At 38.7% G+C, this 69,716-nt stretch overlaps 8 protein-coding genes, 1 non-coding gene and 3 pseudogenes across 12 annotated transcripts; 5 read left to right on the forward strand and 7 right to left on the reverse strand.

Moving 5' to 3' along the window:
* Positions 1-311: 311 nt before the first annotated feature.
* Positions 312-2,672, reverse strand: LOC120289038 (serine/threonine-protein kinase/endoribonuclease IRE1a-like). Its single transcript, XM_039303472.1, has 2 exons — positions 2,456-2,672; positions 312-2,360 (listed from the first exon to the last, which is right to left on the reverse strand). Exon 2 carries the CDS (start codon positions 1,475-1,477, stop codon positions 605-607), a length of 873 nt encoding a protein of 290 aa, XP_039159406.1. The 5' UTR covers positions 1,478-2,360; positions 2,456-2,672; the 3' UTR covers positions 312-604.
* Positions 2,673-4,022: 1,350 nt separating this feature from the next.
* On the reverse strand, positions 4,023-6,924 carry LOC104422855. 3 transcript variants are annotated; one of them, XR_005546965.1, is made up of 5 exons: positions 5,878-6,924; positions 5,387-5,603; positions 5,188-5,276; positions 4,993-5,093; positions 4,023-4,902 (listed from the first exon to the last, which is right to left on the reverse strand). It is a non-coding gene; the product is annotated as an uncharacterized LOC104422855 (transcript). The 3 variants fall into 3 exon arrangements; XR_005546966.1 differs by having other exon boundaries at positions 4,023-4,310; positions 4,394-4,902; positions 5,387-6,924; XR_721269.3 differs by having other exon boundaries at positions 5,387-6,924.
* Positions 6,925-12,309: 5,385 nt separating this feature from the next.
* LOC104424006 (serine/threonine-protein kinase/endoribonuclease IRE1a-like) lies at positions 12,310-14,163 on the reverse strand. Its single transcript, XM_039303989.1, has 3 exons — positions 14,041-14,163; positions 13,385-13,931; positions 12,310-12,788 (listed from the first exon to the last, which is right to left on the reverse strand). The coding sequence occupies exons 1-3, from the start codon at positions 14,129-14,131 to the stop codon at positions 12,590-12,592; spliced, it is 837 nt and encodes a 278-aa protein (XP_039159923.1). The 5' UTR covers positions 14,132-14,163; the 3' UTR covers positions 12,310-12,589.
* A 3,191-nt stretch (positions 14,164-17,354) lies between these two features.
* LOC120285956 (protein PIN-LIKES 7-like) lies at positions 17,355-18,953 on the reverse strand (the record flags this gene model as incomplete). The annotated part of the gene is made up of 3 exons (XM_018864200.2): positions 17,355-18,109; positions 18,333-18,432; positions 18,527-18,953. Coding segments are annotated over 3 exons (639 nt in total), but the record flags the coding sequence as incomplete, so codon positions are not given.
* Positions 18,945-20,889, reverse strand: LOC104422854 (annotated as a pseudogene).
* A 6,178-nt stretch (positions 20,890-27,067) lies between these two features.
* LOC104422856 (MLO-like protein 10) lies at positions 27,068-33,699 on the forward strand. The gene is made up of 15 exons (XM_010035299.3): positions 27,068-27,530; positions 27,992-28,049; positions 28,179-28,387; positions 29,033-29,146; positions 29,784-29,844; positions 29,954-30,042; positions 30,692-30,766; positions 30,843-30,931; positions 31,037-31,086; positions 31,187-31,227; positions 31,311-31,484; positions 31,986-32,021; positions 32,113-32,180; positions 32,563-32,623; positions 32,754-33,699. The coding sequence occupies exons 1-15, from the start codon at positions 27,399-27,401 to the stop codon at positions 33,165-33,167; spliced, it is 1,671 nt and encodes a 556-aa protein (XP_010033601.2). The 5' UTR covers positions 27,068-27,398; the 3' UTR covers positions 33,168-33,699.
* Positions 33,700-36,861: 3,162 nt separating this feature from the next.
* LOC104424007 (transcription factor SRM1-like) lies at positions 36,862-37,335 on the forward strand. The gene has a single exon (XM_018863650.2). It carries the CDS (start codon positions 36,862-36,864, stop codon positions 37,333-37,335), a length of 474 nt encoding a protein of 157 aa, XP_018719195.2.
* A 2,144-nt stretch (positions 37,336-39,479) lies between these two features.
* On the forward strand, positions 39,480-42,583 carry LOC104422857 (mitochondrial phosphate carrier protein 1, mitochondrial). Its single transcript, XM_010035300.3, is given in 7 exon segments — positions 39,480-39,767; positions 40,342-40,418; positions 40,420-40,671; positions 40,748-40,791; positions 41,153-41,367; positions 41,447-41,571; positions 42,204-42,583. Coding segments are annotated over 7 exon segments (918 nt in total). The 5' UTR covers positions 39,480-39,617; the 3' UTR covers positions 42,259-42,583.
* A 706-nt stretch (positions 42,584-43,289) lies between these two features.
* LOC104422858 (eukaryotic translation initiation factor 6-2) lies at positions 43,290-45,936 on the reverse strand. 2 transcript variants are annotated; one of them, XM_010035302.3, is made up of 8 exons: positions 45,701-45,936; positions 45,489-45,535; positions 45,196-45,292; positions 45,031-45,116; positions 44,912-44,956; positions 44,296-44,426; positions 43,803-43,913; positions 43,290-43,691 (listed from the first exon to the last, which is right to left on the reverse strand). In XM_010035302.3, the coding sequence occupies exons 2-8, from the start codon at positions 45,496-45,498 to the stop codon at positions 43,434-43,436; spliced, it is 738 nt and encodes a 245-aa protein (XP_010033604.1). In that variant the 5' UTR covers positions 45,499-45,535; positions 45,701-45,936; the 3' UTR covers positions 43,290-43,433. The 2 variants fall into 2 exon arrangements, with proteins under 2 accessions (XP_010033604.1, XP_010033605.1); XM_010035303.3 differs by having other exon boundaries at positions 45,651-45,869.
* Positions 45,937-52,358: 6,422 nt separating this feature from the next.
* Positions 52,359-58,634, forward strand: LOC104422859 (RNA polymerase I-specific transcription initiation factor rrn3). The gene is made up of 16 exons (XM_010035304.3): positions 52,359-52,550; positions 52,913-53,095; positions 53,284-53,367; positions 53,473-53,544; positions 53,623-53,694; positions 53,797-54,033; positions 54,563-54,673; positions 54,754-54,867; positions 55,469-55,594; positions 55,707-55,775; positions 55,863-55,969; positions 56,265-56,348; positions 56,475-56,562; positions 56,977-57,096; positions 57,308-57,492; positions 58,045-58,634. The coding sequence occupies exons 2-16, from the start codon at positions 52,982-52,984 to the stop codon at positions 58,361-58,363; spliced, it is 1,902 nt and encodes a 633-aa protein (XP_010033606.2). The 5' UTR covers positions 52,359-52,550; positions 52,913-52,981; the 3' UTR covers positions 58,364-58,634.
* Positions 58,635-59,733: 1,099 nt separating this feature from the next.
* On the reverse strand, positions 59,734-63,550 carry LOC120289222 (annotated as a pseudogene).
* Positions 63,271-69,716, forward strand: part of LOC120288829 — a 10,839-nt pseudogene continuing 4,393 nt past the window's right edge.

The following is a 69,716-nucleotide window of genomic DNA, read 5'->3' on the forward strand; positions in this document are numbered from 1 at the left end:
AACACGAGGACGACTAACTCCACATTGATACTCCATGACCCTTCGTTTGTTTCATATTGAATCGAATTCAAACTACTTTGGCAAACATGAAATGACAATAAAGACCGAGATGAACAAGGTAACACAATTCGAATTGCCACCCGTGAGCCAAATTTAATCAAAATGGGAACTACCACTTCATCACTAAACGGTTACTGAGTATCATAGTAAGAAACCGCCAAGTTCAGCCTAGATAGAAAGATTGGCCTTAATTTATGAAACTGAAACGTGTGAGGTTCAAAACTCAGCCCATTATATCGAATCCATCGGGTAACTGAGGCCAGTTAGTGGCTAATAATTGTCTCTCCTATGGCTGACTTGGATATTGCTGCCTGAGAACTAATTCAGTGCCAGCAAAAGAAGAGGACTAAAGCACTCTGTTTGATTCAGGCGTGAAGATTGTCTCTGTGAACATGTTTGAGAGTCAGGTAAAAGTAACGTCTAGGCAAGCAAGCGCAAAATACAATAAGAAGTCTGCAACAGTCCATTTAGGAGTGCCACCAGAAGCAAAATACTGCAGTAGTCTCTCAGTTAAACCTTTTTTTCACATGTCATGACACGAAATTTACCTCATCCGTTTGATTAACAAAGGTGAGGGATGGCCATCTTCCCTCCAAAAATTAACATCCGGCATTGTCCCCTCAACTAAATCCAATTGCGTGGCATTTGATGCTGGGTCATGAAGGAAGACGGATTTCTCTGAAGAATTTGAATGTGCCCGTATTAGGTCATCTAAGCTGCAAGCACAAAGCTCCAAAGCAAGATACACAAAATCCTGATCACATTCAGCTCCATACAACCGAACAATATATGGGTCTTGGTCAGAGGCTGTCAGAGACTCTATTTCTTGTAAAGCAACAGCATGGCGAGCCAGGACAAGGCGCTTCACTACAACAGATTGACCTTCACAAAAGTCCTCGAGGGCAATGGTGCCATTACTTCCCTTAGTGATTTCTGTATTTGATAGAAAGAGTTTACCGCTACAACGCCCAGGAGTGCCACCAACAACAGGTTTCTTTAGGTTCATCCTCACATCATCATGCTCCATACTATTACTGAGCCTGCCTTCATTCTTTGAAGAGACATGCTCCTCCTTTCCATCAAGACTTCCGTTGCTCTTTCCAGACTCGCGTCTTTCCTTCCACTTGGAAAGTGATTTTAAATTACAATCACCCTCACCTCCACTCCTACCGTTACCGAGCCTGCCTTCGTTCTCTGGAGATACATGCTTGTCCCTTTTGTCATGATTTTCTTTTCTCTTTCCAGACTCCTGTGTTTTCTTTATCAAGAGACGAATTTTCATTTTAGAATGACCCTTCCCATTGATCCTCCTACTACCGAGCTTGCCTTTGATCTTTGAAGAGACATGGTTGTCTTTTTTGTCAAGACTTCCAACCCTCTCTGTTGACCTGTGTGTTTTCTTCATCTTGGAAGACATCTTCAAATTAGGATCACCCTCATCATGGCTCCTACCATTACAAATCCTGTCATCATTCTCTAAAGAACCATGCTCGTCCTTGTTGTCAAGACTTTGATTTTTCTTTCTGGACTGGCGCTTTTTCTTCCTCTTGGAAAGCGCCTTCAAATGAGGATCACCTTCATCGTTGCTCCTATGATTACCAAGCCTGCCTTCATTCTTTAAAGAAACATGCTCCTACGTACTGTCAATACTTCCGTTGCTCTTTCCAGACTCACAGCTTTTGTTTGTCTTGAAGTGTTTTCGCGTTACAATCAATGTCACCACCACTCTCACTCTTACCAAGCCTGCCTTGGTTCTCTGAAGAGACATGCTTGTCCTTTTTGTCAAGATTTTCTTCTCTCTTTCCGGACACCTGTGTTTTCTTCATCAAGCAAGGCAATTTCATTTTAGAAAGACCCTTACCATTGGTCCTACTACTACCAAGCTTGCCTTTGATCTCTGGAGAGACATGCTTGTCCTGTCTGTCAAGACTTGCAACACTCGCTTTTGACTTGTGTGCTTTCTTCATCTTGGGAGGCAACTTCAAATTAGGATCACCCTCGTCGTAGGTCCAAGGATTACCAAGACTGCTCGATTCTCTGAACAGACATGCTCCTCCTTTCTGTCAAGACTTCCATTGCTCTTTCTAGACTCGCATCCTTTTCTCCAATTGGGAAGTGTTTTCAAATTACAATCACCCTCATCACCACTCCACCTGTTATGAAGTCTGCCATCCTTCTCTGAAGATATGCTTGTCCGTGTCATGACTTTCATCGTCAATAATCACTTAAAATATGAAGGCAAAGAGTATGTGTCGGACTGTGGGAATAATGTCTCTCCCTTGCTCCTTTGCCTAGCAAAACTGGAAGAAATTGTTCTAAGTTAATCTCACTAGCTCTTTAGGAGTTGTTCAAACTTTACCACTAATCACAAGAAATCGGAAGAAATTGTACTCACGCTTGAAGAGACTTGAGAATCCCAACAGGCAAGCACATCAACACTCTGTCTCATCTGCTCCGAACTGACGCCAAATCACGGTTGCTCAGCCCGAAAGACAGCCGGCGAGGATCAAACCGCAACGTCAGCGACACTCGATCAGCTCTGAACTACAAACTGATGAAACCACGAGCGTGGCTTGAGGAGAGCCCAAAAGGCTCAGCAGCAACGAAAGGAAGGAGCATCCCAACCTTCCTGCCATCGCTACATTATTGCAATGTGCAGAACTTAAGAAGAAAGATTACCGATTCTTCCGACCATTGTCGTACTATAAAGGGAAAGATTATAGGACTAAAGGCACTGTAATTGATGCCCACGGGGTCCTACTGGCCCAGTAATGTTAGCCATAATAAACATCACTGTCATTGCTCGGCCAATCACTCTAAAATGCTTATCGCTCTTTCATTATCATAACGAGTTAGGTAAGTGCGACCATGAATGATGATTGCGAGAGTGTTTTCCGAGAAAGGAGTTTATTGGATCGACCTGTTTCACGAAAAAATGCGTTCATGAAACTGGTTCAGGCATAAGGAAAAATTATGAAGCTTGCGTCCATTTTGTCTTTTGTCTGATGAGACAGTGAGACCCCCGTTTCTCGACATTCGATTAGTTTGATTTTTGGACAAGTTCGCCCGTCTCTCTTTCGTAAAAGAAAAGAGTGGAGTCCTCGTCCAACAAGACCAACACTTTCATGGGCCGAGACAAAAAAAAGAAAAAAAGAAATGATTGGGATTTTGATAGACTTGCTAGAAAAACAAATGCTATCAGAAGTCGACAAAGAGGATACTGAAAAAGCACTTATTGACGCCAATCTAGCATAAGTGGATAGACACTGAACAGATTTAGGCGTTTGTATTTTTCAGGCTATGTGGCATACAGTACACACCCTCCTTGCTGATTTGTACGTAGCATATAAATTTTTGGTGAAGTCTCGTTAGTCATCTTTAATTTAAGCAACAAATGATCACATGAACTAAAGTTAATATTGAAATGGACACCGAGGTTGATATTGATTGAAATTCTTGAACTTCGGCGAAGGGATCTTTTTAAATTTTAGAGTAGGATATATAGAATTAACTTCAGCATAAGCATCACTATAAGTCAATAACACACAAAATACCCAACATTTTATGTTTTGTCTGAATTATTTGAAGTATTTGACAACCCTTTAGTTTGACATGATACATAAGCGTTATATTCAATTAATCAGGACTCCAATTCCATATTCAATCAACTTTTTGAGACCTCAGTCATCTTAATGGTGATACATGAACTTCCAGTTGGAGCATACCGTTTCTTGACTGCCTTCAATTTGAAAAACCAAAATCAGCAAAATTTTCTATCAGGTCGAACTTTTCAAATTGCTGGTTGTGGACTCAGCATTACATTGTTTCGCCAGCATTTTAGGTAAAACCCCGGACATTTGTTTTGGACACTGACAACATTGTATCGGTTGTTGGCATACATTAATGTGAAATTTATAGTTCTTATGTGAATCACATACTCAGATTCCTAAAGTTCTGTCGAATTTGACTGAGTCAAAGTCTGACTTTATTAGCCTGAAAAAATAATATCAGGACAAGATCCACATGTACACACTTGACCAGAAAGTGAGCTATGGCTGCGAACAAGTATGCCCAGTGGAAGAGCGCTGAACAATCCTCCTGACCCACATCAAAGAGCTGGGTCATTATTGTTCCTGTATATTTCACAAAACTCTCAGCTGCTTTCTTGAGAATCAGTAGCATGAAAATCCTTAGTGAAGTAGCCCTACTTTGGCTGAATTACACTTGCACTCCTATGTTGAGTTCTCCATCTGTATGTTTCCAGATATAGATTCATTGTTAATACTTGTTTCACAATCAAGATTCAGTCTGTGTTTCTCGATCAAATATGTACCAGTGGGAGTGACTAGCCGAGACTTGTTTCAACTTCAGAAAAATTGGACAAAGGTATGAGAGATCTGCATAGCTTCACATACCAAATCAAATGCCCTCTCAGCATAAAACTGATAAAGTTGACTTAAAGATGACCTTTTTATTTGACTGCCTTTTATTCTTTTTTTCCTTTTCATTTCTCTTTGGAGACAGCTATACTAACCAATATCCATGAGTGGGGGAGTGTGAACTGAACCATCAGGACGTACTGATACAATGGGCTCAATGCCAGAAAGCCAAGCTTGCCTTCACGACTCCGATGTCAGTCACCTGAAGCATCGCATAATGGACACAAATCACCCCGGCAATAGCCCATGGTCTGATTCTTGAAGAGCAGGCACCTGTTCACACACAACAATTGATAAATGAACGCCAAAATTTCTGTTTGAGAGAAAATGGAGGGTCAAGAAAGTCTTGCCTTGAGTGAGGTTGTCTCCTAAGATAAGTATGATACAAGGAATCGTCCCTGGCCTGCTTCACAGAATTTCAGTTTTAAGGCCAAAATCATTGAGATAGAACTAATGCTTGCAGAAGTCACAACATAAGGTCGACCTTTCTTACCCTGGTTGTCGAATAGTGTCCTGCATTACATGATGGGGCGCATTCTCACCAATTAAGAGGTTCTTCTAGAATGTGATTGCCGTGACAATGAATCCAATTATCTATTCGCATAGAGAAAATTGTCACTCCATGTCCCTTGACTAGAAAACCTTACGCTTTGCAAGCATAATGCAGGAGAGTTTTGATGAAACTCACTGTAGCAAGCCTAGGAGGCGACATTAGATCCTCCAAAACTTGGTGAAGAGGCTCTCTAACTTTATTCCAGAGTGATGTAATGGTCTTATCTGAATCCCCAAGTGAAATATGAAATACAATTGCTCGTGAAAATAGGGCAACGAAAATGTAACTTTTCTTGCGCCACAAGTCAAATGGGAAAGAAGAGAATGAGTCTCACAGCTTGCATTTCTGCATCTTCACGAGCCTTTGTCCATTGCATGCTAACAACAGCTTGTTGTCATCCATCTTTTTCTTCAAGAAGACATGTTTCTGAACCGACATTTAGGTCAAAGATAGGTGCCTCTGAGGCCTCACTGGCTGCTTGAAGCACTTATATTCATGGGCGATGTTCGAATCAGTTGATAAGTGTTAGTCCAGATGTAGAAACCACCAAGCTGCTTTGACACCAGAGAAGAAAGTACACTTGAGTGAGATAGTCACACACTGGAATACCATAGACTCAATTCATCTACTCCGCCTTACAAACATTAAAGAATAAGATCTCTCTCGATGGTCGGGTACAAGTTTTTGCCACTGTCAAGGCAGCCCTACCAACCTCAATCTCATGTTAGAAGGTACAGGGAAATGCTGAAATTAGTGATATCCTGATTAGACAAATGATCAAACAGTTGTTCTAATTAGATAAAGCCTGAAAGGATCTCAATTTACCATGCAGAATTCCAAATAGACCATTTCTCACATGACTTCCACGGGTGGAATGCAAGGCAGGACTTATTTTTTAATACATAAGTCACACTTCTCTGTCCCTTTCTGTTCTTCCCCCTCATCTGCAGGGTTTTCGTCATTGCAAAACTCAGTAACAAGACTAGGTAACTCGAGACGAGCAATGAGCAGTTTTTCCCCTCGCCACACACCCATGCACGTTATACTCTGCTCGAACCCTGTATTGACCAGCTGCATTATGCCATTTGACCATACAGATCCTAAGAAACTTTGGCAGAACCCCTTAATACCAAAAGAACCAAGCTCACATCCAAGTACTTACTACACCAAATTGCCACTAAACTAAACTCGCGCCATCGAAATTACGGCATGGGACTGCATATGCTCAACCGGCCAAACGACTCACAACTCCTGGGTAAAAGACACTGCTTCATTTGGACCAGGAACATTACAAATTTTTTCTTTTGAATCAATCACGAAGCGAGAAATTACGTCTTCTGTGCTTATAAACAAGATCAATATGAACCCACAGAAGCAAAAATTGAAATTCTCGACCATTTCAAGTCAAAGATGGGTTGGGATGGAGATGAAGAATTACGTTCCTTTTGTGACAAAAAATAAACGCATGGACCTGAATTTCGCTGAAAATTAAAGAGGTGAAGGAGAATTGTTTGTTTATACAGGATGGGATGTTTGTAGCAGGTGGGAAAATTCTGTAAAAAGATGTTCGCGACCACTCTAGACAGGGATCACTCTTGCTGAAGTGCACGCTCATAGATGAGTCCTTATAGCCTTCGTGGGCTCTCACCGCCTAAAGCATCGACAGCTTGCTGCCACTCCGGTACATCCTCCAAGGAAACTTGAAGGAGCCGAAGGTGACGGTGACGACTCACGGGGATTCACCAGCAAATTGGGGATTTCGGTTCCACTAGAGGACGGACTGGGGGAGGGTTTCTCCTGTTGACTGGACAAATTCGTGGAGGTTTTGTACCTGATTGCATTATCTTGCAAATATAATTGGTGTGACTTCTCATTTTTCTATCTTTTTAGGAAAAATGTTAAAGTATCAGGTGAAAGGACGAGGAAGACGAACCGAACTGATGAAGAATGAAGAAGAAGAATCCAGAATAAAAGAAAAGAACAAAAAGCACGTGGATGAAAATGCCCTCATCATTATGGTGTGTGAGATGCACATGTTTCACTGGCCCCTTAATTGGGACTATCTTATTTGAGATTCTGTTGATCACTTCAAATCTTTATTTAAATTAATATTCAATTTGGATTTATTTTTTTAGAAAACAACCACACTTCAAGTCTTTATTTAAAACTTTTCCTAAGTAAATTATTAGAGATTAACTTGAAAATAAAATTAAAGTGAAGAAGAAACTGTAAGCCTTATAAAGGGACAAAGAAATGGATTGATTAAGAAAAATAACATAACATCCAATAATATTGTTAAAATAATAACTTTTATTGAAGACACGAGAGGCATGTGACAATTTTATTATATTCAAATTTTATTACAAGATCATAAAATATAGCTCAAGAAATGTATTTTAAAAAGTGTAATCTTCTTTCACATCAAATGAGAATTAAAAGTATACTAAGATCAATAAATACAAGGATTAAGAAAAGGGAGAGAAACCACACTTCAATGTACTTTTTTTTTTGGTCGGTACACTTTAATGTCCTTAACTATGGTCATGAAGTGAGAAAATTACCACAAAAAAAATATTATATGGACGTTAATTCAGTTGTAACCTTTTAACTTAATCAATTTAGTAAAAAATCTTTTGATGATATGCCAATGTAATATTTCTAATCAATTTTGATTGGCAATTGCTGATGTGGACGCCAATTATTTTACATGACATTATTGACCCTTATGTTAATATTTTTTTTTAACTCTTTTAAATTTTTTTATAGATTTTTTTATTTTTTTTATTTTTTCCTTTTAATTTTTTATTTTTCATTCTTCCTCCGCTGGTCATCTAACCTCAGCAATGACTAGTAAGGGCACCACGGATCAAATTTGCAACCCTTGCACCACAAGTTAGGTGCTTTACTGCCGGGCCATGCACCAATCACTTTAAAAATTTTGCAATATGTTAAGAACGTGCAACCAATAATCTACCGAAACATGTTGAGTCCCGATAGCTCTATTAGACTACCTTCTTCATTCGCAATTCTAAGTTATAACGTACTTACTGAAGGTCATGAAATGCGAGGCCTTGTGGTAATTTGGGCAAAAGAACACTTATAACGACACTTAGTGCCATAACTTACGAAAGGTCAAAATCGGAGTAAAATGCGAGCCATGCTTTAAAAATTTTGCAATATGTTGTGCAACCAATAATCTACCGAAACATGTTGAGTTAGCTCTATTAGGCAATTCTAAGTTATAAGAACTTGAAGGTCATGAAATGCGAGGCCTTGTGGTAATTTGGGCAAAAGAACACTTCAAGTGCCTTAACTTTGCACAAAGGGACACTTAAGTGCCATAACTTACGAAAGATACACTTAAGTGCCAAAATCGGAGTAAAATGGATCACTTGAGTGCCAATCCGCCAAAATCCGGCCAAAATTTCGACGTGTCAATTTTCCGGCGACTCAAGTGCGAAACGCGTCGTTTTAATGCTGAGGTGGCCAAAAATTTAATAAAAATTAATTTAAAACTAAATTTATTTAAATATTTATAAAATATTAAAAATTTTAAAAAATTTCAAAAAACTAAAAAATTAAAAAAATTTAAAAAAATTTAAAAAATTTAAGAAAATTTTGTAAAAATTCTATAAAAATTTATAAAATTCTATAAAAATTTATAAAATATTTAAAAATTAAAAAGAAATTAAAAGAAATTAAAAGTTAAAAATTCAAAAAAAAATCAAAAAAATTTAGAAAATTTAAAAAAAAAAAAATTAAAATTTTAGAAAATTAATTAATTTTAATTTAAAAATAAATTTATTTAAAAATTTTAAAAATAAAATTTTAAAAATTAAAAACATTTGCAAAATTAAAAATTTACAAAAAAATAATTTAAAAAAAAAAAAGAAAAGGGTGCCGGTTGAGGGCTGAAATTTTTTGTAAATTTTTTAAATTTTTGTAAATTTCGGAAGTTTTTTAAATTTTTTGTAACTTTCTAAAATTGTTTGTAAATTTTTTGAATTTTTTGTAAATTTTTGAATTTTTTGTAAATTGTTTAAATTTTATGTAATTTTTGTAAATTTTTGTAACTTTCTAAAAAAATTTGCAAATTTTTAAAATTTTTAAAATTTTAATTATTTTTTAAAATTTTTAAATTTTATGTAAATTTTGTAATTTTTTTGTAATTTTTTTGTAATTTTTTGTAATTTTTTGTAATTTTTTTGTAACTTTCTAATTTTTTTTGTAAATTTTTAAATTTTTTAGTAATTTTTTAATTCTTTTTGTAAATTTGTAAATTTTTTGTAATTTTGTAATTCTTTTTTTTTTTTAATGTTTAAAGTTTCTAAATTTTTTAAAAATGTTTTAAATAAATTTATTTAAATTTAATTTAAATAATTTTTATATTATTATAAAATTCGAATGATGTCAAAACGACGTCGTTTTGGAATTCGAGCCGACTAGCTCTCCCGGCGAGACACATCAGCGAGAAATATTAATATTTTAATGCCACGTATGATTTCCGGCCAATTTCGCCGGAGATGGCACTTAGGTGTCCCACTTTTCTTAAAATATGGCACTCAAGTGTACCTTTCGTAAGTTATGGCACTTAAGTGTCCCTTTGGCCAAAGTTATGGCACTCCAGGGGTCCGCACGTCTGGTAATTTGTGATCTGGGGACTTCAACTTCTACGGGGAACAAGTGCTAGCTTGTTAACTCTTTTCAATTTTCGCTAAAATAAATCATTCTGTAATTAACGTTTATGTTTGACATTGAATAAGCGTTCCTCAGTAAATGTGATCATTAATTAATTGGAAACTCTTAAATAAATAAATAAAAGAGTCACTAATAGCAGGTAACAAAAGCGTTACAATTAAGTTGGGAACTTTTTTGACAAAAAAGAAAAAGCTGGGAGGTTTACATATTTACCTTCACCTATGGGAAATTACTAACACACACCGAAATTACTCAATAAATATTCGACATAGGGGTAATGATTTTTGTGTTATAAAAACCTGCTCAGCACGTAGACAAGTTAGAATTACTAATTGCATATTCACTGATAGTAATTTTTTGAAGTAATACGAGAAAAAATCCCCAATACTAAGTACAAAATGCATTCGAGTCAAAGTACTTTCGAAAGCCTTCTTCTTCTTTGCAAAATTGGGATACCACTCCATATGACTCTATCAAGAGTCTCGGGAACCGTTTAGTGAAATAATTGTAATAATCCTCGGGAACTGGTTCGAGGAGCTCCTGCCAAAACCAAAACCAATTAGAGGTGATAAGTTCGCACGATCCAAGATATGGGAAGTTACTGAAGAAGCCTTACATGCATGTGCAACTATAGAAATCATCAACAATTCGACACAAAGTGCAAGTACTTGAACTTCTTCTGGAATCACTATGTAGTGGCTCCGCTTATTTCGCACAACTTGTAGTAAGTCTCGGAGATGGCTACAATTGCAGCGGCTATTGCTTTTGAGAATGTTAGCCAAAAATATAGGTTCTATTTTATCATCCCAATTCTTACCAAAAACCAGTGGCGCCTTGCTCTCCAATTCGTTCAGAAGATCTGAATTGGGCGCCCTTTCAACTTCCAGTTGTATTCTATCGCTAGTGTCACGGAAAAAGGACAATCTCATCTCTGAATTCCAAAAAAATGGATGGCAAAGCACCTCCGACGCCTTTGGCCTGTCGGTAAAAAGAAATTAACTATTGACTATTGGAAAATTATAACAAAAGATGAAATGTAAGCCAAAATGCTCAAAGAAATCAATTATATGAATACCAACATTGAGATGGCCCACTTGCTAAATTCATACGCATCACAAATATGGTATCGGCGCAATGTCTAAAGCAATTAAAATTGCATTAATGAGAGAGTGACCAAAATGACCAAAAACTTCCATGCACTTTACGATAAATGACTGTAGTTTGACTATAACAAGAAGCCAAGAATGGTTTACTCAGAGCACTTTGAATTAGTAATATAATCATTCGGTCCGTAGAAATCTTCAAGACAAAATTAGGTAGTGATTCTCTAATTTTGTAGTTAGCTCCATATGCTAAACCCGATTCTTTCTTTTTCTATTGATTCTTTTCCGATCGAGATATATGGATCCACGGATCTATGTGTTTATATAGATCCTCTGTTCATGGATTAACGAAAATGCGCAAAAGCTCTATTTGCCTCTGCCATTCTATGAGTCTCTTCCTTTTTGCGTATGGCACGCCACTCCCTTTGGCAGCATCCACTAATTCGGAACTTAATTTGAAAGCCATATTTCGACCCGGACGTTTTCGGGATGCTCCTAATAACCAACGAATGGCAAGTGCTTTTCCTTGTGTGGATCCTATTTCAATGGGAACTTGATGAGTCGATCCGCCTACACGTCTTGCTTTTACTGCTATATCGGGAGGTACTCCACGTATTGCTTGACGTAAAACGGATAGTGGATTTGTTTCTGTCTTTTGTTGAATCTTTTTCATGGCTCGATAGATAATTTGATACCCGAAAGACAAAAGACAAGAAGATCTGGATTAACGGCCGGAAAATTGTAAATCTTCACACGAAATCTTCGTAGTGTATGTATAGCAAGAATCCTCTAAATAGTTAATCAAAAGTTATATATTCGCAGGAGGGTAACCCACTTATAGCCCTAATAAACAAGCTTCTAACAATGATAATCTTACATTTGCATATCACAATTGTCAAAGGCATTTAGACAATCACATGGTCAACCTTTTCTCCTGCTTCTAATCTCAATTATCAAAAGAAATGAATGGGATCAATGCATTTTTTGATGATCAAGTAGAACCTCACTAGGAGGAAGAGATTAAGCCAAGTTCAACAATTTCAAGCTACCTTTAATACTCATTAAATTTGAGTGATATAGGAAAATAGAAATTAACAATGGTTACAAAATCTATCAAACAACATAATGAAAATAGCAGTGATGCAAATAAAAAATGACGGTACTCACCTTAATTTATAATCCCACTCAAGTAAACGTGAAATCAGATCATGAGCTTCTGGTATGAACTCCACCCAGAACAAGTCCTTTTTGTTGTTCTCAATATTGATGCCGCGTTCCCAAAGTTCACCAAATGGATGTCTTCCACGGGTAATGCAAAAGAACAAGACCAAACCTAAACTGAACATATCCATTGCCCATGTTTGATGCTCATGAAGAAGTTATTCATGTGCTTGCCATCCCAAGCTTCCACATCCTGCAATACACAGACATTAGAGATCAACCCCCCAAAAAAAAGCCATCATTACTAGGACCACATATAGATAAAAATGACAGAATCACCGGTCAATGAAGGGAAACGGTGGCAAAAGCTGTCAATCTCTACAAACTTTACCTCGACATAGAAGGCAATACAAATCAACCTGACTTCTAGCATAATAAAAAGAGACTGGTCCAGCAAGTCACAATATCAGCATAAGTTTTTAGCCAGTAATCTGAAAATGATTACCTCCGTATATATTCAGATTATGATTGGATCAACCATGAGGAAAAGAAGATGAAAGGTTTGAAAAAAGCTGTCATGAACACTTACCAGTGGCTGGACTTTCCAGAGAGAATTTATCTTCAGGAAGGCATTTAGTAATGCCCATGTCAAATAGCTGAGCAACTAATGAGCTAACTAATGATCTATTCTCAGTAATCAAGACATTTTGAGGCCTTAAGTCGCGATGGATCAATCTCAAATTATGCAAATGGACAAGTCCTGATACCACGCCCCTGTATCATAATACAAAGTAGACATTATGACTCCAACCAACAAAGTATCTGGAAGCAAATAGTATATGGGCCACTTGAAGGCATTGGAAATTAAGCAAATAATTAAAAACTAAGCCATATCCTATTGGAAATTAAGGAACTTCTCTAAACACACTAAGATCCGATCGGATGCCAGAAGTCTTTTATAAACTCTGAATGAAAAACCCGGTACAGAATCTGATTTCCATATGAATCACATCAACATTTGCTGATATGAGCGCATAAGGATTAGGATTTATGGAATTAAAAAGGGAGCCGAATATACTGATATTACCAAAATGGGAACTTTATGATGTCATCACTAAAATTCATGATAACTAATCAATTTCCATGGGAAGAAAACTAAGAGTTCAGCCAGTGAAATTCAACTTAACCTAAGCCGCAAGGTTCAAAACTCAAAAACTTTTTGCAGGAGAGCTATTTAGTCCTTTGATTAGCACCTGATGCCTAGATAAGAGTTCATAGTGATATCTACGAGATGCTTCTCAGACATAAGCACAATATTACAGTTATCTCTCGATTCAATCCTTTTTGGCACGTGAAAACATGAAAATTACCTCATTAGATTCAGTAACAAAGGTGAGGGATGTCCATCTGCCCTCCACAGCTCAACATCCTGCATCCGAACCCTAATAGAATCCAATTTCTTTTTATAACCAACCAATGCTGGATTATTGAATGAGTTAATTGGAGAATCTGAATATGCTTGAATTAAATCATCTAAGCTGCAAACAGCATGCTCTAGAGCAAGAAACATGAAATCATCGTTTTGCTCCATTCCATAATACCGAACAATATTTGGATGTTTGTCAGATTCCATCAAATTCCGAATCTCATTGTAGGCAATTTCATGATGACCAAGGACCATTCGTTTTACCGCAACAGCCCGACCTTCATAAGAGCCCTCGACGACGATCGCCCCATTACTTCCCCTACCGATTTCTGTTCTTGATACGCAGAGTTTGCCAATGCTACGTTCTCCATTGCCACCACCAGGAAAGTTACTATACTCCGTTCCTGGGTTATACTTGCTCCTTCTTTTGTGAAGCCTGCCTTCGTTTTCTGAAGAGGCGCCATCGTCCTTTCTGTCAAGACTTCCATGCCCTTCCAAAAAAACAAAAAAAGCGAAATTAATGATACACGTCTCTAACATCTAAATCAACCTCTTCGGGCGTCCGTATGTGGTCATGGTTCCAACTATTGTCGAGCGTACCTTCGATTTCTGAAGAAGACTCGACTTCTGGGATCGTCGCATCTCTGTCCGGGGAGGAGACCTCCTCCCGGTCGATGATCGGGTCGGACATGCTGCGAAAGCGGGAAAGACGGAGGCCGAGGAGAGGTGCTTAGGCTGCGTTTGGCAGTCGGGATAAAATTCGGGATATGATATAATTTATCCTATCCTACGTTTGGTGCTCACTCGGGATAGGATAAAGTCGGATATAATGGGGACATAGACAGGATAAAATTATCCCATGGGGGAGGTGGGATAAAGGTGGATAGGATTTCTAATGTCCATAAAAGGAAAGTTATTTTTCTTGAATAACAAACTTATTAAATTAAAAAAATTGAAATTATATTTCAATATAAATAATATTTGAATTCTAATTTAAGAAAATAAAAATTTATTTTTAATTAATCTTATTTTAATTTCTTTATTCAATTTTAATTATATTTTATAATTAACATTCAACCTATAAATTAAATATTTATATTTATTATATATTTTAGGTATTTTTGTATTTTAGGTATGTTAGTATAGTTTACTATTTGACAAATTTTTATTAAAGAATGATGAAAGGGGAAAAAGAAATAATAATGAAAATAATATAAAAAAAGAGAAAAAATAAAATAAAATAAATAATAAATAAATTAAGGAATAATGTTACGAGATATTTTCACCGTCTTTATTTATGAACATTTAGGTTCATTTATAATAATATGTCGTTTATATAAAAAAAAATATACATAATGTAAACATATCCGACTTTAATACTGCGATTCACCAAACACTGGACAGGATATAAAAAAATCACAGGATTTCATATCCTATCCTATCCAATCCTATCCCGATTAGAAATCCGGACGACCAAACGTAGCCTTAGGGTTTAGAAAGGATTAGGGTTTTAGTTTTGAAGCAAGAATCAGTGAAGAATATGTTATTTCGCTTTTTTTTATTTGAAAACCGAGTTGTTGTTGTTGTTTTTTTTTTTTAATCTTTTTTTGGGCGAAAGTTTTATAATACGTTAGACTCCGGAAGGCACTGCTTTTTTAATTCGATTACTTACGCATAAAATAAATAACCTAGTTTTCCATTAAAAAGTCATTATCATATGACCTGATTAGTTCGAAAATACGGAATAAAGTTCTTAAAAAAAAAAGCCATATTAACCTAAAATTAGCACACCATATTTCGGATTACATCGAGGCAAAGACAAAAAAAAAAATGAGAAAAAAAAAAGAGAATGATATAGTTACATATATTTTGGAATATACTTCGTTAATTTTGCTTTGAGGCCAATCTCATGTTAAAATCTCAACACATGAAAATGTTCAAAAAAGGATCAACACCAACGGTGATGTACCATTTTTACGTCAAAAGCAAGTTGTGTTCCGGCAGCATAGCGAAATGTACTCATTTTTGTCATGACTTACTCACTGCTCAGTAAATTATAATCTTAAGTAACTATATAAAAATTTAGATGTGTATACCATAAAGTAGATAAAAGAAGTGACTTTACACTTTTTTGAGTAGGGAGGTTTGAAATTTTACAGAGACCTTATCTCCTCATACTCAAATTTAAATCAAGCCTTAATTTAAACTTTTAGCCTGCCTCGGGTGTTTGCCCCCTGGCAATGTGAGCATCGCAATATGAATGGATCAAGAGGCAAACATCATCAACGCAATTGCTTTCTTGTGTTCAAACGAAGGTATGAAATCACTTCATTTTCTAGGGTCAGTAGATGAAGCATGGAAAGCCTTTGTATTTTTAGTGCATGGACGGAGCTTCTTTATGAACAGTCTTAATCTTCATTGCACGGCGTGATGTGTAATGTACTCGGAAAATCAAAATGTGTTGAGTTTTATTTCATTAAAATTAAACGCAATTTTTCTTGTATATTCTTTTTTTATTCGCAATCGGGTGATGTTCGAATCTTATATTGTGCACTTTAACCTAGCGATCTTGAAGGCACTTTACCTTAGGTTGGCTAGTGTATATAGGATTTTCTTCATGAAGTGCTCCTAACAAGATTTAAAATCAAGATCACAAGGAAATGAGCAAACTTGCTTGCCATTAAGTCAAATATAAATTTAGCCGTAACCATGTCGAACATGCAATTAAGGAAGGTGTTCCGGGATCAATTCAATCCTATGATTAGGACGAGGACAAGGGCGAGACCACGTATTCAGAATCTTCAAGGTCACCAGCAGCACGACTCTTTCTGATCCCCCCTTAAAAACTAATGAACGAAATTCATCCAAGAGAGGCGCCTCAGCTAATTCCTCAGCTAATTCCTCAGCCATATTATGGCGAGGGCTTTCGGGTCGCCAAGGGGGAGAGAGCGAGGGCGAGGGAGTTGCTTAGATTAGGGTTTTATCTGCATTTCCCTTTTACGTCGATCTCTCCTAACATAATGTACAACGGCGTTTGACGATGGCGGATGAGAGGCGAATTGACAAAATTTCTCCAAATACTTTCTCTTTTACCGATATTTCCTTTTTCTATCCCGTTCTACCTAAACCTCGATTTCTTCTTGAATTTCTAGATACCTTTTTTTTTTATACGGTCAATCTCCATCCTTCGATGGCCATGATGCTTACATGAGAGGGGCACATGCATATGTGACGTGGCGTGGTTTTTTGGTAATTACAGAAATTTTTATTGGTTAATTGTGGATGTAGCGATTTTGTGATTTTAAACTAGGGTTAATAATTCCACAAAAAATCTTTAATAAATTATTAGATACGTTTCAAGTTTGAGCCTCAAAAGAAAAGTTTTTTTAATTCAAGTAGGTTTCCTATTTTGAGTAGGATTCCTAATTGAAAGATTTTCCTAGTTAGAGAAGGTTTCCTAAAAAGAAAATAAACGAGAGATATGTGACAATTTTATTATACTTGAATTTTATTACAAGAAAATAAAAGATAGCTCAAGAAATAAGATAAATAAAAGTGCAATTCTTTTTTGTATATCGTATGAGAATTAAAAGTACGCTAAAGATGAATAATTAATTGAACTAAGAAAAAGGGAGAGAAACCTCACTTTAATGTACTTAACTATGGTCGTGTAGTGGAAAATTACTAAAAAAAAATTAAAACCTATATAAGCCATTTGCTTTGATGGCTGTACAAGATAGTTAATACTAGTAGCATGCTAGAAATTACATAAAAAAATCATCAGCTTTACGTTGTTTTGACGGCGTTTTAGGTAAATCAAAGGGCAACTGTTTTCACTATACTGTTGTTGGCATACATGTATGTGAAGTTTATAGTTCTTATATGAATAACATGCTCACAGCGAATTTGGCAGAGTCCGACTCTCATTCGATTAGCCTGAAAATATAGTATTAGGACAAGATCCACATGCATACAGTTGACCAGATAGTGAGAACTATGAATGCAAACAAGTATGTCCAGAGGAAGAGCACTGAGCACTCCTCTTGCCCCACGTCAAAGAGCTGGGTCACTGTCCTGCAAATTTCACAAAACTATCAGCAGCTCTCTTGAGAGAATTAGTAGCATGAAAATACTCGGTGAACTAGACCTACTTTGGTTGAATTATACTTACTTTCCAATGTTGAGCTCTCCATCTGTTGTTTTTGCGTGAAAGATTCATTCTAAATACCCGTTCTGCAATCAAGATTTTGTCTATGTTGCTCGATTGAATATGTAGAAGTGCAAGTGACTAGCCGAGACGTGTTTTTACTTCAGAAAAATTGGACAAAGGTACAGGAAGTCTGCATTGCTTCACATACTGCATCATATGCCCTCTCGGCATGAAACTAATAAAGTAGACTTAAAAGATGGTCTTTTTATCTGACTATCTTTTTCCTCTTCCTTTCTCTTAGGAGAAGTTAGCTAGCCATACTTACCAATATTCATGGCTGGTGGGAGTGTGGGAGTGTGAACTGAACCATCAAGACATAGTGATACCATGGGTCCGATGCCAGAAAATCAAGCTTGCTGGCAGCCTTCATGACTCCGATGCCAATCACCGGAAGTATCACATAATGAACACAAATCACCCCAGCGATAGCCCATGGTCTGATTCTCGAAGAGCGTAAACCTGTGCACGCAAAACAATCGATCAAGGAACTTCAAAAATGTCTGTTTGATAGAAAATGGGGGGCGTTGGTCAAGAAAGTCTTTCCTTGAGTGAGGTTGCCTCCTAAGATAAGTGTGATACAAGGAATAGTATATCCCTGCTTCACAGAATATCACTTTATTGCCAAAATCACTGAAATAAAACTAAGGCTTGCAGAAGTCTCAACTCAGAAGGTTGTTCTTACCCTAGTAGTTGAATAGTGTCCTGTATCACATGAAGGGGTGCATCCTCACCGATTATGAGGTTCTTAAGAATGTGATTGCCCCAACAATGAATCCAACTATCTGTTCGCAGAGAGAAAATAGTCACTTCATGTCCTCTAGAAAGAAAACCTCATGCTTCGCAAGCATAATGCTGGAGAATTTGGATGAAACTCACTGCAGCAAGTGTAGGAGGCGAAATTAGCTCCTCTAGTGAAGAGGTTCTCTAACTTTACTTCAGAATGATGTATTGTCATGACAATAGAGTAACGACAATGTAACTTTTCTTGCACCACAAGTCGATTGGACAAGAAAAGAATGAGCCTTACAGCTTGTGTTTCTCCACCTTCACTAGCCTTTGTCCATTGCACACTAACAACAGTTCGTTGTTCTCCATCTCTTTCCTTGAGAAGATGCGATTCTCGACCGGCATTTTGGTGGATGTTAGGTGCCTTTGAGGCGTCCTTGGCTGCTTGAAGCTCTTTATACTTCGAGGATGATGTTTGGATCAGTTGGCATGTGTAAGTCCAGATGTAGAAACCACCAAGCTGCTTTGACAACAGAGAAGAAAGTACACTTGGGTCCAATAGCCGCACACCGGAGCATTATAGACTCAATGCAGCTAAAACCAGAAACAAGAATTTGAGGAATAATTCACGATCCAAACACAATCTAGAATCAATTTCTCTCCTAAAACTAAATCAACTGAAATTCTCTTAACCCCCAGCAACACACCAGCAATATATAACCTCACAATATGATAAGTAGGTAAAGCAAATAACGACACCAATGACTCAACGTGGAAAACCCGATATGGAAAAAATCACGGACCGCCCAAAACATTTACTAATCACCAAAAATAGTAAGATACACAAAGTATTTTTCTCTAGTCATATACTAGAGGCATAACATTAATATTACAATCTCATTTTATTACCACATAGGTAGATAAATAAATTCGTAGAAAAAAAACTCTGACCGTAATTGGAAAATTCGGAGGCGGTTCTCGACAAACGAAAACCATCAACTTATAGCACTTGGTCTCACGAACAACATACTCAAATTTAAACTAATTCCATCAGCGTTTGGCCTTTGAATCTGGGTCACAAAGATTCGGTCATCTCTTCTCCTTTGTGCACTTTTCCCTGGTAGGTCTCTCTCTTTTTCTACTTTTTCTTTTTTCTCTCCCTTTTAGTTTGCACAAAGCAACACCCATTTTCTTTTCTCTTTCTCTCTTCTCACTTTGGACACATGCACAAACGCGTGAAGGCACCACTTTCTTTTCAACTTCTCTCTCTTTTTTTAATGCTAGCTGGGCCCCACGTGAAGGTGGACCCAGCCAACACATTGATCATTGATCATGTTGAAAACGGCAAACAGATTTACTACCCATCCCTGGTATGCTTTTACTAGAAGCCAATTTTCATTTGATAAATGATTTAAACATACAAGGAAGGGAACATACCGCCATCGGGAAAGATGCCTATGAGAGTCCGGCAGAGCGGCAAGCACTCCAGTTGCCAAACGGGCTACTGCCCTTATCACGGACTGCCAGGACTATAATGAGGGGTAGATTTCCCAAGTTTCCTAATGGCAATTGACTAACTAAACGATAACAACCCAATTTGTCTTTTCAATTCATCTGAAACGACGATGCGGAGGAACCGGGTCATCATATTTCTTGAGACAGGAATACCTGTTGAACAAGTGGCGATGATCAGACCCTCTAGGTGAGTCAACGGTTTCAAGACTTTTACGAGTAGTAATCCAAGAACCCCTCCAGCGAAGAAGGAAATTCCAACGTCAATGGGCATAAACCACCTGGCAACAAAATTCGAACAGTTCAGAACAGTTAAAAAGACCAAACAGATCAAGAACTTTATAGGCTCCACAAATGGCTCAACAGAGCATGACAAAACAAAATCCAATATGCACCTTCTACTTTCATAGGAATGGAATGAGGACATAATTTGCTAGTAAAGAGAAAATGCAAAAATTGGCTTACCATGAGATTATATCCTGAAGAGTAACTGTCTTGGTCAGGCTGGTGAAAATTGGCGACGGGCGTGAAGGCGATGAACACTATCTGCATTCAGCAGAAAAATTACCTGACAATGAAACATCCCAGAACACGAGCTACCGCTTAACTCTTCCAACTGCTAAACCAAATAGCATCTATGTTAGTTTACACTGGGTTTTTTCAGCTTTTTACCTTGTTCAGGACCTTCCTTGTATCTGCAGGGAGAAGATTGCAGCGACCAGTCGCCATGAAAGCTCCCATCACACAAATGATGAGAACTTGCAGAACCAGCATCGAAGCCACTCCAAACAATGACCTGAAACCCATCTCTTCTCCCCCCCCTCCCTCCTCAAACTTGCTGATACTTGACACTAGTGTTGAGCCCTCAGGTTCTTGCTTCTGGTAATTGTTTGGCCTGGCCTTTCATGTACAAGTGAACCACCATTGATCCTTGTCCATGAGCAGAAAGGCTTAATTGGTTTGAAACTGAGCAAATGGTCCAAGAGTTTTACTTGGCAACAAGATGCTTCAAGAGATAATGTGAGGCCGAACAAGCTTAGATAGGTATAAAATGGATCGATCATCACTTCCTTTGTCTGTGCTTAGAGTCCGGCCAAACGATCAAGACCCAAGAGTCAACATTCCCTCCCACTTTTTGGCTTCGGATAGATGTACTTCATTCACAGTAAACGAAGATGCAATTGTGTCTGAGTACCAATGCAATCACTCTACTACTAAAATGATAATCTGGGTTGATTTTGTCGTGCGAAAAATTGTTGACTGACATATCATCCTTCTACAGCTTTTTTCATCAATAAGTGGTCGCCACTTGTACATGGTATATTATCTAGAAATTCGTGAGATTGCTGCTGATGGGTGCGTAGGCAATAAGCGGACGGTCAGGACATGTTTCGAGTATCATATGAGGTTAGTTAATGTCATAGTCCAAGCCGAAGTTGCAGAGGCTAGGATCACCATTCCCGATGTGTTCATCGTCCGCGAATTTGCCTCGACCTTCTGTCGTTCAATAGACAGGAATCTTTAAATATTCCTTATTGGACCCAATTTCACGCAGAAATCTTCGTATTGGGTCTAAGGACGAGACATACTCGAATGCCAGTAAGTCGGAGACGAATTGTCCGGCTCATGGATAGGGCCCAATGGGCCGTCAAGTCTTTACTGGATGTATCCGTCCAATATTTTAAATATAAAAATAAAATAAAAATCTTGATGGAGTGGTTAGTCACGGATTACGCAGTAACACGAAAGTGATTTCGCCTTTATCGTAAAAGAAGAAAGGAGAAAGAAGTACCGTGTTATGTCGTTTCATGGAATAATGCAATTTTGATCCTGATTGCTCTCGTCCTTCTGGTCTGGCCAATTCGACGTGGACGTGGCGGGTCCCACCACGTTCTCTAGGTCATCATTTTTCCACTTATAATCGATATGGTCCCTGTCCGCTGGCTCAGCATTTCGCCTGGTGGACCCCACGCGGTTCAATTATTTCCCTCCCAAAAGTCCAAAAACAAAAAAAAGGACTCTGTGGTGATTTCGTTGGGTAAAATTTGCAGACCTCTCCAATCAAATCTCGTTATAAATCTATAATTCAACCAAAAAAATAAAAATTAAACCATCTATGGGGAGAAGAGATATGTAAGTAAAGAATTCTTTGCTTTTTATTACCTTTTTTACCCTTTTTTTTTTCATTTGAACTGTGTTTTGTAATTTGTAAGAATGCGGCACTTATTCAAAATTACCATCTTCTTTTTCCAGCCCTTTTTCCGACGAAGGAAGAAATATAATGCGTTGGACTTCTAAAGCACCACTTTTTAAATTGACATGTTACGCGGAAAAACAGCTAATGATTTCTTACCTTTTAATACAATAAAAAAATCACCGTCTTTTGAGTCAGTAAGTTTGAAAATCTTTGAGGTGAACAACACTTAAAATTCACAACATGCGAAAAAATGCTGTGTAAAAAGGGATGTTCCCACATGTTATGTTTACACGGAAAATCTTGCTCTGTCCTCAGGTGTCGGCGGTACAATGAAACGGACCGTCTCATGTCATGTCAAGGGTTACCAACGACTTATTAAAATATAATTTTTGATGACCACATGAAATTAAGAAGAAAAATGAAAGAGAGTGAAAGAAGACTTTAGACTCTTTGCAACTCGATTCTAATTTCTAACTCCAGCCTTGATGTGGACTCTCCCCTAACCCCTTAGCTGGGCGCACACTGGCAATATGAATGGATGAAAAGGCAGATATTGTCAACGCGTGCTTCTTCGTGTTCATACAAAAGTATGAAATCGTTTCATTTTCTCGAGTCAGTAGATAAATAGTAACGTGGAAAAAGAACCTATTTTCGTAGATATCGTGTACCCTTTTTGCGGTCAATCAGCAATGTGTTCGGTGAATCAAAATGCGTCGAGCTTTGATCTCTTTAAAAAATGAGCATCAGAGATAGAGTGCGACGATTTTAGCAGCGATCAGACGACATTTAAACTGGATTTCGTGTGCCTCAATTGGTCCACCTAACCCAGGCAATCTTGAAGACGAGCTCTTCTCACGTCAACCTAATGCTCTTGGGATTTTACTTGTGAAATGCTCCTAAAAAAACTTGAATCTAAGATCATAAAGAAAAATATAGAAGCAAACTCGCTTGTCGTTTGAGTCAAGCATGAATGTAATCGCGCACCATGTCGAGTGAACAACAGAGGAAGGCGTACCGGGACTAATTTAGACCTCTGAAAATATAGATTAAGAAGACTCATGTCGGCTTTACATCAAAAGGAGAAAGTGGACAGTGAAGAAACCTCGTCTCCGGACAAGTTCATGCGGTAACACGCCGGAAAGTCTATGTGGACACCAAAAAAATAAGAATCAAATACGGCCCCATCGTTACGTTCAGCATGATGACCATTACTTATATATTTCCCACCTTAACGCCCACATCATTGGCTAATTATTGTATTTAAAGATTAAAAAAAAGGGCACTTTCAGCTCTCCCAAACCCCTTTAATTTATTATTTTTCTTTAACGGACGCGTCTCATTTCACCTTTTTTAAATCATAAAATATACTCACGCTCCATTACAAGACAAAAAAAATTACCGGAATGACTACATAAATAAATGAATGTCACTTTCTATATATATTTATTCTTCAATAATTGACATTTCTTAAATAGTGAGCAACGTTGGCTAAATTAACATTTATAATTGGTATATATAATGTCATTTGAAGTTCTCATTAAATTGAGATTAATAATTACTCACGAAAAAGAATTAGCACCAAAATATCTGATATATGATAATGAGATCGAAGTGATTACGAGTTTTTCTAAGGTATAAAAATCTACTTGTTTCTTAAATTTGACTTTAAGTATATTTCTAAGAGGAAATTATTTGGTCACTTTTAAACTTATTTTATGGATGCCAATTCGGTCATATACTATTTTTAAACCTTTGTGCTAATTTTAATATAATTCTTTTGACCAATTTTCTCTAAAAACCGCTAATGTTGTGTGTGCCATGTAAAACGATTGGCCATTCACTTCAACATTGATCAAAAATGATTATTTTGAAATTTCATGCAAAAATTTATGATTGAATTATTAGAACTGAAAATTTAAAATCGAATTTGACATCCGTTTAACAAGTTTATGATGGATAATTTTTCCAATCTTTAAGGATGGACTTGAAAAACGAAACTGAAGTGAAAAAAGAACAGTTTAGCCTTATAAAAGGGACAAGTAAAGGGATTGATGATGAAAAATGAGATAATGATTAATGACTGACCATGTGTGTACATTAGTTGAAATCCGGGGACATTGATTCAGAAGCATAAGATTATACAATCTTAATTTTTTTTAAGTCATATATAAGTACACCCGTGACTTATATTCTCACCAAAAATGTGGCTAAAATAAAATAAATTATAAATAAAATAACACAGTTTCCACATCTGAAGCAATTAGAAAAGCGAGAGAGAGAGAGAGAGAGAGAGAGAGAGAGAGAGAGAGTTTAGTCATAACCCACCCGCTCCTCTAATTACGGAAAGATATTCGACCAAAAAAAAGGGAAATCCGAACAACGACAAATTCTATCTGTCCGACTCCCTCAACGTTGGGAGTACCTAATCGTAACAGGAAATTATAAAGCCGAGTACTAAAAAATAAAATAATATAAAATAAAGCCAAATTAGCTATTATTTGAGGTAAAATCATTGATGTGTTTGTTTTATCGAAAATTTACTGATTGAGGAAAATATAATTGATGATTTTTTTTAGTAGGAAATGATTAATTTTTATTTATTTGATAATTTAGCGAGAATGATTTTCTTCTTGTCAAAAAGGGAAGTTATTTCTTCTGATCTAAGTTTGCCATTTTTGGTTCATATAATATGCTTTACTTCATCCAAACGTCAGAAAGTTGGCAACCAATTTTTTACAAACAATTCCTAAGTATCCAAATGAAAAGATTGATAAGTTTTTTTTTTTTTTTTTTTTGTCGATCCTACTCTAATCATATTCTAACACTCACTCTTAAACTTGTATCATGCCTCCTTACAGGGTGTGAGAGTCAAAACCCACTCTTAAAATGAAACTGTCCCCACCCCAATCCCCCCTGAGAAGGTAGGGATTTGAACCTCCACCCCCTCTTTTAAGTTGGAAGGGTGGTCACTGGGGCGAACCCTTAGTGATTGAAATATTGACAAGTTGACAATCCATCCCTTTTATCAATTTAGAAACAATCTTACATTTCTTCCTCGTACTTTAACACTATTTTCAATCCGATTCTCATACTTTCAATTTATGTGATTAAGTTATTCCACCTTTACAAATAATCAAGCTCATTTGACACCCAAATGGGCCAAATCTAATTGACATGATCGTCGAGTGAGATCATATTTTCAGTGTGACCGTGGACAAATTTTTTCAAAATGTTGATGTCTACCTAAGCATCCATATGGACTAAAATTTATCAACATTATACTTTAACTTTATATATATTCACTAAATCTTTTCACGCACATTCATATGTGTGCGTGTTTGTATATTTTATCCACGCCATACTTTGGTATGGTTGAATTCCATGTCACCCTAATTTGGTATGATATGCTATAAGGTAGACTTTGATTAGAAATTTGTAAATTTAATATGACTTGATTAGATAAATTTAAAGTACATGGACTTGATTAGAAAACGCATGCTAGTACATACACCAAACAAAAAAGAAAAACTCATCATCTTTAATGATGGATGTTGACTTGATATGTCAGGACAATATGCACGAGTATAAATAGCAAGATTCAAAACAAACTCTATGAAAATGATTAATGCCATTCAACACCCCAAATTAATACCCAAGACATATTTCGTCTTACGTAAAATATCAAATCAGCACCTCTGACTCAATATTTTCTCGGTCAGCATTTTGTCTCATGTTCACGTTGTGTCATTCACACTTACACATCTTAGATGGTGTATTAGACCAAATGTTGACAGAAATAGATTTAGATCAAGAGCATCAATTTGGGCTTTTGCACGAGACAAAAAAAACTGACGCGCATCTCATGTTTGGCGCCGAGATTGATTCCATTAATATTATTATAAACAAAAATCTGCAAAGTTTTCCGCAATCCTGGAGATTCTTTCCGTGAGTTCTGACCGCAACCGAGACGGAACGCGCGTCGGCGCAACGCCCGACGGACAATAGCGCCAGGCGGATTCCTTAATGGATTCCTTAATTGACGGTCGGTCGTGTGGACGGTGGAAACGCCCCCCATCCATCCGACCCCAGCAGGAAGATCACGAGTTGACTTATCAGTGCGATGCTCCGAAACTATTCAAAAATCGAAGAAGGAGAAGCAGAAAGAGAAAATTATAAAAAAAATTACCACTAGTGTATCCTTTCATTCAACGCGAGCGAACAATTTAATAATGACACATGATAACGCAACGTCCGCAAATTTGATAAATGCTCGAAATCCCAGATCGGATCTCCCGATCTCTCGCCACGTTTTCGAATTTTTTTACATTTTGCAATAGACGGCACATGAATTTATTTGATAAACAATGTTATAGACTCGTGCCTTTTTTTTTTTTGATGACCCAAGACCTCATACAGCCGGCAGCCGGCCGTAGACTCGTGCTTTTCTTGATGAAAAAAAGCTATACAAATTTCAAACTTTATTTAACATGACACATTTGTCTTATACTTTTTTGTGACATTAAAAATCTCGAATGTACATATATACGATACATTTACTCTAAATTTATACAATATGACATATTTACTTTAGACTTCTTCTTGTGGTATAAAAAATCTCAAATATATATGGATGTGACACATTCAGTGTTATAGAAAAAAAATTGAGATTTTTGATTTCATTGTGTCTCACGTTAATATAAGTTTGATTTTTTTTTTTTTTTTTTTTTTTTTGGCTTTTTACCTTTCTTGAGCTGCCTCTATCCGTAGCATAAAACGAGCCGACAAGCGAGGTACCTAAAACACGGTCTTAGACAAAAACCAGCGGATCTCAAAGAATCCGTAGGTCGATGTCGAGAGAGAGAGAGAGAATCCGAAGGCCCCGCCGCGTCGAGAACACGACCAAGCGAGCCGAGGTAGACCATCATCATCCTCACTTTCGCATTGTTTGTCAGGAATTCAGTGGCATATAGCCAAACCTGGAAAGCCTTTCTTTTTTCCTTTTCTAATGTCCCTCCCTTTACTGAAGTTTCGCACCCGCCCCTGCTTCCACCTTCCTCCCATTCATTCCCACCTACTGGCCAATATACAGCGCGTCTTCGGTACAGAGCTGAGAGCTCCCCATTTTTTCTTTTCACTAGTGAATGCATATAAATAAGGATTAAATGCGCGTGTTTTTATTTGGAACCATTCCTACTTGACCTTTAATACCCATAAAGAGTTTTTCCTTCTCCATAGAAACCTTCAGAGGACTTCTCTCTCTGTCTCTCTTTCTCTGTGGGCTTTTCTGGCTTTGAGAGATACAGGGAAGAAAGAATGGCGACGGACAGCAGCGGTTCGCAGAGCAGGGAGCTCGATCAGACTCCGACGTGGGCCGTTGCTGGCGTTTGTGCTATTATCATCATGATTTCCATTGCGTTAGAGAAACTCCTTCATAAAGTTGGAACGGTATACGGCTTCATCTGTGCTTCAATGCTTCCTTTACTTTTTTTGTCTTTTGTGTATGTGGGGTGAATTTAATTCTGTTGGTGGGTACGTTTCTTGAAGGTTTTTATTTTTTTATTTTTTGTTCTTCTAGCTGTTTTTCCTACATGGGTTTCTCTTGATGCATGCGTTTCTTGGAGCAAGATTTCTGATTTTCTTGGGCTTGAATGAACCCAGCAGACATGCTCGGGAAAAAGAAGTAGTTCTTCAAGATTGTGAAAGTGAAGTTTGAGTAAAATTTTTAGTTCTGTTGCGGTGGCCTGTTCACGATCTCGAGCTGCTTGTTTCTTTGCTGAAGCTGACACTTCGACAGCTTGCGCTAATTCTGAAGTTCCAACGATTGCTAAGATGTTGTTGCTATGTTCGGCTGAAGGATACCCTCTCTAATCACTTTATGTGTAATTCGTTTGTTTTTGGAATTTCAGTGGCTTACTCAAAGGCATAAAAACGCTTTGTACGAGGCTCTGGAGAAAATAAAAAATGGTAAGAATGAGATTTTCATAGTTGATTAGTAAATTAAATGTGAGTCTGATGATGCTTCTTCTAATAAGGTATCTTGTGAGTATCGGTGATTCCTACGTTTTTGGTTTAACGTTGGTGTTGTTACTGCAGAGCTGATGATTCTAGGCTTCATTTCGTTGCTTCTGACGTTTGGGCAGAGCTACATTGCCAAAATATGTATCCCAACAAGCGTAGCTGAAACGATGCTGCCATGCACGAAAAGTTCGACATCAACTACGACTGAAGAGAGACGGCGGAGACTTTTATGGAATGAAAGGAGATCTTTGGCGGCTGGTAGCTATGCTACTAATTGCTCATCGGTAAGTGCATGCATTGCTGTTTTAGCTATTTTTGAGGGAAAAGGGTAGATCTTGAGTTGCTTGATTTCAGTATTCATCTTCTTTATTCACGAAATGGTACACAGCCAGTGCCATGGCGAATCTGGATGCAGGAGGAGTGAGGGGCATGTCCGGGGGTCGACAGCTAACACTCCTTGTTTTCTTGAGAATCCCTATGAAACATCTTCTATTTCATTCATTTATAACTGATTGTCTACGAAAGGAAAGCTATATTCGTAATTCCTTGAATTTCATGATTCAACCTTGTGAAGATTATTATGTTGATAAAAATCTGCATTTAAATGATATCTTTTTCTTCCCAAAGGAAGCTCAGGACAGGGTTTTGTAACTTAAGTGATAAAGATTGTCACTTTGTGCTCGAATATCTGTTGATTTCTATTTGGTATGAAGTTCTCCAAGTCCTTTTTCTCCAAACAAATGTGAAGCAAACAAATTTATATTGCTATTGCTTTACCATCTCCACTGCCATAATGCCTTGTCCTAATCTATTCAAAATTAGGCACTTCATTCTTTTCGTCAATTTTTAGGTTAAGGAAGTTCAGTAGTCTTGAGAAGTCTCAGTAATGATTCCTTAAGCTTAATGATCTGTCTAATTCTGCTCGACAGGGAACCCCGTTGATATCTGTCAATGGATTGCATCAGTTACACATCCTCATATTCTTCCTAGCCTTCTTTCATGTGTTGTACAGTGCTGTTACCATGATGCTTGGAAGGCTAAAGGTATGGATGCCCCCTCTGTCATGGTGACTCAAGTAATCTGGTTGACTAATATGTCATGATGCAAACAAAAAAGCTCCTAGACTGCTATGATTCACATGATCAGAAGTTCTTGACTTCTATGGTTCGCATGGTCATTTATATCAAAATTTGAATTGGGACCATTAGACGGCAATTGCTCAGATGGCTTCAACCCCCGATACAATATTCAAGCAACATCGGTGCAATGTGGATATTGCTAATGCAGTGGCATGTGAGGAGAAAAATATAATTTATATGTCCTTGGAATTATCCTGTTCTTCCATGCATTGTCTTCTAGGAGAAAAGATAATTGTGAAGAAGGTTTGGAGAATAAAATAAGCTGAACTAGATTGTTTGCAGTGGTAGGAACACGAAATCATTGCTTGACATCAATGAATTGAATGACCTAACTTTTTCGAACCAGTGGTTTTTTCTCTAGGCACTTAATTCACTTAGTAACTTGACCCTGTAGCCTTATTTTTGAAAAGCGCCACTAGTATTCTCTTCATTGTAATTTTGATGCTGTCAAGTTAAACCACCCGGCGTTGTGCTCTCGATTTTTGAGCAATCACTTTGTATGCTAATAATAATTGCCAAATGTCGCTGAAACATTGGATAGATTCGTGGCTGGAAGCAATGGGAACAAGAAACCTCATCTCACGACTATGAGTTCTCCACTGGTACGGTAATCACTATTTATGACAATGAGAACAATTCAACACAACTAGTTACTCCTTGAGTAGCAATGAGCTGCTATTAGAACTAATATAATATGTTTCCATGATGCAGATCCTTCCAGATTCAGACTCACTCACGAAACGTCATTTGTTAGAGTTCATTCCAGCTTTTGGACAAGGATACCTTTCTTCTTCTATGTTGTGAGTAACGCATCTTGCTCCACATACATAATTTCTCAAAGCGAAGATGCAAAGACATGATATACAGTGGTTTTGCATTTCAAACCACCTTCAATTTAACCACTCAAGGTGCTCAGAGGAACATAGTAAATTTAGTATGATCTGAGCAACTTGTGTGTTTGGTTTCATTTTCGCTGTTACAATGATATAAGAGGTCAAATAGGGAGATATGTCCAGCAGGTCAGCATGTCTACGGTGCAGCTCATAATATGAATGGGACGACTAAATAGAGGTTGATATTAAACACTGGCCACCTTTACTAGTCATATGCATGAACCATTTACCACCCAAGCGACATGCTTTTAAGAATGGTGCCTGTATAGTTAGCTTTTGGCCCAACTTTTGGGTGGACTACCACATTCCAAAGTTGGGCCAAAGACTAAATATCGAAGGATAAACAAAGCATTCCCCGAGCCATGTAAAAAGAGAACTAAATTCTGGCCAAAAAAGAAATGGGAGAATTAATAAAGAACTCAAGGCTGCTGAAAAAGCTTCAACCCTTGCAGCAGGCAAGGAGACCAATTTTTTTTTTTTGAAATCTCTGTGTTCCAGATTTCATACATTTTGTGTGTGGTGGAACCTGAAATTTCTCCAACATCTTCTGTTGCAGGGATGCTTCTTTCGACAGTTTTTCAGGTCGGTTCATAAGACAGACTACTTGACATTGCGAAATGGGTTCATCGCTGTGAGTCTTTGGCCTTAAATGGACATTCCTTGTGACTTTTAAAATAAGTACTCTTGACCATGCTATGCATGAACAGGTCCATATAGCTCCAGGGAGTAAATTTAATTTCCAGAAATACATCAAACGATCACTAGAGGATGACTTCAAGTTCGTGGTTGGAGTAAGGTAATGACCTGCCTGGCTTTGTAATTCTGTTTGTGGAAATCCACACTAATAGAAGTTTTGAAGAAGAAGCCATATTCTTACATTAGCTCTTCCTTTTCTTGCCAGTCCTGTGCTGTGGGCTTCCTTTGTAATATTTTTGCTTCTCAATGTTAATGGTGAGTCCTTCTTATTCAGTGAAAGGTTTTTAGTATATTCTTCATCTTTTTTCTAAATTCGAGAGTGATATGACCAAATTTATTCTCATATGAATTTCAGGATGGCATGCACTGTTTTGGGCTTCATTGATCCCACTAATTGTAAGAGATAAGATCTTCTTTGTGGTTTATACTATCTGAGTCAGCTTGGAGACTACATCTCACGACCATATAAATAACTGCAGATAATATTAGCCATCGGAACAGAGCTCCAAGCAGTTTTGACAAAGATGGCTATGGAAATCACTGAAAGGCATGCGGTTGTTCAAGGGATTCCTCTAGTACAAGGCTCGGATAGATACTTCTGGTTTGGTCGGCCTCATCTAGTTCTTCATTTTATCCATTTTGCTTTGTTTCAGGTATTTATGCTTACCTCTTTTCACTTGTCAGATTATATTTGGAATGACAAAACTAATAGATCCAACGCAATGTTCTCTCTAAACTCTTTTTCCAAAAGCAATTTAATGAAAACTCTTGGTTGCTTAAAGTTTTCTTTTGGAAGAAGCATGGTGAGGCAGCATAATATCATTTGTTAAGAGTCTGAAACTATGGACCGAGACTACACTAAGGAACAAGGAAACTTGACTGAGCAAGAGTCCAGGAATGAAGCTGCTTGTATAATAGCCCAGTCGAATAGGAGGGTGGGGGCTTTTTGAAAAACTTTTTTTCCTAGTAAATGAAATGCATTTTTTTTTTTTTTTAATCTCTATTTAGAGAGAGAGGGCTTCTAGTTCTTTAGGGAAACAAATAATCTGCAGCTTTTTTCTATAGGCGCTACTCTAAGGATAAGCATGCAGATATAATTATACATTTGCTTGATTTGCTTATAATTTTTCACTAAACTCTTGATTTTGGTGCAGAATGCATTTCAAATCACATATTTTCTGTGGATTTGGGTAATGACCTGATCTTTACAAGCTTCCTTGTACACTCAAAAAATCATCTTTGGTCATCTCAATTCTAATAAAAGTCTCTCTTCCTCTGTAGTACTCATTCGGCTGGGATACTTGCTTCCACGACAATGTAAAGCTTGCAATCGTGAAGGTTGCTCTGGGGTAAGCCGTTGATCCAATGTTTCTTCTCTTTGTGATATCGCTACAGCTTGGACATTGTTTTATGTTAACAACACATTGAATATTGCAAGTCTTCAAATCATCATCTCTTATGAAGGGCATTAGATTCTGTGAATCAAATGGAAGATTGTCTCATAAAATTAGTCGCAAAATTGCTTTTCTTCTTGTATTAACATTTGGTCATATAACGGTCTCCCAAATTCGGTTAATCCTTTATTGATAGCTGGCATAGGTCAAATTAAGCTGTTACTGGAAGTGCCTAGCAGATGAGTTTACAATTAAGTCCTGAAGCTTTATATAATCTCAAGGAAAACATTTGGTTTACCTTGGATTGATTGATCTCATTTTTAATCGAAATGTGCAGGATAGGCGTCCTATTTCTCTGCAGCTACATTACTCTTCCCTTGTACTCCCTCGTAACTCAGGTATATTTCGTTGACAAAAGATTCATCATCAGAATGCCTTTGTCATTTTGATCTGTATATTTAGTACAAACATTGAGAATCTAGTGTGGAATCTGATGTTGAATGCAATAAAATTGGCACATGAACACAGATGGGCTCAGGCATGAAGAAAACGATCTTCGACGAGCAGACATCCAAGGCTCTCAAGAAGTGGCACATGGCTGTGAAAAAGAAGCAAGGCACACAGGGTGGCAAATCCCCTACTCGGATATTTGGTCGGAGCCGGAGCCCGAGCCCAAGCCCGTCGACCGTGCGATCTCCAAGCCAGAGGCTGCGCCGCTTTAAGACGACTGGGCACTCGGTTCGCTCGTACGACAGCAGCGACAACAATCTATCTGAGTACGATGGGGATGCATTGTCACCGACATCCGCCACAAAGAATTTAATCGCGAATGTTGATACTGAGGAACAGGTAATACAAGTGAACGACTCTGATCATGGGGATAGAGCCAGTGATACCGATGAATTTTCATTCGTTAAGACTGCCCCGACGAAAGAACCGTGAACGAGCTGGCTAGGCTTACGATCTGGGTTGATGGCGACAGTTGCCTAGGCAATGTAGTTGTCCAGCAGGGTGTTGAGAATGGCTCGGAATGGAGGAGGTAACCAGCTCTGTTCTAGTGTGAGCTCGACAACCCAGATTTTCATTAGGGGTCTTCTGCACAATGTTTATAATTTCATGTAGCACCCATAATCTATGTGGTAGTAGTGATATATTTGTTGGAACTGGTTACTTTGTGCAGTTACCATATTTTTGTCCAGTGTCAGTTTTCAGAATTTCCCAAAGCTAGTAATAGCCCAAGTAGTTCTATCTCTGGGGTGTTCTTGTTCAGCAGTCGGCACTATGAAGACATTTTGGGACGGATCTTTACTTATAGATCAAGTCATGAGCTCAACCGCATTCGATTCGGAGCTTCGGCCGCTCCAGCTCGAACAGAATGACACATACTATGCGTCCAGTGAAGCGCCGAGAATCGAAAACTTAACGAGCAGCATTTGTTTCATTATTATCCTGAATGAGAAGTTCTATGATCGAAGAGCTTCTACTTGTCTGATGAACTTTTCATATGAATATAATCATCTCCCCTCTTTCTGAGGTCATATGCGTTACGAAATTTTCGAAGTTGTTTAACATATGATCCTATAGCGTCGAGAGAGAGAACGTTTGGAGCTACTTTTCGTCCTAATCATATGGCCCTAGGAGATGGTTTAGATCTAGTGACAAATAATTTATGCAGGTTATAGGGCTTGGTTGTATTCCCTTTTTTACGAGTTAATTCATCTGGTGACAGATTTATGAGGAAAGTTATCACTTTAATCCTGGTCCGATTGTTCCGACAAAAAAGAAAAAAAGTTTTAGACTTATTCTATGAATGTTCACTTAGTTTTAAACTTTCAATTTTCCCAATGTAGTCCTATCCTTTTATGCAAAATTCCAATGCAATTCTTCTTATCAATTGCTATCGAAAAATGTTGATGCGACAATCTAAAAGTAATTCATATTAGCTTGCCATATGGGACAATAAGCAATGATCGGAACTCACGTTGGCAATTTCCAACGGAAATTGGTCTGAAGGAATATCTCGGCGATCGGCCAGACGAGGGCCGGCGACCTTGCCAGAGCATTGCCTCGCCCCGGAGATGCCGAGCTTGCCCAGCCGGTCGCCGACCGCCACCGTGGCAGGCGACCGGCCACAAAGAGAAAGAAGGAAAAAAAAAAAGAAAAAGAAAAAAGAAAGAAGGAAAAAAAAAGAAAAATATAATAAAAAGTATTGAAAATCTAAAAGAAACAAAAAAATTATAAAAGTTTATCAAACACATTTCTATTCCCGAAGTATAAATTTTTTGTAGTTACCGAGCTTGTTCTTATATTGAAAAATTGTTCCGGGAATAGAAACAAAAAAAAAAAAAACTATTTTTGTTCAAAATTGTTCCTCGAAACAAAAACATTACCAAACACGCTTTTAGTCTTAAACTTTCAATTTTCCCAATGTAGTCCCATACTTTTATGCAAAATTCCAATATAATTCTTCCAATCAATTGCTATCAAAAATTGCTGATGCGACAATCTAAAAGTAATTCACATTAGCTTGCCATATGGGACAATAAGCAATGATTGGAACTCACTTCCAATGGAAATTGATTGGAAGGAATATGTTGGAATTTCGTATAAAAGTTTAAAACTATATTGATAAAATTAAAAGGTTTAGAATTAAATTGTCGTCATTATAATAAATTTAGGACTGATTGGATCATTATCCACAAATTTGTGCATGCTAATTTCTAAACGTGAACTTGTCTCCCAAATTCAACTCATTGAGAAATATAAACGGGGTCACCACTTGAGTTCATTCAATGCATCGACTTGGTGATTTGGTGAACTTAGTTTGATCGTGCCACTCACTTGACAAATTTATTTAGAAATTCTTTTCCAAAAAATGGTTCTTCATTTCAAAAATGAAACTCCTCAGTTTATTGGACGCCATCCCGACGGCAGACACATAGATCTTCTTCCTAATTCGATCTCTAGAAGGGTTTCAATCCTCAGTCTTCACGCAACATGTGAAGTTCATCACCATCCCATATGAGCTCTAATCAATAAAAAGCTTGGAAAAGATTTCATGTATCTCAGTTAGATTTTGACAGCTAACTAAGAATAATGATGTTATAGGTAATTATCTAAAAAGTCATAAATAATTTATGAGTAGCTAATTTAGTCGTAAACTTATTAAATATCCTAGGTTTAGAACTAGATCGGGAGAGGAGTTCCCAAATCTGAGATCAGGAGAGTAGAGCTCTTAGATCTACATCTCAATAAGGAGAATACAAGAAGAAACGAGAAAAAATAGAGGGAAATTTAGTCTGACCCTTATGAGGATTTTTCAATGTAATACTTTCGGCCAAATTTCGTTAGAAATCACTAATGTTTATGCTGGCTATTGGCCATGATAGGACATAGGCAATTTTTGCAATTTTTTTTCTTTTTTCTTTCTTTTTGTGTCCTTTCTTTTCATTTTTTTTTCAATATTCATCTTTTCGAAAGGGCCAACAGGGCTTACTAGCCAAAATGAGGGCTGGGAACCCTCCATGCGATGGTTGGCGAGGGCCGTGACGGCCCTTGCACCTCTCCTTATCCAACGGCCACTAACCAGTCGATTGTTGGTCATGTATATACTTTCATTCTTTAGGAAAAACAAAAGAAGAGAAAAATAAAAATTGTAAAATTGTAAAAATTATCTACGTTAACATCAATTATGCCACATGGATTGTTGACGTTGAATGATTTTTTATTTTATTTTTTTCGCTAAAATTACTTGGAAAGACTACCTTGGAAAATACTCAAAAAGTTCAGAATTAAATTGGTCAAATAAAAATGTTTATAATTAAATTGGCCATTGTTTAACAAGCTTATGACTGTTTAGACAATTTTTTCAATAATATTGTGAAAGGAACTGTACTTTTATCAAGGGAAGAATCAAATCTCAAAATATAAGTCAAAACTAAGTAATGAGGCAGCAAATTGCCTGATCAAAGCTAATCAATACAAGCATATAGTCAATACACTTTTTTGTGCATTGCAATTGCATGATATATCGAAACTTCCATGCAGTAATTGCGGCCGATAGACGTGATGGTAAGAAAGATAGCAGTGAGGATAACGAACGCACCGCCCCCGCCTAATCATCACTTTGATGGTTATCTACATCCGTATATTTACTCAAATTCTATTCCAAACTTTCATATAGCTCGTCATTCATCGCAGCTCAATCTCGTGTCCACAACAGGTAAGTAGAAACATAATCATACCTAGGCAATAAGCATTTATGGAAAATAGTTGTGCAAACAGTAAGCTCATTACACGTACCCGCATGAAGCTACACCTGCCACTTAGACCGGTGATTGACTCGATTCTATTCTCCTTAAATATGGTAATGGATTCGCATCGCCATTAAAACTCCAGGAAATATTCCCCAGAACGTCCCTCGGCATGCCTATTGCCACATAATTTCCAGCTTAGGTTTTCTCAATTTACCATATATGTGCACAAAGGGGTTGGTCCATTCTTGAAAGTAGAACAATGCATACTCTATAAAAGACCCCCTCCCCCCCGTAGAATCAGACACATCTCTCCCCTCAAATCATCTCCAAAAAGGGTTTTCTTCCCTTCAAATCGATCCCCACCTTGGGTCCTTTTCCCCATGGAATCACAATACTTCTTTGAAGTCACACCCCCTGGCTACTCTTACTTGACCTATCTGCTGTCACCCCCAACGCCACCAGAGCCCATCGAGGACCACTGGACTTCTGAGGAGAATGAGATCTTTGAGAGATGCATTGCGGAGCTTGACCACCTGTCTAGGGACTTCTTCGAGAACATTGCACTGAGGATCCCCGAAAAGAGCGTAGGGCAGATCCAGAGGCACTTCGAGGCACTGGTCAAGGACGTCGAGAACATCGATGCTGGTCGAGTGCCGATCCCCGACTATGATGGATCTGAGAGCAAGGTTGATGAGAAGGAAAAGCCAAGCGATGAGCCAGAGAAGGAAAAGCCGAGCGATGAGCCATTGGAGGAGGATCAAAGCACTCCGCAGACCACAAAGAAGAGGGGAATCGCTTGGAGCAGGGAAGAGCATGAGTATGACTCTTTGCCTCAATTCATGCTTGTGTACTAGATATAACTAATGTTTGCATGAGTTCTTTTGTGCCTTTGTAATTTCAGATCTTGCAAAATCACTTTCCAAGCACACTAGTGCTGCCATCTAATCGTTTTCGATTCCGTTTCCCTAATTCCGTTTTCGATTTGTCGTTTACCGTTAAAAACTTGTTATTTCATGATTCCGTTATATGAAAAAAAAAAAAAAAATTCATCAATTTATCGATCTATTAACATCTAACGTCCTAGCGACTATAGACTATAGTCATTAATTGCATCATAGAATTTGAGTGGACAAAATCCATGAAAGCAGGCTTATTTGGAAGATGGACACACGGGGCCGTATATGATTTCGAGTCTTGACAGAACTGGCCTTTTACCATATCTAGATGTAGATATTAACTCTGATCGTGTTTGTGTATTTTTTTTTTTAATTTGACGATTGACATTCCATGTGTAACCAAGAAAAGGCCCTAACCTTACTTCTTTGTGCCCTCTGGTTATACTGGCCGAAACAAATGGGGGTGCAATTGTTGATTTCAATTGACAGGTTGTTCCTTGAGGGTTTGGAGAAGTATGGGAAGGGTGATTGGAAGAGCATTTCCAGGAACTGTGTAAAGACTCGGAACCCGACCCAAGTCGCAAGCCATGCCCAAAGTACTTCAAACGCCTCAAGAACAACTCTGATCGCCGCCGCTTCAGTCGGCTCATCGATCCGTTGGCCCTGCCCAGCTCGTCGGAGGCGATTGACCGCCCGTCGATCCTCATGCCTTCGCTCCAACTCGCTTCAATCGTGAGCCGCCGGCGGATTGGACACTCCCTTTCATATTATCAAAGCTATAGCTAGAGGGAAACAATGGCACCTTGAATAATGTTGGGGGATGGTTTTGATTTCTCCCTATAAAGGGTTTTGATGTTCATCACAGTTGCATCCATTTAAAATGGGCGATTGTATATAAGATCTATCTAGTATGAAAATCCATATGTACATGCCATATTATACATAAATAAATCCACCGAAAATCGATGGGTACTATAGTCGATAGATCAATTTATCTGTGAATTTCAAATCGATGAGAGTAGAATGAGAAAATTTTCTCCTCACAGTTTTCTTTTTTTTTTCTTTTTTTTTTGGGCAAGAACTCTCCTCGCAGTTCAACTTCATGAATAATGGACTTTCTCATTGTTGTGGGTCTCCTGTGGATAATTTTCTTTTCTCTTTTGGCAACTAAATTATGATAAATCCAATAGGATTCCATTTCCTTGTTAAGGTTGGAAAATATTAAACATGTTCAGTTACCATAAGTACCTAAATGTTTTCTTTTGAAAAGAAAAGAAAAACGTAATTAAACCTTCAATTTTATAAAATCAGGCATTCATCTTTACCCGATATCCTTGCACAGATAAAATTCCAGCAAATATCAACATGGAATGGGACGATTTAGTTTCAAACGTGAGTTTCAACTCCCATATACTGCAAGGAGATAGACAAAGTCTAAGAATGAGAATTAGAGCAGAAATAAAATATAATCGAAAAAAAAAAAAAAAAAACACAATACTAGTGCCTAGGCTTGACATATAAAATGATCACGATGTGAATTGTCTAATTTTGAGGACCTATCTCGATTCAAAAGCATCATCGACATTCCTCAGCCTTGTGGGCTCTCCGTCTCTTTTTATTTGCTGACATGGCAACATGTGACTTTACACTTATCACGTGAGTAAAACGAAAATATAATAGAAAAAACAAATAACAAATAACTCGAGAAAATTAAAGGAATTGTGTTTTCCTCCCATTCGAGTTGAAATATCCTTTTAATTTGTGGGTTACAACTATAAACACGACCTGGAATTACATTTTTAATTAATTTTACATGTGAATAATATCCACTATTTATAATCATATTATAATCATATTTAATTAAGAAGGATGGTTATTGGTTGGTAACTTTGGTCGTCTCTCTCCACGGACTGCCGGCCGAAACGACAGCGCGTGCCGGCTTACGATTGCCGTTCGATGCCGTTTCCGAGAACGGGGTTTATTTAGGGGTTTAAGCGCAAGATGTCCGAACCGAACATTAAAGTCGCGCCCACGTATGCGTAGATTCTCCGGGGAATTTGCTCTCTCCGTCCTCTCTCTCTCTCGCTCGATCGGGTGAGTGCGGGAAGGAAACTGGCCTGCAGATGCGGAGGGTGGCGAGGGGGGAAGATTCTCTGAAAAGGGCTGCCGGAGGGCTTCTGTTTTTCGGTGATGGGAGCGTCAAGTTTTGATTTTTCTTGTTTTTTTTTTTCTTAGGGGAAATGATGAGGGAGGTGGCGGAAGAGAGGATGCGCGAGGAGATCAGAAGAGGAGGACATTATTATGGAGTTTGTGCGGCTGGAGGAGTTCTCAGTGCTGGAACCACCCACCTGGTCATAACCCCTCTTGATGTCTTGAAAGTCAATATGCAGGTTTCATCTCTCTCTCTTTCTCTCTCTCTCTCCCCCTTTTTTGGCTCCTATTTGTTGGGTCATAGTGAAATGGATGTTCTGTTTTTGTTGGCATTCTTCTTGTTCAATGCTGAAGTGTAAATTCTATGCATTGGAGGAACATGTTCTGTTCTTTAGTTGAGTTCAGTGAATAAATTGAGTCGGTTGATTGTTTCCTCATTAGCATATCAGGGGTAACACCCCGAATTATTTTCTTTTTGGTACTAGTTTTATTTATGACATAGAATCAATAGATTGAATAAAAGATGTGGTGTTTTCGTAGACTCTTGATATATGTTCCTGCATTGATTGAATTATAACTGGATGAGTTTACTAGATTCCTTATACGACTTGTTTACATATTTTTCTGGTGGCCGTTTAACCCGGAACTGCTGATGTGGTCAAATCCAAATGAATGTGGGAAGTCCAATCTTCGACGACAATCGGATGCTTCTGCAGTGTGGCTTTGTTCATGATTGTCCTTCTTTGGCATGTATTTCTGCAAAGACTTGTTTCACTTGGACGTTTTTATATGTGAATCCTTGTTATCTTGTAGGTGAATCCAATCAAGTATAACAATGTTTATTCATGTTTCACTACTCTATTGAGAGAGCAAGGCCCTCCTGCCTTTTTTCTTTGGATATGGTGCTCAAGGTGGGTGCAGATTCGGTCTCTACGAGTACTTCAAACGGGTTTACTCTGATGCCTTGGTCGGCAGCAACAGGAGCTTGATTTTTTTCCTCAGCAGTGCTTCTGCGGAAGCATTTGCAAATGTGGCACTTTGCCCTTTTGAAGCTGTTAAAATTCGGGTTCAAGTGCAGCCCCACTTTGCAAAAGGCTTGGTTGATGGCTTCCCTAAAGTATATGCATCAGAAGGCCTTCTAGGGTAATTTTTTGTGGCCTTAGTTTGTTCACTTGTGTTAGAGGTAGGAGGGACATTCTAATTCTTGTCTTGCTTTCAGATTTTACAGAGGGCTTCTACCACTTTGGGGTCGAAATCTTCCATGTAATCTTTTCATTCCTTCTTGGGCTATAGAGTTGGTCAGCTTTCTCATTTTGAATATTGCATCTAAAAGATGCTAGATGAAGGGAAGCTGTTCTATGCGAGGGCTGTGTTAGACCATTCTCTTTCTTGGTGACATTAAAAACTTAATCCCTTAATCCCCAAAGTTGTTAGGTGGGAGAGCTGACCTTTAGGTGGTTGGTTTGTCCTCATGTCATGCCTGCATCTTTTACTTCTGAATGTTTATAGTCCATATTATGTTCATAATAAAGTATGGAAACTCACACCAAGTTGTTGAACCATTGTGTGCGAGAAACCTGGTATTATTGCATATTGATCCTCTCTTAATTTTGTCCCTAGGCAGTTTCAATGGTGATGTTCTCAACATTTGAGCATTCAGTGGATTTCCTGTATCGTAATGTTATTAGAAGAAGAAAGGAGGATTGCTCAAAAGTTCAACAACTTGGGGTAACATGCTTAGCTGGATATGCTGCTGGATCTGTTGGTAGCGTCATATCAAATCCCGCTGACAATATTGTTGCTTCCATCAACAACAAAAAAGCTGACAGTCTCATGCTGGTATATGTTTGCAAGCAGTTATTTACCCTGATGTCTCAGAAAAGTTCAATCTGATCTATAAGTTCCAATTTTGCAACAGGCAATCAGGAATATTGGGTTTGCGAATCTGTTCACGAGGAGCCTTCCCATTAGAATTATACTCGTTGGACCTGTAGTAACTTTGCAGTGGTTGTTCTATGATACTATCAAGATTCTTAGTGGATTGTAAGTGCACACTTGCCTTTCTAATTTTACTATTTCTTTTGTCATTAACTTGTCTTATTCACTTGTTTTCTCTTTATGGGTGAGTTTTTTCTTGGACAATTGCCTAATGGACGCACAAACAGGATTCTTCTACCTCTAATTTTATTTACAAGGTTTCGAGTATTGGTCGTACAAATCCTTGTCTAGCAATTCATTGAAGAGACATATGTTGTATATCCATCCATTTGGATCTTTGGGATACTGAAATGGCCAACTTTTCCAAGATTGTCCAAGGCATGGATTACTTGAGTATGTGGAAAGAAAATGATATAGTTGAAAGTTTCTCGTCCTAAGGCTTCTTTGTATCCTATAGCAGCATTTGGATGGTTGTCCGTCTACTTGTTTTTGGACATCATTGTAATGTATTCTTATATATCCAAAAACGTAATCAGAGACAGTAAGTGCAAACTTTCTTTCATTTGTGTGCTAGACATAAAATGACAGTTTTAACTACCTGGATCACTAAACCACATAAAATGTAGGTTCTGTTCCAATCTGTCAACAATTATGGAATAGTTCTTTCTGATTCTATTGTCATGAACTTCAACACTTCACTATTCTCTGTGCAATGACAAGTTGATGGTGTCTTGCAGGCCAACTAGTGGTGAAGTCTCAGCTGATCCACAGAGAGAGAATATAAGAGCCTGAGCTATGCCCAAATGATTGCACTGTTTTTTCAGAGAGTGAGGTGGTGTCCTCACCAAATAAGGAAATTAGAGCCTTTTTGGGGTGTTAAATATGCTGGAATGTTACAATCATTGCAACTACTGAACAATTCCAAAAGACCATGAGATATGATGGCAGCCTTTTATGCCATTACATATCGTGGTTTATAGCTCTAGTTGTTCTTGATTTTTGCTCGACCATTGTTCTTGCTTTTAGCTCATGGGCGTTTCTCTCCATCGGTGGCCTAACTTACATGTCTGAACGATGTAATTCTTGTTCTTGCCAAGAATATATGCCTACCTGATAACTTTCATGGGTCAGACTGCATTTCTAGATTTTCATATACTGGATGTACCTGCTCTCTGCAGAGACATGGAGCTTGGAGAAGTCTCCAAGGTTACCTGGATAATATTAGGGAAGTACCAAATATATTTTACTTCTAATCTAATGACCACTTCCACCCCTTTATTTTTGCAAATACCGTTCATGCACCTCTTAATAAAACCCCATAATGGAAAAACCAAGTTGTCCCTTATTGTGAACGCAATTTACAATATTATGTAGGGTTTGAGTGGTTTGGTTGATTTTGATCGTTTTAAGTGAGAATTTAGAATCTAAATAGCGATACTTCTGAAAAGACCATGGTTTTTCCGTAAATAGGAACACAGGTATACTTGGTGTTTCCAGTATACGTTTGATATTTTCAAACGCAGAGATACAAAGGTAGTCATGAGGCGAAAAATGAGTCATGTTTACTAAATTTTTCAACTAACTAGTGTAGTGCTCCAGCTTTGTATTTCCTAGTCATATTCGGTGCCTACAATGTAAATGCCCGTCGCGAATCAATCAAAGTGTTTTCCTTTATTGCCTTTGAGGAGACTCTCCACAGGGCACTCAGATTGCTGAAAGAACCTGGATTTTCAAACTTTGGCAACTGAGTCGTAAGGTGTAAAATTTTTCCTTCAGGTGCTATCATACCTATTATTCTCTGAGAGAACTTTTGCACAGATAGGTGACACCCAACTTTATACTCAAAAACGACTTTCATATTTGAGGGATCTTACAGCAAACAAACTTGAAATTCAGTTCGCAGTCTATAACTTGATAAAGACTGTAAATTGCAAATTCAGACGAACATATAAAATTAGGATAAATGACTAAACATAGCTGTCGATCAAGGATTTCCTCATCTCATCCACAATGGCACTGGGTTGCGCTTCCCTCAACTTGAAAACGCTCTCGATCACAGATAGTTCGGTAGCCGTGGTGTCTGAGCCACAAAATGCTGTCCAGTCATTCACAGTCATACCGGCTGCGATTACTTCACTACCTCGGTTCACAGTTCCAGCGACCAAAGGAACCTGGAGGAGGGTCGAGAGCTCGTCCAAGTCTTCAATGGATGTATGTGGATGAACCTGCCCCCAACATATTTACCGTCTTGTAAGCCAGAAATTTAGCTAATAGGCAGATGGCCATAAATATAGTCCAAGTATCCAAACTGTACAGAAGAAAAAGTTCTATCTCACCAGTCCACCTCTGTTGGAGAAGGCACAATAGCTACCCACAAGAATGTTGCCAGCAATAGTCTGCCTAAAGACTTCCACTCCAAGAACATCTGCAATTATCTCCTCGGTTTCCTAATTCAACCAATAGACAGCATGATTGAGGATTCTTCTAAACTCGGCATGCAAAAAATTCTTAAAACAGGCAGAAGGTGATTGTTTCCATAAACCATTCACTGGCAGGCACTAAACCTAAGCTGGTAGCAGTGTTCCCACAAGTTCTACGATTTTTTCATCACTAAAATCATTCAAATTAATGCTGCTGAGGGCTCCAAAAAATACTTTCTATGTGTTTAAAGAGATTATCCAACCAATTCTTTGACCTAGTGCAACATATAAGTGCTCAGTCGTACCACTCCAGTTCTTATAGGAGAAAAAGCAACCAAACTCTGCAAATTTTGGACTATGATAGGAATTGCTTGAGACGAGACTGTTTCTTAAGGAAAAATGAACTTACCTTGTCAAGATCAGTATGAGTAAGGGCAACATGATCATTGCATGCTATGCCGTTCCCCAGGGCAGATAGCCTTTCTTCAATACGTTGAACGACAACTTGATCTGGCAGACTATTTCTCAAGTGTTGAAGCTCTACGAAATAAAAAGAAGTCAGCAGAGAATGGAAGACAAATCAGCAGACAAGAAAAATTATCTGGCTTGCACCTACACCACATGATGAAGTGGACCAATGCTTCCTGTTTAAGCTAACAGTTTCATCAGCTCTGGAATTTACTTCACAGAGATTTATTTGGCATACAATTTCTTTTTCTTAGAGGCTACTAGCATATAGAGAATAGCAAACAGTGTAGCGATTAAAATGAGTAGACAGCCAAAACCTTGGTGATAGATTACATGAAGTATTAAACAAGCTCAGGTTAACATCCAGTAAAAGCATTATGAAACAAAAGCATCATGAATCATAGAATCTAATCCCTATAGACAGGTCACTCCAGATGTATCTTATAAAAACATATGTCAGAATGGGAGCACCCTCTTGCATGTCGCATTAGAATTTAAAATTAGAATGAATGCCTCGCAATACAACAAGCTATGAACCATCCAGACTAAAGACTTACCTTGGTCAGTAGTATTGTGCGGCAAAAGTAGCCCATTCTTGTTTCCTGCAATGAAATGTTAAAGTGTCATATTTAGGCAAAAGCGGCTTCAGCCGATGCACATTTAGTACAATCTTCACCTGCACAAAGTCGCCCAATGATCCTAGTGCCTGCAATGGACGTCTTAACAACCGGGATAACATCGGCCAAATCAGTCTCGAACGTACTGCGCAAAAGACACAGACTTTCAAAGCGAGATACAACGAATAAACAGAGTCAAACTGCCGCAAAACCACCCAATGCACCTGTAGAAGTTCTCTGATCCCCCAATTGCAACCAAACAGTACGCATTCGTCAACTTGGAGAAGACACCCACTTCGCACGAGTTCTCAAACTGGAGCCCTGCGCACAATTCGCACCGAACGGAACTAAGAATCCCAACATGACCACAATCACATCGAATAAAACAGCTCCAGTAAAATACAAATCGAACGAACGCGGCTCCGATCAAATTCAAACCACTATCTCCATTGAAATCTATGCAAATGAAACTAAATAACGAGCAGAACAACGAAAAAGCTGTTGGGGAGGGGCTCACTTGTTGCCATATCGACGTGCGTGCGTTCAGGAGATGCAAAGAACAATCTGCAAAATGCCCAAGAATCGCCACAAGCAAAAGACCCAAATCAGCAAAAACCCGCAAAACGATCGTAAAAAAAAAAAAAAAACAACAACAACAAGAACAATCCCAATCCAATACGCGCGCGCTACGATCAAAGAACGAGGACCCAGTCAGGAAAACAGCCTCACAAGTTGATGCGAGGACGCGGGCTGTAGCTCAGCAGTGAATCGATATCCCTCCGCCCTTAAAAGAGGAAGCTTTTCGAGGGTTTCTCTCCCGATGGAAATCAGCGTCCTTTAGGGTTTTAGGGCAGGGAGAATCGAAGAAGCGACAGAGCCAAAGCGGGGCAAGGAAAAGGGGATATTTTTATAGGAGCTGCTTTGCCTTTGTGTGGTCGGCCACTTGCCACCATGAGGATGGACACATTCGAGGCTGCTAAACTCGTCTTTTTGTTGACAAAGTCGTTGCAAATTTTTTATTTTTTCACTTTGGAACAAATATAAAGAGTTAATACTATAAAAGAAAATATAAATTATATTCATTTTGAGACACTATAAATTTCAATTTATACCCATTTATGCATGTCGCATAGGTATACGTTTAAGTTATTTCTAACAAAAAAAGTTTGTGTGTTTAGGGTATTTTGGTGAGAAAAAAAAATTTAAAATATTTGTGTCGCATTGATTATAATTCGAGAATTTCGATCATAGTTATCCAAATGCCAAAGAAAAGGAAGTTTCACTCTCGAATTTCTATGATTAAATAGGGTCCAACGTTTGTCGCACCCTCCGAGGTTAATCGAAATCCTACCGCCCTTAAAAGAGGAAGCTTTCTGAGATTTTCTCTTCTAGTGGAAATCAGCGTCTTTTAGGGTTTTAGGGCAGGGAGAATTGAAGAAGCGACGGAGCTAAAGCAAGGCCGTGAAAGGGAACATTTTTATATGTGCTGCTTTGCTTTTGTGTGTGCTCGGCCACTTGCCACCATGAGGAGGACACTTTTGTGGCTGCTAACTTGTCTGTTTGTGGACAAAGTCGTTGCAATTTTTTTTAATTTTCACTTTGGCAATTATTAAAAGTTAATACTATAAAAAAAAATTCAAATTATATTCACCATAAGACAGCTACCCAAACTTTCTTTTTTGTATCGTTAAAAACTCCAAATTGTACACGAATCCCCTAAACATCTTTTATGATATAAAAAAACTACACCTCTACCGATAAGATAAATATACCTAGAATAGAGCTCTAATAGGAAATATATATGTTACATGTAAAAGTAAAAATAAAAATTGAGGGTATTTGTATTAAGGTATACAAACGGACGATCCAAATGGGGAATCACTTGGAGCAAACCAGACCGGCCGGTGTGATCCAATTTCTAGAGTGTTGGTTTGTTCATCGACTAAATATACTTTTTATTTTATTATTTCTTTAAAAAAAATAGTAAAATGCGAATTAAACATTAAATCAATGTGATTCCAAATAGTGGAAAAAAAAAGTAATGGAAAAAAGTAGTAGAAAAAAATAAGTGACCGATTCTATTGAACAAAACCCGACCGATGGTGTGGTCTGGTTCCTGTTCCTAAGATGAATCAGTCCGATCCCCAGTTTCGAAATTATTGGATTAGAAATCGATTATTCTTAATTTGTCTCGTAGTAAGTAAGTTTAGTGTTTTTTGGCGATGTAAAAAAGGTGTGGGATATTTATATTATGATGGCCATAATTCAGGAGTTTCAATTATAATATTAAAAACAGAGGAAGTGACGCTCGCAAATTTACATTATTGATGGGGCCCAACGTTCCTCACACCCTCGGACGTTAACCCGTGTTCCCGTCGTCGTGTCGACTTTCTCGCCGCTTTGACTTTGAGCCCCCCACTTCTGGCCTTGCGCATCAAGTCACGTGAGCAACAAGCACGCAGACAAATCGGAAACCCCCACGTGTAACTTTTACATGTTAGAAGTTCAGGTCAATTTTCTCTCTCTCCTTGATTAGTCAAACAATTCCCGAGCTTTGGTTTTGGCAATTCACTGATTTATGCCTTCTTCTCTAATCACTGGTACTTGATGATTGGTGACTTCTTTTCCTTAATTGTCCTTGAATTGATGTTTTCCATGGAAGATTATGAAGGATGAAGGATGAAGGAATAAGTTTTGGGTGATGGAGGATGTGCCCTGGCTTTCGATCCATCAAAATCTTGGACTTGCTTTATCTAGCCATTGGAGAGCAAGAATTGGTTTGGACCGTGCATAATTAGACAGAAGAATCGTTCATATATATTAAGCACTAGATCACTCCCAAATAAACCCATATCACAATCTTTTAAAAAGAATTTACTCAAAAGACTCGTAAAGAGAAAATCTCAGTACTTTCATCATTTTCTTTAGTGGGCTAAAATCAAAATTCACTTCTTGTATATATATATAATATCTGTATTTAAAATTCAGATAGCCGACTCAAGTTGGTAATTCAACTCGAGTTAATAATCTAACTCCAATAAAGATTTATTGCTGCTTCATATGTTTAGTCGACCAAAAGTCCAATCAAGGGTGCCTGATTCAAATGGTCAGTTTTAGTTTATCTAATTCTTCAAATGCTCCACAAAAGGATAAAATAAAATAAATAATAGACCTTGCCAGCGATTACACGTGTAAATGACAGCATTGTTCCATTCAGACATGTTCTGTCTACCCTATCTCCAACCTTGGCAACTTTGATTGCAACATTAGAGGTGTTGCTACCTTGTGCACCTCGTATGCAAAAAAAAAATCTCTTTTTTTCTTGATCCAATCCTATATCTAGGTATTGTGATCAGCTTGTGAAACCATGCTCCTTCGTTGACGCATCCTCACATTAGTTCCTGAGAAGGCAAGGAATTGAACTCCCTACCTATCCCCTCCGAAGTGAGATTAGTGATCATTGGGGCAACCTCCAATGATATAAAAAAAGAGAAATATGAATCCGCATGATTTTGCCTGGACAACATTCTTAGTACTCTCAAGTTACGGAAGAAGGATAAGAAGGCACCGAGAAGAAGGTATCAGCAATAGTGGGTTTTATTGCGAAATAGTAAGTGATGTTCACAGCCCAAACCATGGCAGTATTAATTCCCCTGAAATTTTTTTGTCATCAACATGTTTTGTGCAGTTTCAACACGAATAAAAACTCTATCAGCATAGGATACATGAACGTTACGTTATATTGCAAATGAAATTAATTACATAGCCCCGTCCAAATACACCGAATTAGGATCGGAAGTTCGAATAGGTGCGAGTCCCGAGGTGAACGGGCGGGATCAAGCTCTCGAGCTTCTCCAGTGCACTAAGTTCATATGAGAAAAATTTCGAACTCGCTTGGTCTTTCACCTAGGATTTTGAACTCGCACGTTACCGAGTTGAAAGCCTGTCGTGCGCTCTTCGCATCTCATCGAGCGTTCAACTACTAAGACATTTCGTCGGAGTTACCGTTGTCATTTTAGTAGCCCCACCATAATGCTCCACCTTTGCTCTTTTATACGGAGAATGTGAACAGAATGTATCCTAATCCGATTGCCGCTTGAGCTGAGCTAGAACCATCGGCTTTCTTATCCTAGGCTCGAAAAGATAAGTCCGCGACGGAATGACCGATGTGGTCCGAGTCCGAGTTCGATTCGATCGGGCTGGTTCCAGCTCTCGAGTCTCGGATTCCAGCGGGGTCGGCGATTCCATGTAAGAAAGCCAAAACCACCGGATCTAATGCACCAAGTTCATCGCATTGAAAAAAATCGAACTTTGCATGGTAAGAAGTAGAAAAGAATCGATCACAGAATCAATGCAATAAAGCTCGAGAAGAAGAAGAAGAAGAAGGACGAGTTTGCAGTTGTTATTTAGATTGGCGAATCATCATCTACAGCTCTCCCGAATCTAGAAGCGAAGGACCGGCTACTGTAATACTCCTCTTCCTCCTGCCGCCACTCCCCGTCGTCGAAGTTCTTGGCGTAGCTCGACATGTCGTACCTCACCCGCCCGTGATCGCCCACCTCCTGATAACCGCTCGCCGCCGACACCCTGAAGACCCTCCTCCTCACCTGCAGTGATATCCACCTGATCCTCCTCGCGAGCCTCGCCGCCAGCTTCCTCCTCCCCCCGGCCAGCCGCCTCCACGCCCTCTTCGCCGCCGACCTCCACGAGAATGCCGGGGCCGCCGCCCCCGCCCGGTGGGACATTACATAGTTTCTCGAGTACTTCAGGCGGTAAGCGATCTCCATTTGCTCTCCGCCTCTCTCTTGCTCAATCGGGCATCAGTTCAGGCGATAATTATAAGGGAAGGGAGGGAGAGAGAGAGCTTGGTTTGATCGCCATGCGTTGTATCAGAAGAAGTGAGCGTGAAGCAGCGAGAAAAGCGGGGCAAGGTGGTGCGGCGATGGTGGCGGGTTTGGCTTTGTTTATGTATTATACGTTCATTAAATTAATGGGGCGGACTGCAGCGTGAGAGATGGCGTGCGACTCGTGAAAGCGAGATCGAAGACGACGATGCGGCGTCGTGCTCTGCTCTGCTCGTGAACTGGAGCTGTCCTTCTTCATTTTTATAATGGCCTTTTCGTTTGACCTCGGGACTCACCAATAAAACTTCCCACGAAGAATCCGATGATGCAAGGAAGAGGAAGAAGATAAGAACGTAAACAGAGCATGATGTGCACCGTCGACGCCGCTAAGGAAAACAGCTAATGATGATCGTACGATGACTGTGTTTGCGTCCCGTCCGATCCACGTGACGTTTCCTTGCATCTTTCTCTCTAGTCCATGATGGATTTAAACAGGTCCTTATAAAGACTTTATTCTGATTCCATCAAGACCTTGGGATTCCTAGGATGTAAGACTTCTAAAGGGTATTTCCTTCTCTTGGGAAGAGGAGATAATAGAGGAGAATTGGGAGAGCAAACGTGTGGGCACACGCAGCCTAGTAGCCCACCTCACTGGAGTATAGGCGCAAGCAGGCCCCCCTCGTCGGTTGGAAACAATCCCAGGGTGACCAGCATCAATGATTCAAGGCAAGCCCTTTGTCTTGTTTGCGTCTCGCGCGATTCACGTCGAGGCCGTATTAGAGGTGGGGCGAGTCAAATGTCGCGCGGATGAGCCTCGACCATGATGGAGATTTAGTCAATCATTCTACGATTTAGCCAAGTTCGAGTAGGATCAAGTTTTATGTGCGGTGATGTGACATTGATAAGTAGGATCGATGCGAAAAGTACATAATGCGCGATACATCCACAGCAACACGTTCGTTCGTACTGATGCACCTAAGCTAAATGAATTTTGAGTTCATCTTTGGAACGTTCCCTTCATGGGAAAAAAAATTTGAAAAAAAAAATCTCCATTCAGATTTTGTATGTGAACATTCCTTCCTTTTCCCTCCCCCACTTTTCAATAGCATAAGATAATAACCAAATGTCAAGAAAAATCTAAATGAAAGGGAAAAAAAACTAACAAGAGCACTTGATTATGTCTATTGTGACATGTTTATCTCGGATTTTCTTTGTGATATAAAAAACTCCAAATTTATACATGTATGACATATCCACCTCAAATTTTTTGGTGACACAAAAACAATTTTTTTTTTTTTTTATGATATCAAAAACCCAAACTTATACTTTTATAACATATTTGGCACAAATTTTGATGTAAATATACTATATGGATACACGTTTAAGGTTTTGGGTGTCACGAAAAATTGGGGTAAATGTATCATACATGTATTATATCAATACAAATTTGAGATTTTTTGTGTTAAAGAAAAATTTGAATAAATGTGTCACAGTGAGCATAGTTTGGCATTTTTTTGTGTGACTTTTTCCCTAAAATCAATGGATGAGGAAAAAGAAGAAGGAAAAGAATCATTATCATGGGCTTATCACCTTTGGGCACTTTTGGGCTTTTCTATTGGATTGCAATGGGACTACGAAAGAATTGATGGGCCGAACCCATTCGAACTTATAATCACTTCGTTAATTGCACTTGCAAAATTAACACACACAAAAATCATGGCATAGGAGGGTACATGTAATAATAATAATAATAATATGATTGAGAATGCGCGTAGTGTGTACGTAAAGTCTATTTATATCATGCGTAGAATACAAGGGCTCCTTGACATTAAGAAAATTCCTAATTACCTATATTTTATGACATCAGGAAATACTATTTGACAACATTATTGCGACATTAAGAGAATATGATATAAATATTTCAAGAAGATACTTAATAGGAAGAGTTGCATAACATGTTGTATTCAATAATTGCTAATTTGTAACATTGATATGGAGGCTTCTTTTTAGGTAATTACTAATCCTAATTGAAAGCACAACAAGTAAAAAAAAAAAAGCTCATTGTGAGGAGAACGATTGGTCCCATTGCAAATTAGATGTTATGCATTGCTCTCAAAGGTAATTATTAAATGAAAGTCCATCATTGAATATTCGCTAAGATGACAAAATTACGATAGAAATTAAATCTAGCTCATGAAATTACGTTATTTCGATGACAATATAAAGAAAATTGTACGGAACGTTCGGGAGCATGTAAATGATGTTTTTGGCACTAGCCCGAATTAGAAATCGACGACGATCTAATAATTGGAAATATTATCTATGAGATCAAAGTATTTTCGATCCAATATTGCGATGCTATAATCCAAAACTCGAGCCCTGGACTCCCGAGTTCTTTGGAAGTATGAAAGGGCTTCTTCTCCGCCAAGCGGCGGCCTTGCTAACGTGGCGCTTGGCGGAAATACACGGAACTTCGAGGACCGGCGTGCAAATAACAAAATTCTCAACGTATATAAAACATAACCTTTCGCCTTCCTTTCCGAGGCCTCTCTTTGCTCCCAAACCCTCCTCCGACCTCGAGCTTCGGCGGCCGACAGCGAGGAAGAGAGCGAAGCGAGAGCCTCGCCGGCGCAGCGCGATCGGACCCACTTCGTACGGCGGCGTCCCCGGCACGGCGGCGGCCCTGGTCGGCGTCGGAAGCGGAGTTTCCGTGAAATTCGTCGACGCTTCCTTTTGTATGTACTCGACTTTTTTTCTCGTTTTTCCCGAAGTTCCTCGCATCTGTTTTCAGCTCCGACAGGTAGTTTAGTGTTTGGCCTGTTGTGCGATGGATGCGGAGATGGTCAGTGTAACTTTCTGGGAACTAGTTTTGGTTGAGTGCGGCTAATTTGCTTATGTATGTGTTTGAGTCAGCTGTATCTGAAGTCATTTATACCAAAGAGAAGAATGTCGTGCTCGCGCTGTTGCGTATGAATTGTGCTGGCGATTTGGTAGAGGCTTTGCTCGGATGAATGCTTGATGGAATTCAGTAATTGGGTTGAAGGAAAGAGTTGAATTTTCGTGTATGGTGAATAATTTCTTTGCCTTTCCTTTTCAGGTTGAATAATTTATTAGCCCCCAGTCCTGCTGAATTAAGTGTAGCTAAGTTGGGTCTGAGTCGAATACCATGGGCGTGGAGTTGGCCAACGAAAGGGCTGGGTTTCTTGAGATGGAGGACGTTAATTTCACCGACAATGAGTTGGTTTATCACGTTAGGACTGCTCTGAAGTCAGTGTCTTTGGTAAGCCCTGCGAATCAGTAGACTGTGGTCTGCTACCTTTGCTCTGATGTTTTCACTGCCTTCTCTCCTCCTTTTGCTCTTCCAGATGGAATGATGATCTGGTCATGTTTAATTTTCTGAGGTCAAGCATGCTGAAATATGCTGCTTTATTGGTATCTTAATGAGATTTCTCAAATCCGTTGGTTCAGGGTGATAGTGAAAGTTATGATGAGCTCATTGGGGTCATGCATCACAGAGAACGACTTTCGCCTGATGAGGTGGCTCTGCTAGTGGTAGGTTTCCCTGTACATTTATCTTCTTTCCTTTGTCTAATGCTTACCTCTTATTGTTGATTTGCCTACGTGGATTTTGAATTGTTGCAATCATTTGTTCGATAGACTTGTTTAAAGGCGCTATCAGGTACAGTTTCCTGCATAGATGTGGTGCATCACGAGTCTCTTCTTTCTTCTGTAAGTAATCAATGATATGTTCATCTACTTTGATCTTATTCTCATAAGTGGCTTTCTGAAGAATGGATTTATGTTCAGATATTTGGAATGAGCATGTGGAATTATGGACCTGAAGTCATGGATGCGTTGGTTGACTTAATCATATCTCTGGTATGAAAATTTGGTCTGTTGTTGGCTTTCCATAGTAAACAATTTAGCTCGGCCTGGTCTCATTTATTTTCCCTTTTCTTTTGTGATTTTATTCTGGAGCAGGCTGCTTCAAGTGGAAAATATGTCGATTCTTGCTTGGATATGCTTATAAGGAATTTTGTCCCACCATATTCGTACCTGGCCCTGTTAAAGCAGCCACGGGGCCTCTCAAGAAAAGACCAAGTTCTTTCTCGGGTTCATTCAGCTCTAGAAAGTATTGGTCATTTGGTTCCTCTTGCTCCCATGAGATTATTGTCATTAGTCGTCCAAAGAATGCCAAGGCAATATGATAATGAAGCTGTGAGTTCAGTTTCCTTTAGAATGCTGATGTCAACTAACACCACTAAGTTGGGATGCTTTTTGATATATATGAACCTGTTACTTGGTTGATTGAATCTTCGTGTATAATATCACTTTGATTGAAAGTGATGCATCAACTTCTAGATTACCTTCACCAATTGGCAGGTTTTGATAATAAAGCTTTTGAAAAAGAGAATACTCAAAAAAAGCTCAACGCAATATTCTCAATGTCACCAATCTAGTCGCTATATTTGTCACTTCTATATGTGGAATCATATGTCGTATTTTGTATGTGTTATCTTTGATTTGCAACCTCCTTGCTTTGTCCTTGGTGAAAATTGTAGTGCTTTCTTTCATTTGTTTCTTTTAATATTTTATGTTTCCATGTTTTGATGTGGCTTAATGAGACCCTGCTCTGACTTTTTGCTGATTAATGAACACAACCTTCCCTCAAGTAGGATGTGATGGTGCTTCAGTTAGCTCATTGATTTTGGTAAGGTATGTGAAGATAAACCTTATTCATTTGTAGGTCATCATGACATATGTGGAGAACATGTTCAAGCTGGAGAGTGGTAGTATGGGACAACTTGTTGGGAGCACAATGCTTACGGCGGTAGTGGACAGACTATTAGATTTGGATGTAAGCATAGTACAGTTCCATTGTTGATACTCCTATTGAAGGGTTTGCTTGATGTTAATACAATTTTCCACTATCTTTAGTTGGAGATCGGGTGGGAGGATATTCTACAAGAAGACTCTAGCAAAGGCATTTTTGAGATGGAATTAGAAGATTTGGAAGAAGATGAAGAGGACTGGAATGACGAAGGTGGTGAGGTGAGATAGCATTACAGATTTGACTGGATCAGGTTATTGTGGATTCACTCCAGTTATATTTGATATGCATAGTGAAATCTCAGAGGATATTGTGAATGAATCAGATTAGTTGTATATGTTGATCTGTCATGTACCGTAGGGCATTTCAGCCTTAGTTATTAAAATTGTCCGAGTGTGGCTATACAATTGAGGTCCTTAAGGCAATTGCAAGTGCACATGAACTCCTCATCTCAGACGCTATGCATGGAAAACTTTTAAGCAAAAGATTCATGCTTTCTTTCAAAATTTGACCTTTAGAAAGTTTATAATGGATTCTGTTTCTGTGTAATTATGAACTATAAAATAGGTAACATGCATAGGGGTCACCAGCCTAACCTGTAAGTTCCCAACAGGAATTGGCTGACGAATGTTCTTGGTTGACAGAGGTTCTTGGTTCATGGTAGGGTAGTCATGCGCCTTTTGTGGGATATGATGTTGCATTGTGCAATGAATACTGATCCATGGTTTCCATTACCTTCAATATCTATCCTTCTTTTGGGTTTTTACAGCTATATAGGTTTGATCAATAGTCTCACCTTATGTGACTAAGCTACTTGTGCAGCTTCCAGGAAAGCATTTAAGCAGAAGCAGTCTGCGAGGAAATATAATTGCTGAGAAATTGGATAGCTTGTTGGTGTTGACTTTTGAGTATCTGGAATCCTGTCAAGGGCGTGGCCGGTTGCTTGAGGTTTTATCTGGACTCTAATAAATTCTTGCTGACTATAATTGGGTTTTGGTCCGCCAATGTTCTGAACTTTTTAATCTGGTATGTTGATCTTTGTTAATCTTTTGTTGAGTAGGTGTTCGAGACTCTTCTTCATTCTTTTCGAATCACTGTTCTGAATGCATACAAGTCCAAGTTTTCACAGGTAATGAGCACATGCTTCCAGATTTATTTACAGAAACAGGCTTTTCATTACTCCCTTTCTGAGCTGTATCAACTCTGCATAGTGCAGTTTGTGATGTTCTATGCCTGCACGCTGGATCCTGAGAACTGTGGTGTGAGATTTGCTCGAATGCTTCTAGATATTTTTGTTTGCCATGATCACCCGCCAAATACAAGGTAATATAGCCTATCCTTTGAAGTTCCATTGCAATGCCACATCGTTAGTTCACTTCGAATGGTGTGCACTGTTATCTAAAAATTATATCCTTTTTATACACAACAAATAGTATAGCTTGCCATGGATGCCCAACGTTATGGTTTTCTTGACCTATGAATGATCTCGATATCGTTTTCTTTTGAAGAGTTAGACTGGTGTTAAGATTAACATCTTGTTGGTATATTTATTGAACTTGGCAGTTACTGTTTAAAGCTTCTTGCTCTAGGTATTGATTTTATATCCCGTCTTTTGCAGGATGAGTGCAGTTGCATATCTTGCTAGCTATCTGTCCCGCGGAAAGTTTCTCTCTACCAGTTACATTACTACAATGTTGAAAAGGTTATGATTGCTAAATATATGCAAATTTCTGTTAGAGGCTCCCATGAGAGAGCTTTTGGTATAACTGTAGTTCTATGTGAAGATGATTTGTTGATGAATTTATTCTGCTGACTATTAATACCTCAGGTTGGTTGATTGGTGTTTGGACTATTGCAAAGTTCAGGATGAGGACGTTAATCCACTAGCTCATCGAGTTTTCTATGCTGGCTGCCAGGTAACATCATATCTTAGTTAGATTGCAAGTTGAGATTAAGATTAGTTTTTTTTGTTATTAGGACAAATGAGTGCCTTTATGCATATATTATTTTAGAAGGAGCCTTTTATGAAAATGTGTGTTTATCAACCGATGTTTTTCCTGTCTCCTGACAATTGGAAATTTTGAACGCTCATCTGGCTTGGTATGCATGAAGAAGTTTTTATGGGGATAATCATCAATGGCTTAGTATTACAGCCGTTGTTCTGCCACATTTGCACTGATAGAGCTTTTTGCTGAGACAACCTTGTCTTTTTGAGGAAAAAAATTCAGTCCGACTGTCTGGGGTCTTTGGACCAAATCTCTTTGTGATGATGTGTAACAGGAAAGAATGTTAGGGTGGAAGTGCTGATGCATTCGCTTTCTATATCACAGGCTATTATGTATGTGCTTTGCTTTCGAATGTGGTCAATGATGAGCATTCCACGGCTGAAGTCACAGCTTTTCCTTATGCCGATAGAAACAATCCTAAAGCACAAATCCGATCCATTGAAGGTGAGCTTTGCTATCTTATATAATTATAGATTTGCCGTTAATGATAATTTCTTCTGACTTTTTAGAACTTTTTTATGCATTTTTCTCTCTTTTGAATTTGCAATTACCATCAAAAGCATTCGACATATTATTCTTTACAAGAATTTTTCCAACCTTACATTAGCTTTTTCATCCTTGACTTACAGCCTCAGCTTTTCTCATCTTCTTACAGGTATGCCTCCCATCTGTAGTGGGGGAATTTCTTAAACAGGCAAGAGCAGCTAGGCTTTTTACGGTGTCTAAGACATCTATCTCTGATGACATCCTGGAGACTGAACTTTCAAGGGCTTTTGGTGGACTGGAGAGGCTAGACACGTTCTTTCCTTTTGACCCGTGTTTATTGAAGAAAAGTGACAGGTTCATTCTCTTGCCTTAAAAGTTTTGCAAATTAGTAATTATGGGCCAAAAGAATGTGAGTGCATGTCAACGGGTATATTTTGTTTGGTTTTGAATATCCAACTAAGAAGTGATTTGCCTACTGTGGCTGACTTCAAAGAAAATGTAAGAGTTACATCAAAGGATGTGCTTTTGCATGGTTGCTACAATCAGTTTCAGGCTGGCATCTGTTTGTAATGTGCTCTTTATTGTTGGATTTGGTTGGAGAACACGAAACCTGTCTATGCTAATTACTTGAATGCTTCCATGTGTTAGTAGAATGGTAGTGTTAAGAATAATGAAAGGGCTAAGGGTTTCTGCATGAAATAGAATCTTTTGTCTTGAGTGCAAATTCTTGATGTTAGAGTTGAATTTAATGAGATCTAAATTTTCTGTCGTACTGTGATTTCAACTTTCCAAGGGATAGCTACCAGCGTGGGGACTGTTAACTACACCGTCTTTTAACATGTAACTATAGGGGAAGGGGGAAAGGAGTGCTGACCATACTTTTTCTTTGAAACATGTATTCTGCAGATTCGTCCGGCCAAACTTCATATTTTGGTCAATGGTCAAAACTACGTATGATGATGATGAAGACGAAGACGAAGATGCGGAAGGTAGCAGCGACGAAGATGGAGAAGAGTCTGTTGATGGTGCAGTGGAGAACAGAGGCGACGGAATGGCTACAAGTTTTGACGAGCGAGATATTGATATGGAAGAATTTGACTATGCGTTGAATAAGATGTCCATTACACCGAAGCAGTCCTCGATGTACAGGTTCGGCAGTGGACTAGATGAGCTTGTACGAATGCCGTCGAGGATAAGACCATCTACCAGTCCGGAGTCATTGTGAAATCAGTTGATGGTCACCAATTCTTTCAGAAGCCGGAAGATAGTGCTGCCACATCGTATGGGTCGTACTGGAACGACCGTATCGAGTCATTTTGCTCGGAACCAAATTTGTGGTGGTAACTCTGGCATTGTAGTTCTACAGTGTTAAAATTTTGGTCTCGAATAGAAGTTGAGATGATAATGTAATGTTGTGAAACATAATGTGACAGTGCTGCCACTGTATCATATGAGCCAGAAATTTTCTCCCATCTTATGGGTTCTTGTCTACCAAACTACCTCTTATTTATATACATAGGTATTGAGTTGAAGGTTTGCAATTTGAGTCAATAAAACACAATTAGCCAAGAAGGCAAGGAGAGAATGAGCATCACCATGGCAAGGAAAAGCTGGTACCCACTGTATCGTCACGCGCTACTGCTCAAAACATGCTTTTTAAGTCAGAAATGATGGAATTTTTATTAACAAAGTCATTGGAGATATCATACAAACTAAGAATTGACCAAGAACCCGTGCCTAGGGTTGACACAATTAAAGAATCATATCTTGATTCTTTGGTACAGCATTACAAATTTACATTATTTACATGGTACTGCCGGAAATTATGTTCCGGCAAACAGCATTGATCTTGCTCTGCCGCTTGGCTTCAGCCCTTGACAGAGACAGATGAAAAAGCAACCCATTGCCCTTTCACTGACTCGAAACATCTTACAACTGACTTAGGTGGAATTTTGGTGGATATGACTAAGGTACCTGCAAGAAACAGTCACAAATTTATAATCACCCCTTTGCAAGTATGGCTTTAACCACATTGTGCTGGACAATCATAAGAAAATGGTAAGGCATCACTAGATCATCGATCCTGAGCCAGAAAGAAAATAACTTTTAAAGACATTCAGGTTGATCAAAGAAACAACGACATGCATCGGTAATCAGACACTTCCAATTTGCGGGTGCAGTTGTTTTGTTCCCAAGTCCAAAGCTGGCTAACCTCCCATCTCACATGTAACCCAAGCCTTACAAGCGAAAGATGAGCTCTTGATATAATATTATAGTAGAGACCAGCAAATAAGTACCAGTTCAGAAACGTAACTGAGTATATTGTGTTAAGCAAACATTTCTAGCAAAACTTTGATGTTAGGATATTCATCCTAGAGAGTATGTAAAGCATGCGCATTTTCTTTTCCAGTTCAACTCCTTTTAAATCTGCTTTAGATTGCTACATCTATTCCATTTTCTAACAAGGTAATGAGAACATTCATAGTTACCTCTAGAATGCAAAGATGACAACTTGCAAGGCTAGATTTGAAGCTTGCCACTCAAGTAGCAGAGCTGCTGCTCTAAGTCCTGCTGCAATCTAAGGATTACCTGCAAAAGGGTTCACATGACAGCTCCACCAGTGATATACCCAAAATGTTACGAGGAAGATAAAGCTACGTGTATGAACTCTACCTAACATTATGACCTTTGACCTCCCCCTCAACCAGTCGTTTGATCAGAAGTGTTAGTGAACTGAGGAGAATGAGTTGGTAGTCTCATCTGGGTCTGTCCAGGAGCAGGTGCTACTATACCTGGCCGACACAAGGAAGCTCACACAATTAAAGTTAAGCACATCTAAAAATTTCAGTCATTGCAAGTAGTTGAATGAAGTAGGAAACACAGATCGAGTTAGCACATGATTATTGCCCAACAGAACAGGATAAGGCAGTCTTTTCTTGTTCACCATTCAGCATTAAGCTGCTAATTATAAAAGCAGGAATTCCGGTTGCCATCAGTCTGCATGTGTATACATGTGTGTGCATGTGAGTGGCAGTAAAAGGGCTTCCATTGGATTAGGAGAGGTAGATGCATTTTCCTAAGAAGAGAATCAAGCGACTTCTGGACTTTCTGTGCCAACCCTCTACTACATGTACATATACATTTTTATATTGCATTTGTGCTATCAACCAAAAGTTTCTCTTCTGCACCATTCATTCTACTCAGAGATGCAGACAGCAATATCACACAAGTGGAAGCTAGGCCACAAGAGAGGTCAACATATCATGACACCTGGTAAGGTGTAATTTAGTAAGCAAGGCCAATGCATCATGCTCACCCTAAAAAAACAGTTAATTGACAAACCTTTATAGTCAAGATGACTTGCTAAAAAATTAAACCTAAATAAAAGCAACAGGTAAATTTAAGTGTTGGAGTGGAAGGTCTCAATAGAAAGGCATTGTTGAACAACCCCAACATCATCATAACGATGTGTATTCCTGACATCATAGGAACTCCAGAAAGATCACTTTGTTGACTTAGAAGAGAGAGTGAGAAATAAATATACCAGTAGGGTAAGGCACTTGAATGGTCGGAACTGCAGCAGTAGTTCCTCCAGTTATATTGGGTCCCCCAAGTTGCATAATATGCTGACCTGGCATCCGATAACCACGAAACATCGTATACCCATGATTACCCGGAGGTAGATGACCTGATTGCCCAAATGAGTATACGTCACTGTTATCTGTGGATGGTGCCCGTACATTTGTAGGTAATGCTGGGCCATGTAAGGATTATAGACGCCCTGCAATATAGAAGAGGAAGTAAGTAAACTCATATCAGAGAGCTCGATATGGGATTCCAAAAACTTTATGCTACAACTTCTAAGAAAAGTTGAAATTTCGACGATAAGGATTCTGGTATTAACCTGTGGAAAGACAACTTCAGGCCCATATGTAGTGTACCTGCAGTAAAGAAAGTGATTGAATCGCTTCAGAAGATATAGACACATCAAGGTATTACATCAACAGGAATCTTTCCAGTCAAATAATGTGTTGAAGATGGCATCGATTTGACCAGTTAAATCAATATGCCGTCCTTCATACTGCAAGTGGCCAGAAAAAAAGTTGAATGAATTTGACAAATCTTAAGATAAGAACAAAGCTTCCAATCAAAATCCGGGAGATGTAATGTCTTTAACTTTGCTCAAACAATATCTCCCTGAGTAAACAAAAAAGAAGATGCTCCATGTACTCAAGTACACCCGATTTTCAATTTTGAATGTGATCAATGAAATCTAATCTCTGATTTTGAAATTTCTGAATGGTATGCTAATTGCTATATCTCTTGAAATCCAGATTGTGCAGCAGCACAAGCATCCAATTCTAGCTGGGACTAATAACTGTAGGTTTCTTCCAGGAAATGACATGACTTTGGACTTACCCATAAGGAGGATAAACATATCCTGGCTGATAACCATAAGAACTTGGATGGTGGTAAACAGGGCTCCCCACGTAGCTCCCCTGGGAGTCTGCACACTTCAATCAGAGGTGGTACAGGTCTCATTCGCCCTAGGACAATAAAACAAGCATCCGTTAGATTAAGAAACAGAAACTAGAAAGTCTAAAAAGTGATTAGTGCATATAAAATCGAACATCAGTACATTGTAAAACTCATAATTGATGAATATGCCCAAAGACCCTGCTCCCCGTACTTGTTTAAAGAGCCACATCATGCGGCTCACAATCTGAGGGATTTATTTTGTGGTCAACATACAAGATGCCAAATTTCACAACTCATTTGGCAGTCATTTAACAAACTTTGAGGGCACGTACTATAATTTTCTCACCGCTCACCCCCTAAATGCAGATTTTCAGCATACTTTGACTATGGTCCAATGTCCACAGAAACTTATATCGAACAATTACATCTTTGAACAGGCCAACTGAGTGGTGCATAGATCCACTGGTTTTAACACCGATTTTCATCAAATCAATGGATATATTAATTTTAATAGAAGTTTGTGGTAAACCTAGCTTGCTCTCTACTTACTACAATTGGTACCCTTACAATACGAAAAAGTTCTTGTTGGGATGCAAGACTCCAACAGCAACTAACAGGAAACTAACTTCGATCATGTCATGTCATGCCAGATCAAGTGCCACACAGCACTGCATAAACAATTCAAGTCTTAAATCAAAGCAGTAGGCCCATGCAATGTTCACATTCATGTAGTACTGTGGATCAAAACAGAAAGTACCATAAGGAAGGGGTGGCCGAGGCCGGCCGAGAGAAGCCAAATTGCAATTAGCCCTTCTGCCATCAATAACTGGGCTGGGATTTTCACAAGCTCTTCTCGCAGATTCAGGATCGCGGAATGTCACCTAACCTCCATATAAATCCAATCCAAGAATAAAAACACGATAGACATAAACTCATCACCATCATATTGAACCAAAAAAAAAAAAAAAAAAAAAAAACCGGAACGCACCCACTGATAAGCAACAAATAATACTGACATCCCCATATAACAACAGCTAAGCCGTCACAAGTTACAGAACATCAATACTTACAAATCCATAGCCTTTGGATCGGCCGGTGTTCTTGTCAGTGATAACAACGGCCTCAAGAATGTCCCCAAACTGCTCAAAATAGCGCATCAAAGTCTCGCTCTGGGTCTCCCATGCCAATCCCCCCACAAACACCTTCGTATAAGTCGTGTCCCCAAAACCGGTGAACGGAGAACCAGGCACCGGTTGGTAGAATGCCATCTAATTCCCACCAAGACCCAAAAAGAATCAATCCAAAGCTAAAATTTCCTCCATAAGCAACTCGACGGGCTCAATTCACGTGACATAGAGGTAGACCCAGAAGAGCTCGAGCTTCCTCATCATCACCCACTAAGAATACCGGGACAAAAACAATAGAAACCCCTCTCCGGGTCAAAGATGGTAAGATTAGCGAAAGACCCAACTCGACAAAACGAACAAACAGCCCACGAGAGACGTAAAGTCAGCTCCTTGAGGTGACCCGGATCAATCAAACCCAAAGAAAAAGAAACAGGAAGGGAAAAAAAAAACAGACTTTCGAGAAACCCTAGCGAGATATAACAAACAGAGCACAGTTGCTGTTCAAGAAAAGAGGGAAGACATTACGATGAGACAAAAAGAGGAAGAATTGAACTTGGGATTCGGATTTCGAGGGGACGAGAGGGGCGCGGGCACGAAGGGGATCCACCGAAGGTTGTGGCCTGCGTGGGTTCTTTGCTTTTTTCCTGTGTGGGAAAAAAGCCGAGATCAAGCCTTAAAAGCTGTGGTATTTTCAGAATCTTCGGGACAAAACTATTCCCCCAAAGCCAAAACACACTCACCAAAATCCCCTCTCTCTCTCTCTCTCTCTCTCTACTGTCGTCCGATTTTCTGATTTGCTGTCCCGATGTTGATAATCTTAACCACGAAGCTTGCTGTTAATTCCCCCTTTCTCTTTCCTTGCCCTCTGTAGAGAAAGTACTGTCTTGATAGAATAATGCCGACCAAGCTTGTCATCTTGCTCCGAGCGAAAACCCCATCAAGCCAAAATCAGCCAAACGCGGATTTGGATAATGACCCCAAGCAATGTAGAGAAACAACCTTTTGTCCGAATGATTCGAGATATGCCACCCTCGTGAAACTTAGAAACATTATGTGAATCGGGATTGCTAAACTAGAATAAGAATTTCACTGATTAAAACGATCGATATTTCGTACTGTATCTCTTGTTTTTACAAAAAATTGTAGATTTTTACCTTTTCTTTTTATCGATATTGGAAGGCATCCATTTATCGTTTAAATGTTTGATTTGTCATGGAGACTTACATAAATAGACCGAGTAAAAAAAAAACTATGGATATGTGGAATAAAGCTATCATGTTGAAGTTATTTTTGCTCCCGACTATTTATGAAATGAATTTAATTCGATACTTGTAAGAAACATGAGAGCATGTATGTGATGAATTGCAATACCAACATAATATTGCTTTGAAAATATAACCGATCTGATATATATATTATTATATTGATTTGTCAAATAGAGATAGCTTTTGCGCATTACCTAATACTCAAATCCACTAATGTCCCAAGACCCCACCTCTCGAATCTATAAATCAACACAAAGGAAACTAAAGAAAAAAAATCTCTCAGCACCATTCATGGCGAGGCTTAAAACCCTGGTTTGTCTCCACATACTTTCCACATCACAAGATTGTTGAATTTTGGGGTTTCTCGAGCATGTGGACATAATAGCTCCCGCGATTTTTCATTCCGTCCGCCCTGGCAACGACCCGTGGCTTGGTCGGCATTGGGATAAGCTCGTACTTTTCGCAATGAAACTTCGAAGAATGAGCAAAAATTACACGAAAGACGCGCTAAAATCAGATCTCTGAGCACATGACGCGTTGCTAATTAGTTTGAACATCTAGAATCCTTGAAGCCTTTCGCCTCATCACCATTGGCCACATTATTAGATGTGTCCCCCTAGTTTCCTAATCGAGAAAGAGAATCACCATCATCATCTACAAAAGTCTTGGCCATTCGGAGGTCCATATGCGAAGCGGGGCGACCCGCTTTTAAAGTGACGGGGTCGGGTCCCTCTCCTTGTCGCAATGGGTCAAGCCAATGCTGAAGGAAGAGGCTAGGGCTTGTTCTCGGGTGGTCCAGAACAAAAAGGGTGGTCCATCTTCTGTAGTAACTTCAAAGCATGATCAATCAAGCCAGGCAATGATAGCTTTTTCCGACATTTAAGTATAGGGACTTTAGTTTTTTTATTTCTACTGAGTTTTTGTTAAATATCTTCGTAAATTAGGAAACGTTCGTTGTTACAACCTTTATAAGTATTGAGACAATCTGAAAAGATGATGTAGCCGAGACTTGATTTGCAATCGCATCCGAAAATAGTGTTTCTCAGCCATAATCTCTCCTTTACAGCATATTTTGCTCTAAATGGAGATTGCTTAGTAATCAGTATCTTTTTAATATTCCACTTGATTTTAGTCCACTCGGCATAATTGCCTTTCAACCAACCTACTCATTTGCCTCTCTGGGGATGAAAGCCCAGGATTTGATCTGCTAGCTTGAACGTTTGGATCATGCAGAGAAGAGAGAAGAGAAGGCGCAAAAGACTGTCAGAAAGAAAATTAATCTTTTTGATACCACAAGAGCTAAGAAAACAATGAGTTGATGTATCTATTTATTTATTTTTCCCAAAAAAATGAGCTGAGGTTGACTCTTGGTCAGTGGACACATTATTCTCCAACGCAACAGTCAGTCATCCTCCAGCATCAAATCTGAAGATATATCTGGTTTTTTCTTCTTCTTTTTTTCCAAATAAGAACAAAGAAAGAATGTACTCCCAAACAAGGTTGGGCCAAGCCTACAACAACATTATTTAAGTGCTTAAATGGGTTGGTGAATGGAGAAGGCCGAATGGCATGGGAAACATAGTAAAGGAATCCCAAATTCAAAGTTCTAATCTTGGTTATTATATACTAGACCCTGCGTTAATTTCAATGCAAATGGATTGACTAGACATCAGAACGCAGACTCTATTAATTAGTGAACTCCAATCATATCTCGTTCTGTCTTTTAACTTGCCTTGTTGGGCTTTAGTCTCATTTTTTTCCTCACTTAAATGCAATTACTTAAGTTGACGACTTATTCTAGATGTGGCGGCCATACTCCGTCGTGTTGCTTTCGAAGTTGACTTACAATTTCAAATTCAGTTAAGACCATCGAATCCTAATGTGATGGTTTTGTAGGCGTACGTGATGTGTTTTTCCATGTCGATGATCATGGACCATCCTTATAGCCATTTTAATTATGAGCCTGTTCATACTTTATATGAGAGGATTAATTTTTTGAATTTGATAGCAATGACCAAGACATTGATTTTCAAGGTGATAAAAAAAAAGTATGATCAAATAAGGAAAATTATGTCACTCATGAGAATCCAAGTATAAAATTGATGCTGTGTTATGTGCGACATTCTACTTTCATTCATTATCTTAATAACATTATTATAAACAAATCTAATTCAAATGATAAATGTTACTATCCCCCTTTTTTGGGAGGGGGCCGGAGGCATGAATGGCCTATCTATATTATCTCAATAACATTATCATAAACTTATGTTCCAAAGAGATAATTAAATCATTGCTAAGTAAATACATGATCTCCTCTATCTATCTATCTATTTATGTATAGATGGGAAAAGCCTACATAACAGTCCGTCATTTTTAGCACAAGTAACTCACCATTATCAACCACATACAGTGTTGCTTAGAACCTTATGACCGGCTTGTCCGGTTCCAGCAATGTGAGTTCCATAATTTCATTTCGAGGATCCAAATTCTGCTTTCCCTACCAAATACTTGAAGGTACCATCTTAATGTGTCGTTTGCTTGTCCCTTGGCATGCAAGCGCCTTGAGCAATTCTAACTATGATTCTCCGATTACTAGGTACTAATACTTGGACCGAACAGCGTAAATTTCTGATATGAGGTCCTTGATTATTCCTCGTTTATTTCTTTAGCGATTTTACATTAACTTGATTTGTAAGGTCTCGATCAGCTTCTACTTTAAATTTACAACAGTGGATACCCACATCACCTCTATTGATTTTCAGTTGAGTTTGCAATTGGACAATGTCCACATTTGTAAACATAGCCTAATTCCAAACACGATTCATAGCTTTCTTTAGGTTATTCTAGGCCAAAATAAACCACGTTTGCTCGGTAAAAGAACAACCTAAGTGTCAAAACTTGGTGTGAGGGGGCATTAGAGTTCCAAAAATTGGGAAACTGACACTTAAATGTCACTTTTTTTTTTAAAAATGAAACACTTAAGCACCAACTTTAGTGAAACCCATTGAAAATCCATTTTACTCATATCTTAACACTTAAGTGTCACTTTCTTAACTTTTTGCATTTAAGTGCCTCCGTGCCACATCCGTGTTATATCTGTGCCAAGTGTTGGTACTCTAGGTGTCCGAGACTCACTTCTACTCAATTGGCATTTGTTGAAATTTTAGCTAAGTTTGACGAATGTTTTTCACTTAACTCTACATGCTTTTTGGGTTGTAAATGCATTTGCCCCTCAAAGCACCAGTCCTATTTCGAACCAAAAAGAGTCTCGCAATAAATGAGTTTGCAAAATTGCCCTTTTACTATTATCCACGACTAAAGCAAGGAAAAAAAAGATGAGATGAACACGATACTGACACGGTAAGCGTGCATCGAAATAGAAGAGGAGAAATGAAGACGTGAAAATAAAAACGGACTAGGCATAGCAAAATGAAGAGGACCCTTGCTCGGTTCAAGATTGCTTTTACATCAAATCAATTTACCTTACTTATTGCGTGCTTGAGGTTAGTCTAGGCCAAAACAAACCACCTCTACTCAATTGGCAAAATTTCAGCTGAGTTGACAGAGGTTTCTCACTTAAGCCTTTTTTGTTCTAAACGCATTTGTCCCTTGAACCGTCAGCCCCATCTTGAACCAAAAAGAGTTGCAAAATTGCCGGCATAGCGAAACGAGTTAAGAATTGCTTTTGCACCAAGGCAAGTTAGTTTACCTATAAATAATGACCCTTGCTCAGTTCAACTATGTTGCACAAGAACCCTCGATAATATCATGGCTTTCCATTTTACTTGTTTCGTTTGGGTGCGTTATCTTGTGATAGCTTCACATGTTGGTGTTTCAAGCTCCGTTCAACTCGTGAAAGGCCTCTCATGGTCTTTGGCCCCGTTTGGTTCAGTATTCCCGAAGGGCTTTAAGCCACCAAAGCCCCTTGGGAAAAATATGAAGTGTTTGGTTGAGCATTCTAAGGTCACATTGGCCAACTGCTGGCCTTGGAAATGCTGATATAAGGTTTAATGAGTTTTTTTTTTTTATTTCTAATATTGCCCTCATCATAATTGTGTTTTCCTCTTTTGCCCTCACAAGACACTGTTCATTGTCTTCTTTGGCCTTGCTACTCCACTGCGAAGCTCAGCCGATGGGCGCAACAGGCGGCGCTCAGCCGTGAGCGGCCAGATCTGGTTGTCAAGGGGCCAAATCTAGCTGCCGGGAAGCCTCGCCTAAGGTTGTGCGACCTTAGGTGAGGTGGCTTGAGGTTGGGTGACCTCGGGCGCCACTTGGGTCGCTCGAGGTTGAGCGACCCGAGCGACGCCGCCCGAGGCCGCATGAGCGACGCCCGACCTCAAGCCACTTCGCTTGAGGTCGCGGCGGCATCGCTTGGGTCACTCGACCTCGGGCAATGTCGCTGGAGGCCGCGCGACCTCGGGCAAGCTTGGGTCACCTAGGCTTGCCGAGGTCGGTGCGACCCCCAAGCTGGCGCGCGCCGCCGCCGCCATTAGTCGCCTCCACACCGCCACTAGTTGCCTCCCCACCGGCACCAACACCATTGTCGAGCCACCTCCCCCACGATTTTCCCCTCTCCACCCGGCCGCATCTCCTCCCTTTTTCTTTTCTTCTCTTTTTTTCCTTTTCCTTTTTAATCTAAATTTGCTTTGCAAAATATACACATTTTTGAGTATCCAAACATTCCCGCCTTCACAAAATGCCATTTCCCCAAAGTTGAACCAAACGGGGCCATTACCCATCATATACGATGCGGTTGATCTTTGACATAGACAACTTTTAATATTTTTATTATTTATTTATTTTACTATTTTTTTCTCTTTCTTTCTTTTTTCTTCCCTTCATCTTCATCCTCTAGCCAATCACGGGAACTTGATGGTCGGCTAGAGGTGAGGGCCGATGAGGTTGCCAAGTTCCAAGGACCTACTAGAGGAAGAAGGAATAAAAAATATATATATTCAAAAAATATTCAAATATTATTATAACTATCTATGTCAGCCTCGGTTGCCCCATATAGGACTGCCAACAACCATGTCATCGTTGACTGGTCAAAATTGGCTAGATGGATTGAATTAACACAAGTGTAAAATGTTTATGACTAAATTGACATAATTGCAATAAGTTTAAGATCATTTTGATAATTTTGCCGACAGATAGGACAAATCCCAATATCATCTATTGGGCGAAATATTACGTTTATCTCAACAAAAGTATAGGCGAGAATGAGAAGGATGTGATAGACAAAAGATGTTATTTTAGTAGAATAAATCAAGTTCATAATTTCTCATTTCATATATATGCTTATGGAAAAAAAGGCAGTTCAAACGACTACGCCATTCGTCAATTCCATATATCCGAAAAGTTGTTCAAGATGACAAGAAGAATTGTCCAAAAAGACATAAACGTATTGTGCAGAGACCAATTCAATTCGAAAGCTTTTAATTGTGCCAATTTAATTCCAAACCTATTGATGATTTGCTAATTTAGTTCTAAATCTTTTGACAATTTGTCAATATAGTTCTTCTAGCCAAATATCTAAATAATAAGTTTATGACTAAATTGACAAATCATTAATAGGTTTAGGACTAAAATGACACAATTGAAAAGTTTAGAATTAAAATGGCAAATCATTAAAAAATTTAGAATTAATTTGACATAGTTGAAATGTTTATGATTGAATTGGCCTCTACAGAATAAGCTTAGAACTTTT

This window comes from Eucalyptus grandis, chromosome 10, assembly GCF_016545825.1.
Source record: "Eucalyptus grandis isolate ANBG69807.140 chromosome 10, ASM1654582v1, whole genome shotgun sequence".
In the NCBI taxonomy this organism is placed as follows: domain Eukaryota; kingdom Viridiplantae; phylum Streptophyta; class Magnoliopsida; order Myrtales; family Myrtaceae; genus Eucalyptus; species Eucalyptus grandis.

Bases quoted from the DNA above. Each gene is read 5' to 3' on its own strand.
- LOC120289038 (XM_039303472.1), bottom strand. From the start codon at position 1,477: ATGTCTTCCAAGATGAAGAAAACACACAGGTCAACAGAGAGGGTTGGA.
- LOC104424006 (XM_039303989.1), bottom strand. From the start codon at position 14,131: ATGTCCGACCCGATCATCGACCGGGAGGAGGTCTCCTCCCCGGACAGA. The intron at 13,932-14,040 runs GTACGCTCGACA...TTTTTTTGGAAG, and splicing joins GTCTTCTTCAGAAATCGAAG to GGCATGGAAGTCTTGACAGA. The intron at 12,789-13,384 runs GTAATTTTCATG...ATTATGATACAG, and splicing joins TTGTTACTGAATCTAATGAG to GGGCGTGGTATCAGGACTTG.
- LOC104424007 (XM_018863650.2), top strand. From the start codon at position 36,862: ATGGAATCACAATACTTCTTTGAAGTCACACCCCCTGGCTACTCTTAC.
- LOC104422858 (XM_010035302.3), bottom strand. The intron at 45,117-45,195 runs GTGCATTGGGTG...TCTTTTGCGCAG, and splicing joins GGATCAGAGAACTTCTACAG to TACGTTCGAGACTGATTTGG. The intron at 44,427-44,911 runs GTAAGTCTTTAG...TTTATTTCGTAG, and splicing joins GCACAATACTACTGACCAAG to AGCTTCAACACTTGAGAAAT.
- LOC104422859 (XM_010035304.3), top strand. From the start codon at position 52,982: ATGGGCGTGGAGTTGGCCAACGAAAGGGCTGGGTTTCTTGAGATGGAG. The intron at 57,097-57,307 runs GTGAGCTTTGCT...ATCTTCTTACAG, and splicing joins ACAAATCCGATCCATTGAAG to GTATGCCTCCCATCTGTAGT. The intron at 57,493-58,044 runs GTTCATTCTCTT...TGTATTCTGCAG, and splicing joins TTATTGAAGAAAAGTGACAG to ATTCGTCCGGCCAAACTTCA.
- LOC104422856 (XM_010035299.3), top strand. From the start codon at position 27,399: ATGGCGACGGACAGCAGCGGTTCGCAGAGCAGGGAGCTCGATCAGACT. The intron at 31,485-31,985 runs GTATTTATGCTT...ATTTTGGTGCAG, and splicing joins TCCATTTTGCTTTGTTTCAG to AATGCATTTCAAATCACATA. The intron at 32,022-32,112 runs GTAATGACCTGA...CTTCCTCTGTAG, and splicing joins CATATTTTCTGTGGATTTGG to TACTCATTCGGCTGGGATAC.